We start from the raw sequence: 62,620 nt of genomic DNA, 5'->3' as shown, positions 1-62,620 counted from the left end.
ACATAGAATCATAGAATCATAGAACAGTTAGGGTTGGAAAGGACCTCAAGATCATCTAGTTCCAACCCCCCTGCCATGGACAGGGACACCTCACACTAAACCATCCCACACAAGGCTTCATCCAACCTGGCCTTGAACACCGCCAGGGATGGAGCACTCACAACCTCCCTGTATTTTTTCTTTCCAGACTCAAATACTAAAACCCTTCTACCTCTAGAAAAGCATGTCATTTTGCTGTATGAAGCCTGATTAAGTGCATATCTTGCTTTGGCCTTCATAATTGTGGTATTTTCAATTTGAAAAATGACCCTGAGTGTAGAAAATTTAGTAATACTTCCAGTACACTGCAGGGTCCTTGATGAAAAGAAGGTTTGTAGTCCACATTACTATTGTCAGGATTTCTGCTTACTTTGCAACACTTTCAAAGCCACTCTCAACTATCCAGTTGCTTCCAGTTAAAGTGATGAACACCTAGATTAGCACAGGTTGTGGCCTTCGTGGGTCTCAATCTAAGCACAGCATTGGGGTTTTTTACCTACTTCTACCTATTCAAGGCTTGGCAAGTAGGCATTCAAGCAGGATTCATGAGTATATATTTGATCATTGTGATGTATCATCAAATACTTAAAGGCTTCATTCTAGACTGCGAATGAACCGAAGATCAGAAATAGGAAGAGCTACAAGAAGGAAGACTTTTGTACACAAGCTGTGAAAAATGTGGGCTTCAGAGCTGCACATGTGCCATGGAATACGCAAAACCTGTTCATTAAAAAAATGAAATTCGCTTCTGGTGTTGTTCAGCTCCACTCATGCCTCCCACAACAATCACAGTGACTCAATTGTTAGTGCGGTTTCCATAACTGATACTCCCAACAACTGTAGCCAAGAATTTTAATATAACCTCTTTTCCTGGGGTAACCAACAGGTCTTTGTATACAGTAGTTGCCAAAGAAAACATATTTAGAAAGACTATGACTCCTGGCTAATAGGACTAGCCCTGGTGCCCTGGAATATGGCCCTGTTGGTCATCTGGCCTGCTACGTTTGTAAGCCTGAATGAAACCTTACTGCTAACTAGCCACCATCTGCAGGAATGGTATTATTTGTTACAGACTTGATCCAGACTTCAACGGAAATTTCCCAGTCCAAAACTGCCAAACAACTTCAGCCCATGCCCACATAAACTCACAGTTCACTTACAGCGTGTGCCCTAGTCTGGAAGTGTTACATCACATCTTGATATTTTCCTGCAGTCCGAATAAATGGAATTTTTTTGAGCTGTTTTAGTTCAAACCTCAGAGCAATGTACAAATAAAAAAGGCAAATAATGCCCCACATGAAACAAACCAGATATGAGAAAAAACCCCAACCATTTAACTGGAGAAACAGCACAAAAAGAAGAGAAAGAGTTTTCAAAAGAACAGATTATTTCTTGTGACACTTCCGATGAGAGGTATGGTTTGTATCTCTGAGGAAAATGAGAAGGGCTGAAGGTCCAAACAGTTCCTGTGCTAAGGAAAACCTTACACATTTGCCTTCTTTCCTAACCTCTGCATCTTTTGTAAGCCCAAATAGGAAATAGCCTTCTAAACACAGAACCTGCTACTAAGTTTGCACTCAGCAATGCAGTTAGGCTCTGCTAATTAACCCTTACAGGAGCTTTCATCACACTCTCACAGTTTAAAGTCAACAAATATATTTCAGAACTCAACTGCATAATTCTGACATTGTTCCTTTCAACAGAGGAAAGAACATAAACACGTCCACAAACTGATCAGTCGTTTACATGATTTTAAGACGAGCCCCAGGGTGCCCTGTAAGGAAAACCTGCAACATTCACTTATCAATATGGATTTCATTTACAACAAAATCCTATGCAGCAGTGGTTAGAGCTAGCCAGATTCTGGAGGGTTACGTCAAGGGTAAAATTTGGCTACTATTTTTCAGTCTCCCTGTCTGCATTTATAAACACTAGGTTACCCAAAGGCTCTCTACCTTCTAACAATCAGCTGAAAAAGGTTGGGAGCTTTTGAGATTGGTCAGCAACCAGCCTTCAGGATGGCTGTCCCGCTGAGAAAGCTACAAGAGGAATGGATTTATATCATGTATTCTGACTGCATGACTTTAGCTATGTATTACTAACCACAGATTAATGAAACAAAGCATATACAGGGCTTGTTAATTAAAATAAATGCATAGTTTACATGCATCAACAGATGAACTTTTGCCGTAAGAGCATGAAGGATAACAGAACAGACACCAGATACCAGGCAGTACCCAGCCTCATAAAAACAATTCTTTTAGCCATACTTACAGAATCAGTGCCCAACCTCTGACCCTTATTTTCTTGTTAAAAGTGAAAAAGCAGCAACATTGCTTTACAATGCTTCTCCAGGTGCTGATGGGAAGAAAGTCCTCGGCAGGGACCAGAGCACCTTGCATGCCAATCTTCCTTCCCCAAGCCCCTTGCAACCACAGAGCCATACTCCTGCTGCTACAGTCCAAGGTAGGTGCTGCTCATGCAAATGCCCAGAAAATGAGAGGGGCCCAAGGGTGGCCTAATCTTCAGAAAACATCAATTCTCCTTTGCCCTACAGATTACTGATTATCTGTTCCAGCTGCCTCTGAGGGTCAAAATAGGCAGCAATGAAAAAGCCATGTAGCGCTTAAAGCTATTCCCTGATGCAGCTGTGTGCTGGTGGGTAGGGGTTGTTCCTTCCACCACCTGATTTCTTGCTTAGGTCCCTATTCTCTGACTACTGATTTTTTTTCATCAAGCCATGCACTGGTAGAATTCACTCATATTCTTGCATATGAAGCAGAAGAAAGCTGGTTTTGTTCTTCCACAGGCAGGGAGTTTCCCAGGATGTGCTCCTTTGGAAGCAGGAGATGCTCCAGCCTGACCCCACTACTGTGGTTAGTAGCACTAGTGGCTTATGGATGTTCGCAAGTACACTGAGCAAGTAGAACAATTCTGATAAATGCAACCTAAAGTTTCTATCTCCACTACTGAGACACATGGAAGGGAAAAGGGATTGTTACAGAAACAGCTGAGGAAAGGAAGCAAAGACTCTAGCATCAGTCCATCCGGTTTATCCAGATCCTTATAAATGAAGACTGTGCAGTAGTTTGAAGATGGTAGAGCTGTAGAACAAAAGCATGAGACTTCGGGGCTTTTGGCATACTCCAGTGTGAGCAACAGCCTGGAAATAATATACCTTTTTTTCTTGCGTTTTCAATCCTGAATCCAATTCAGTAACACTTAATGGAACTTTTTTGTATATTCACCAGAGGCCTGTGGTCAAAATGAACATAAGACACAAGAAATCAATGTGCAAATTGGACTACCCTGCATTGACAGTAACACTGTTGGTCAGTAGAAACTGGAAAGTCCTAGTAGAGAAGTGAGGACACCGCAAGAGAAGCCACTGCTGAAGTGCTGACAAGCTCTTTCAAACAACTAGTTAAATTGACAGACCAGTTAAATGCATCACAGCGATGCCCTAATATATGTTGTCTTGCAGCAATGTTGCAGTTGCTACAAGTTCCCAGGTTGAAAAGACAAAGGGGGCAATAAAATTGACAGTTATGCAAGCGGAAATAACACAGAAAATCTTCTTTGAGGAACTATCCATGAAATATGAAATGGAAAGTTTAGAAAGATGTGGTATTATGGTATCTTTGGCTTGGAAGTCTTAATTAAAACAATTGCCTTTTCAAATAGGATCTGTTTTGTAACAAGTTTTTGTTGCTTTTAGGACACTGCTAAAAGCTTCCTGTAAAGAGAGTTCTGGGAATGCTGTCTGCCGCTTGGGAAAAGTTTAACTCATTTATCTGGAATTGGGGTTGTTATGTAGCACTGCTGTTACATAATCCTTGCCAAAAAAGTTACCAAAAATCAATGGAATTTTAACCATCTCTTATGCAAATGCTGGAATATTTTATCTTCATTCAGAACAGTAGGTTATACATCCTCTTACACATGACAGCTGTTACAATGCAAAGTATTGATACATCCATCAGAAGCAAAACATCTGGTTCATATATTCCTGAAGTGAAATGTAATGAACCGCATGATGTATGTCTTTTAAATATCATTAACACCAGCAGTGTTTGATGAACAAACCACAAACCTTAAACTGATGTCTGAAGTCCAAAGCAGTTAGAAGTCAGTTAGAACTCAAGAAAGGAAAGGCTTGTCATTTTCTTGGGGGGGGGGGGGGGGGGCACTGAACCAAAAGGATGGACAATGTCCCTCTAAAAGTGTATAGCATGGTTTGGGGGCCATGCCCTCACGAAATAAGGTTGAAGTGAAAACTGAGGTTAATCCTATCTGAGGTAGAGACCCGATTCTTAAGCCAACACTTTTTTCCAGATAGCCTGTCTTTCAAGCCTTATAAAAGGAACAATGGAAATGAATATAACACATTTGACAAATCTTTATGTGTTGAAGGAAGTAAGTGCTTTCAAAATTAAGTATTTTCCTGCATAACAAACCTGGCCTTTTCTCCCAGCAATCAAAGCAAAGCAGCTGCTATTTCCATGGTATTCCTTAGGAGAATTGAGTACCTCAAAGAAGCTAGGTCTTCCAACAGCTGCTGACTTCAGATTTTGCAGTCTGTATGCTATGAGCAAGGGTGTACAGAACACAAATAGAATCACAGAATCATAGAATAGTTAGGGTTGGAAAGGACCTCAAGATCATCTAGTTCCAACCCCCCTGCCATGGGCAGGGACACCTCACACTAAACCATCCCACCCAAGGCTCTGTCCAACCTGGCCTTGAACACCACCAGGGACAGAGCATGCACAACTTCCCTGGGCAACCGATTCCAATGCCTCACCACCCTCACAGTAAAGAATTTCTTCCTTATATCCAATCTGAACTTCCCCTGTTTAAGTTTTAACCCATTACCCCTTGTCCTGTCACTACAGTCCCTGACAAAGAGTCCCTCCCCAGCATCCCTATAGGCCCCCTTCAGGTACTGGAAGGCTGCTATGAGGTCTCCACGCAGCCTTCTCTTCTCCAGGCTGAACAGCCCCAACTTCCTCAGCCTGTCTTCATACGGGAGGTGCTCCAGTCCCCTGATCATCCTCGTGGCCCTCCTCTGGACTTGTTCCAGCAGTTCCATGTCCTTTTTATGTTGAGGACACCAGAACTGCACACAATACTCCAGGTGAGGTCTCACAAGAGCAGAGTAGAGGGGCAGGATCACCTCCTTCCACCTGCTGGTCACGCTCCTTTTGATGCAGCCCAGGATACGGTTGGCTTTCTGTGCACACTGAAGCCGGCTCATGTTCATTTTCTCATCGACCAACACTCCCAAGCCCTTCTCTGCAGGGCTGCTCTGAATCTCTTCTCTGCCCAACCTGTAGCTGTGCCTGGGATTGCTCTGACCCAGGTGTAGGACCTTGCACTTGTCATGGTTGAACTTCATAAGGTTGGCATCAGCCCACCTCACAAGCGTGTCAAGGTCCCTCTGGATGGCATCCCTTCCCTCCAGCATATCAACCGGACCACACAGCTTGGTGTCATCCGGGTCCTCCTTCTTGCCCTTCTTATAGATTGGTGTGACCTTTGCCATCCGCCAATCCTCAGGCACCTCGCCCGTTTCCCACGACTTACCAAAGATGATGGAAAGTGGCCTAGCAATGACCTCCGCCAGCTCCCTCAGCACCCGTGGGTGCATTCCATCCGGACCCATCGATTTACAGATGTCCAGATTGCATAGCTGATCCCTAACCCAATCCTCATCTACCAAAGCAAACTCCTCCTTTGTCCTGACTCCTTCTGGGGCTATAGAAATCCGGGGCCCTCGGGGAGATCGAGAACTGGTTGAAAGGAAGAAGGCAGAGAGTTGTGGTCAATGGCGCAGAATCTAGCTGGAGGTCTGTGACTAGTGGAGTTCCTCAGGGGTCGGTGCTGGGACCGGTGCTGTTTAATATTTTCATCAATGACCTGGATGAGGGAACTGAGTGCACCCTCAGCAAGTTTGCTGATGACACAAAACTGGGAGGAGTGGCTGACACACCAGAGGACTGTGCTGCCATTCAGCGAGACCTGGACAGGCTGGAGAGTTGGGCGGGGAGAAACTTGATGAAATTTAACAAGGGCAAGTGTAGAGTCTTGCATCTGGGGAAGAACAACCCCATGTACCAGTACAGGTTGGGGGTTGACCTGCTGGAAAGTAGTGAAGGGGAAAGGGACCTGGGGGTCCTGGTGGATAGGAGGATGACCATGAGCCAGCAATGTGCTCTTGTGGCCAAGAAGGCAAATGGCATCTTAGGGTGCATTAGAAAGGGAGTGGTTAGTAGGTCAAGAGAGGTTCTCCTCCCCCTCTACTCAGCCTTGGTGAGGCCGCATCTGGAATATTGTGTCCAGTTCTGGGCCCCTCAATTCAAGAAGGACAGGGAATTGCTTGAAGGAGTCCAGCGCAGAGCCACAAAGATGATTAAGGGAGTGGAACATCTCCCTTATGAGGAGAGGCTGAGGGAGCTGGGTCTCTTTAGCTTGGAGAAGAGGAGACTGAGGGGTGACCTCATCAATGTTTACAAATATGTAAAGGGTAGGTGTCAGGATGATGGAGCTAGGCTTTTTTCAGTGATATCCAGTGATAGGACAAGGGGCAATGGGTGTAAACTGGAGCATAGGAAGTTCCACGTTAACATCAGGAAGAACTTCTTTACTGTAAGAGTGACAGAGCACTGGAACAGGTTGCCCAGGGGGGTTGTGGAGTCTCCTACACTGGAGATATTCAAGGCCCGCCTGGACAAGTTCCTGTGTGATGTACTGTAGGTTACCCTGCTCTTGCAGGGGGGTTGGACTAGATGATCTTTTTAGGTCCCTTCCAACCCTTGGGATTCTGTGATTCTGTGATTCTGTGATCCGCAAACTTGCTGAGGGCGCACTCAATCCCGCTGTCCATGTCAGCGATGAAGATGTTAAACAAGACCGGTCCCAACACCGATCCCTGAGGGACACCACTCGTTACAGGTCTCCAGCTGGACATTGAACCATTGACCACAACCCTTTGCGTGTGGCCATCCAGCCAGTCAGCGATTAATTCCTCATCTTTTAAACAGGAATACTGCAGGCACAGCAAAGAGCTATCTGCCTGCTAGTCAGGAGAAAGCCAGCAACTAGGAAAGTGGCCCTCTGCTGCTTCCCTAACAAATACCTGCAAGATCCTGCTTGCTCTAACCAAAGCAAGCCTCCAGCAGCCAAGGTAAGCGCATTGCCTCCAGGCTATGGGCCAGCAGCTTCTCTGTACTCTTTTGCCAAGATGGCCATAGCAGGGGAGGTTGACAAGAACCGGGAGGTGCAGAGTCCTGCAGGCACAGCGGGCTCTTTGCCCCTTCCCTGTCTGGCAGCAGGCTTGCGGTTGCTCATCAGACTTCTGGGTGTCCCTTCTGGGTATCTTACACAGTGCTGGGACAAAACCACTCACCAGCACCAGGTCACCTCTTGAGGCCTTATTCATCATCTGTTCATGAATCCACACCTCCAGAGGCACTGTTCTCATTCAGAAAGGGAAGAGATGCAGTGTGCCATCTGTGCCCGTCACCAGTCCCATAGCAATCAATATTTAAGTTGCGCACTTAGTAGGTAGGTACTATCTCCTGCACCTCCTTTCTCCTTTTTTCAAGTGAGGGTATATCAAGGTTAGGCCATTTGGAGAGTGCAAGACGAAGGGTAATAGAGCATTTGCAGCCAATGCTACACTGTGAGCAGGTTCTCTGATTAATTCTGCCTTTTCCTCCTCCTCATTCCTGCAAAACATCTGCAGTCTTATGAATTATCTCCAGCCATGATCATCTGTGAAAGTGAATTATTCCTGCAGTCTGTGTGTTTGTTTAATCCAGAATTTACTGGCTGCTTTCAATAAGAGTTTTGCCTGGGTATTAGTTGCAAAATCTTACATCCTGTAACACAGCTAATGAGGCTACAGTCCCCTCTCTTGGCAGAAGTGACGGCCCAACACAGTGTCAGCCAGCCAGAACACAGAAAGACAACCTCCACCCTACAGGAACATGGTGCAATGTTTGTACTCATGTCACAGCATAACAAACATAAAGTAACTCAGCACCAAACACACAGCTCATCAATTAGCTGCTCATTTACAGGAAAAGCTTTATCTTCTAATCGTGTATAAACAGATAATAAACATCAAAACATGTCAGAGTAAAACTCTCCAGTTCACAGTAGCTTCTCCTACAGACTTCAATTACAAAAAAATACCACAAACAGAAGACACATTTTTTCTTCAGGCAGCTCCTGTTCCACCTTTGTATGACCTGTTGGACAGTGTTGTCTTTTCTGTTGTGTCGGGGCAAAGCAAGGCCCTTCTGTTACATCTTCCCCAATGTTTTACAGCATGTGATACTTTCCCTTTAGCCAGTTTTGAGTTGCAGCCCCAGAAAAATGACTCTTCCCTGCTCTAACAAAGCACCTCTACCAACTTCACTGCCACTACCTCAGGATGGCGCTGAAAGTCAGGTCTGAATCTGAGAGCTATAGGCAGGATCACACACAGAACAATCATTATGGCTTTGTCAGCCTTGCAGAGCTCTCAAAACCTGACACCGGTGTTTGTGATATCCATTTTGTTGCCTTCAAGACTGTTGTAACGTTCTACACAGATTGCCTGGTATTATTGTAGCAACAAGGAAGAAAATACTAGCACCCTGCAGCATTTAATTAGGAAACGTGACATCGTCTGACACAGACCAGGCTCCTCCATTAGACAAGAAGGAACATAAAACTGGGACTGGCAGCAGCTCCAGTGGAGAGCTACCCAATCAGATTTATTGTTTGGCTACTGCGCGATCTCTCATGTTCCAGCAGCTCTCACTTTTTTGCAGGCTCTTTCTGAACAACTGATTGGAGAGTTTTTAGCCTGTTGGGGCCAGAAATGAAGAAAAGATAGCGAAAAAAAGAATGAGTGGCTTTTTGAAGTGCTGGCTGAAGTGAAGGTTCATTTTGGGGTTTTTTAATAGTCTATGGCACTCAGTCAGAAAGCAGTGTTTCCTACTGCTGCAGTGCCAGAGTGCCAGAAATACGTGGTCCTAAAATAAGTTAGTACCACAGTTAAAATGTGACATACCTGGGAATGCAAAAGACAATGGAGGTTGTCTCCAGCACTGTTTTCCAGCATTTAGCAAAGATATCACACCTAGAGAAAATGAATCATGCCCAGTAACGAGACTAAGCAAAAAACCTAGGACAAGTATTGCTTTAACAGACGTTGAATTTTTCTTGGCATCTGTATGACAAAACAATTAATTACAGCTTAAGAAAATACTGACATCTCCAGTTTAACAATGTATGTACACCAAACCTTAAATTTACACTGTATGAGGTGCAGATGAGAAAACAATGTTTGTTTGCAATCTGAGACACTTTCTAGTCATTGTAGTTGGAGCTCAGGTGTTCCCCTCCTGTGCCTAGCTGAACCCTTCCCTGCCAACAATTGTGCAATAAAACATTTTACGTTAAACAAAAGAAGGACTGCAAGGACAGGGACCTTGAAAGTAATTATAAGGTGGTTTGATTTTCCACACAGTGCATTACAACACTATGCCCATACTGGTGTAGGATCTGAAGCCAGCAATACTGAACTCAGAGTTTTATTTCTCATCTGAAAACCATGGCCACGTAGTTTTTGTGTGCGGGTGTTTGGGTTTTTTTTTAAACAAAGGCCCAAGGACTACTGACCTAATTGGTCTCCACTTCTGGATTATGATTAACACCAGCTAGGCACTATGAACACTTTGTCTGCACTCAGCTAAGTTGTGTCATTTTAATCACATGTCAGTTGTTTCAGCACCGGATGGGTTACTACACTTATCAAAGTGTAAAATCAATTTTGGAAGGCTAAAATGACCCTAGGAACCTGCAATAGAAATAAACCACACAGGCTTCAAGCCAAAGGTGTCCAGCATATGAACAGCTGAAAACAAATGTGTGCTAGCACTAGCTGACTGCTGTGAGTTCATAGACCCTCATCACATAAAATCATTTTCCTTGGAAGTACAACTGTACTGTAGCATAAAGTTTGCACTAGGTGCTTTATATGTATTGAAATGCCCATGATCATCTCTGCAAAAACAACCACATTAACAAAGGCACAATAACAAAGGCAATGCTAACTTGACTGTTGGGTATTTGGAATAGCCTGGAACAAAACCTTTATAACAGAGAACACACATCTTCATCCCAGAATAATAATCACAAAATTGTTCTTACATTCTCTGATTGTTATCTCCAAAACAGTCACATTGGCAGAAAGACCCATTGACCATTATGATGAAAACGAACATTAGCCTTTTCCTGATCATAACAAACAAGGAGTGAATTGGTGGAGACAGCACATATTGTTACAGTTTTCCACAACTGTCTCCGAAAACCAGCCAGAAGACTCAGGAACAGTAGAGAAGAAAATAAATAACACCTTGTATGTGCTGCTCTGGACTGGGGAATGGAACCGATTGGCTTTTTCTTTGTAGTTAAATTAGCACAGCTCTACTTACTGGCATATTATTTGCTTCCCCCTCCTTGCCAAATCGGTGCATGAAATGACACCAATTTCAGACTCTCCCCCAGTAAAAAAGGATGTTTTTAAATGAAAAATAATAACACAGACCCTCTGTGTGTCCCCGGCAGTCAAATAAAACAGGACTGTAAGTCCAGTAACATCACTTGGAGATGATATGCCAACACACTAACTGACAGAATTAATATACAGTAGCCTATAAGCTCCTATTTGTATCACTATGATGACTGCGTGCTGACTGTCTGGAGAAGATGAGTACCAAATCCTCTTCAAGTTCTCATGCTGCTAGAACATGATGACCCAACATTTTTCTTCTTTTTAGCTCTGGAAATGCACTGGATAACCATTTTACAGTTTGTGACAATATACATATAGTATTGACCTATCTACATAGTGAATGAGAACCATATTAAGATACAGATGATTCAGGCCTTCCTCTGGCTCCATGGAGACAGGTGTTACTAACACAGCTATCAAAGCTTCAGAGTACAAGTGTGTCTGTTGCATTGCACAGCTTGGCTGCAATACAGTAAAAAATGTATTAGCTTTAGATTGTACTAGAGTTTTCTTCAAAGAAAAGATTCAGAACCTCAAGTTCCAGCCAGCTCTTATTCATAACAGATGCTAGCATATCATTTCCTATCTCCTTCTTGTACATGTGATTGTCTTTCAAATGTGAGCTTAAAACCATTATTAAGAAGGTGAAATATAAAGTCAGAGCAGTATTGGAGTGTTCTTCCACAGCTGGAAGCATTATACAAAAACTTCAGTTACTTCACATCCCTTTGCATGAATTATGTCAATGCACAACCACAGCTGACACAAATCCTGTGTCTAGCAGTCACCATTAATGTTTTGGCAGGCTTGATTAACTTTAAGTGCAAATTGCTGTTGTGTATCTATTAGAGTGAGGGCAATCTTTCACGGAGTGCTGGGATGCGCTGCTGACAGTGAGATGATGGAAAGGAATGTATATAGCTTCCTCTCTTCATTTCCCATTCTTAAAGCTTTGGTTGGTAATGTACATCCTGCTCAAAGTGGATGGCTAATAATTTTTGCTTGTTAAACATTGTCCAAGTTTCAAAGGAGTGTATGCATTTTTGTGACCTCATCTACTATTTTTGGAGCACTACTATGCACGTTTTGAGCACTAATTTGAGGACAGGGACCATTAACCTGAATGTGGGAGAATCTTGGACATTTGCAAACATTGGAAAAATGACTTGATAAATTATTTACACTTGGACTTAAATTATAGAATGGAAATCACACTTCTTTTGTACGATCAACAAATCATCAACAAATGATCAACAACAATGAAATACAGCTTTCACCAAAAAGAAAGTCTCCAGATTTCTGTAAGTCAGTGGAAAAAATAATTTATTGCAATTTCTTTTGCACATTAACATGAAACATTTATACATATATATTCTGTGCTGATAAGGTATACTAGATATAGACAAATTTATACACAAAATAATTGCACTATCCTATTTTATAATGCAAATAGTCAGAAATTATCAGTCAGATAAGAACAGGTATTATTCACATAAAAATGCACTGTATATTGAACTTATGGAAGGTTCACGCATCTGAAACTGTCCACTTTTACTAACTATATCAGCTGATAAAAGACACTATGTCCCCTTAGAAGATTTGCATCCTTTGATTATCCATGATGCCTAGAATATTATCAGGTCCTCCCAAGGTATAAAATAAGATAAGTTCTAAAAATGAGAGAGACCAAACCAAAGGGCAACCATGACTACCGTGACTGGACAGCACGTCTTTCTATTCTGAGGGCTCCATCAGAAAAGAATGAAAGCACTACAGGTGGTCTAAAATTGTCCAGCAATCTATTATTAACTTGACAACTTAATTTAGTTAATAAAAATCAATGACAAATACATTGCAAGTGAACAGCATTTCAGTAGAAGTACATTGGCACATGCTTCAAACAGCAATATCAGACAAACAACTGCCCCCTTTCAATACAGAACATGTTTACATAATGTAGACAAAGGGAAAATACGCAGGATGATATCGAAAGAGGAACCTTTTTCTAACCAGGAATTTACAGTGCATCAAGTGTTATTCACAAAATGACTGGGAAGCATGGTAATAATAGAACTAAATCTGATAAACAATATTTATACAATAATTTTCATAATGCTGCTTTAGGTATTATTCTTTAAAATAGTTCTTCAGGTTCATTGTTCTGCCCAACAACTGAAATACCCATCTTTCCAGAAATGTCACTGACTGACATAACCACAATACTTCAGAGATGAAGATGAAGATGTGAAGCATCACACTGAAGTGGTTAGTTGTGGCGTGCATAATACAAAATTGTATTCAATATTACTTGGCAGTAGGAAGGGCCACATGACTGACGTGCAAAAATGCGTATTAAAAAAAGAAAAGCTTGAAATACATGCTCATAGCAGAGATACAACAATACCAAACATCAAGGGAAAAAAAAAAAAATCCATAGCAAGCGAGCCTGGAGAAAAATGGTGAGTATGATTCAGGAGCAGGGAAAAGACAATGGTACTGCACATGGCAATGGGAGATATGATGTGAAATAACATCCATAACAATCTTACTGCCTGGCACCCTATCTGGAGACAGTATTGTACCCTATTCAGCGTCCTCTTCCTCTTCCCTCAGCTTAGAGAGCATCTTGATTTGTTTCCTTGAATGCATGCAAGTAGAATTTGAGAAGTAAGCTATTTTTTTTGAAGCAACAACATGGTGGGTCAGTGCAGTGACAAAACATAGTTTATAACTTGCAACCAATAACAGTAAATAATAAAAATAATAAAACACAGAATAGATAATAAACATTTCTTTTGTATGTGTTGTATGTTGGAATGTAATTATTTCCTACATTCCCTGATGAATTACCAGCTCTGACTGAGATACTTTAACTTGTTCCCATCAGTAATGTGGGGACAGAGCAGAAGAGCGATATTTGAAAGTGAGGAATAATGGAAACTGCAGTCAAACAAGTGAAGCTTTCTGCAAGCTTTATTTTTCACAACAAAACTGTTTCTCAAGAGAGAAGCTGCAGGTGAACTTCTGTTAAAATAACAATGATAGTAATAATCTTGTAACATGCAAACAAGTGGATGAAAAATTAACAATTGGTCACAGTTACTTTCGTTCTATGTGTATTTCTGATGCAATCCTAATTTTTGCTGTAATGGTATCATGGAAGAGATAAGTGGAAAAAAGTAAAGAAGCAGCGGTCCAAATCAGCATTGATTCTTGTAAATTAGGTGTTTTCTCAGAAGTAACTACTGTTCATGTTGACTGATATTAGAGATGTCAATTTAGCAACCAAGTTTGAGTTATGCTGCGCTGCTCCAACCTTATTGTTTTCTACAGGTTTAGCAGAAAGACACCGTATTGTAAGCCTTGGTTTCACATCTCTATGCCAGCTCTAAGTACTTTATCCCCTTTCCTCACCATGTATTAATTACTAGTCTTAAGGGTAAAATACGCTAATAGATCTGCAAATGCTGAGGTAATTACTCTCTAAGGGATATAATGGAGAACATACCACTAATGTGAATCTATTGTAGATTTAAAGATATTGGAGGTAGGAAATGTCACAGTAAAAGAATGATTAGCAGAAATATCTTCAGGACGATTACAGAAATATTTTCATGTTTACTTCTATAAGCCACTTGCAATATTCTGGAGTGACTTTTTAGGAAATTTACCGTATGGTTTCTGAATGTATGTTAGCAGGCCATATTTGTTGTTATGAACAGTCCCCCTGAAATTAACGGCAATGCACATCATGATACATTAGCAAGTGCATGTATTTGAAAAGTCAGAGAGAATAAGATTCTGAAAAGAAAAACAAGACTAGACCCTTGCCTAAAGAAAAGCAATTACTTTAAGGTAATCAAACAGAAAAAATTGGTTATCTGATTTCTGGTTTTGGATTACAACTATCATGTACAACCTACAAAGTGCCAGAAATAACATGGAGAGTACCTTCACAAGACAAAGAGAAATTGCAAACAGTTCAGAAAAACTTATAGGATAAAACTCAGTGCATCTTTTTGTGTATGGACAGACAAAGTCGTGCAAGTGAAAATGAATTAGAAGATTATAGAGGATTATATTCTTTCAATTTTTCAAACATGCATGAAGCTTAAACTAGGAAAACACCCATCTGACTCAGTACCCCTCTGAAAGTTTACATTTAAAATTACAATGTGCCCTGCTACAAATGATATGACATAATTTATGATGCAGAAAAAGTGAAAGGTATTTAATTAAAATATATTTTAAGCACAACTATAGATTTGAAAGAACAGTAGCCATGTGAAATTATAGTTAATCTTGATTTAGAATAAAAAATGTAAAGTATTATCAAAAGTGGCTCTCAGAATATTACTGTAAGCAATATATACTAAAATCCAGACTTCAGCAGTGTTAAAGTACAGGCTCTCCCATGAAGTATGACACTGGCAGTTACCATTAAAAAGTCAGTATTTACATACTTGGGTACCAGCGGTAGTAAGTCTGGATTAGATCTACTGAAGAGCCCAAACTCTTCAACAGCCTAAATTTCATTTTCAGAAGCACATCAGTATTCAGATGTGTACCTGATTCCGTGACTTCAAGAATTATTTCAGCCAAGGTAACTGATAACTTTAATTATTTTAGTAAAGTGTATTTTTAAGATTAAATACATTAGCGTACAACTCTTTGCATTATCTTAGGGCAAAATTCAAGCTATGTAAATAACTTTTACCCCTTTCTTCCTGTTGGCAATGGGTGGGAGTGTATGCACCTGCTCAGCTATGGCAAATCAGCTGGCATACTGTAACCTGATTAAACGTCTAAGTTTGTAGCACACTTATGAGTCTAGATCTCATTGGCTTTCATTGAGATTTTGGTTAATACATGCCCAGACCTCTGAAATTGAGGGATAAGCTTAAAGACCACTCAGTGCTTGAAAGGCTTTATCTTACATCATTTTGAGAAGATTTAGGCTCATATGTAATTTAGAAGAAATAGTTTTCACCCTGTATATTTCTAAAGCAAGACCTCTATTATGCAACAGTCTGAACATGCAGATCCATCTGGAGTTAAATGACCACCATACTCATTAGGTGTGAGCCTTCCTGCAAGTAGTTGCTGGACTATTGCCTAAATATTTGAAGGCACATTTATTCACTCACTGTAAGAAAGCAAATGGTGAATTTTGAACTGCTGATAACCAGACATGTCAGCTACACAGAAATTAACATTATACTGCAAAATCTAGTACAGTGAAGAAATACGTAAGAAAACGGAGATATAAATACTCGAACACTTGGCATTCTCTCAAGGCATTTTTAAAGTCTGGGAATATTTTTTCAGGGACTGCATAAACTGCAAAGACAAATAATCAAGGACTTTTATGTGCTGTCAAGATAGTAAACGCATTAATGATACAGTGTTGTACAAAACTTCATTTTTTCTAGGGAACATTTAGTTTTGTGAATGCAAATGGATCTCAGTGGTTTAGATTAAATTTGTCATGTTTACGCCTTGTTTAAAAAAAAAATAAAATTACATGGTGGTTAGTCATACCTCTGTCTCTGTACTTTTTCTGGACAAAAACCAAACCTGCATTGGTTCTTTTTTACCCTTCATAGAAACTGGACCCCTGTATTCCAGGTGGAACTGAGGATCTGAATTTTCTGGTGCCATAAGACACCTGAAATTAAGAGAAAACATGTAAATGTACGTACTCTGCATGCATGCCACATACTATATAAAATATTAAACATGATGCAGATATGCGAGCAACAACAGAGTCAAAGCTATCTCCAGATCATTATTATAATTGTGTACCAGTAAAGATATATCATAATGCAGTCTGCCATACAGTTTCATGAGAACTGATACATTTAATTAAGATGTTGTAGGACTCCTATCACTTTCAACTTCAGAGATACTTTGATGTTATGCTGTCAAAGTGATTTAAGATGTCAACACCAATAAAAATACTGCATTACTCACCTGTAAGTATATTCAGAGACATTAATCTTTCCCTTTTCTCCAGTAGTTTCTGTTCTGCTTGTTAGATTCACTGTATTTCCAAAGAGACAGTAACGTGGCATCCTTTGGCCTATGACACCTGTGACTACCTCACCAGTATGGATACCTATTGTTATCTTTAGAGAGAAAAAAATAAAGTTCGAATATTCAAAATCAAAGCACCTAATCTGATACTTCTTACTAAATACAGGTATTATGCTATTTCTATCTACTACAGGTTTTTTTTCAAAGTGCTCCTGCTGCTTCTTCAAAGCCTTGCATTCTGTGTTTTGTGTCACTTCTTTTTACTGGTGCAGCGTCATGGCTTTGCCTCCCACATGAAAGAACAGACTGTATTTTCCCAGCATGCAACAGGCCATGCTGCAATTATGTACTGTGAAAGTTAAAAAAGTGGAAGAGAGGCATACTCTCCAGGTCTGGCTTTAATAAGTACTCAGAAGGTGCAGAAGTGGATGGTTTAGGTCAAGAAAAAAAAGATGTTTCTCAAATGAAAACATCATAGTATTTTTTTCATTTAAAAGCTCAAGAGATAGGAGAGGGGTTTGGAGAAACTCATTCTTATAGCACATTACAGTTATTGTAAAGCCCCAAATCAAACCTTCTTGCTTCTTTGCACAGTGACAAAGTGAAGCACACAGATCTAAGTTAGCTGTTAAACCAGTAACATTCATGGAACTAGAAACAGGCATCACACTTATTATTTTGCTCTCACAGCCTTCTGATGAGGACAGGTCAATGCAGCCTTCCCACTTCTGTATTAATGCCACAATATCTCCATAAAATCCCACAAGGAATGAAATTCCACTAATATACATTGTTGCCACTAATCAGTGGCTTAACTGCCTATGGAACTGTACTTTTCAATGCAGTATTTTATCATACTGACATGAGGATCTGAAGCATGATCAAAAATATCACTGAAAGAATATTATTGTTCTGTTCACTGAGATGAAGAAGACTCAACGAATTGTACTTGATGCACAATGGGAATTTCCTGATTAGACTGAAATGATTGGAAAACAGACACAAATCATGCAAACCCAATTTAGTCCTTTAAAAGTTTAAGCACAATAATTAGATTTTAAGGTCTGGGAAATGAACATGTCACATCTATGTGTGACTCTTCATATTATTTGTAGATATCAGTCTGAAATTTTAACAATATCAAAGTTTGTATGAACTGGGACTTGAGCATTATCATATTTCAAAACATTACCATCATATCAAAGAATGGGCTCTCATTCAAGCCCTCACATTTACTAACCTGTACAGGCTCACCATCTACTTGAACTTGGCCTGCTATTTCCATCATATCCAATGCAAGGTGGCAGATAGATCGAGCATGATGAATGCAAGGCTCTGGTAAACCACTCACTGTCATATACTTGTCCCCAACCGTTTCCACCTATCAAGATACGTATTTTTCAATTTCTTTATAATCATGAGCTTTAGAGTATTAGAATGGAAGTAGTGCTTCCTACAAGACTGCTCATTCTTTCAAAAAGCTTCCCTTCCCTTTCATTCAAATCACCCTAATCCCTGTCATCTCTCTTGTTATTGAAGAGAATGTACTGTCTGCCCACAGTGTAACCAATTAAATGACACTGTGATTGTGACTTGAGCCTCTCTTGGTTCACTTGGTACAGGACAAAAAATTGACTTCTAGTAAAAGCGAGGAATGAACCTTACATGTATAAACACACAAGCATACACAGGTACATAAATGATGTATGTATCTCTTCCTCTACCTATCTACCTGCTACCAGCTGCATTTGCAACTACACCTCATTCCTAATGAAATTCACATTATGAATAGCTGAATAATAAGTTATAATTTACAACCACCAGGCTCAGGTATATGACTGAAAAATTTAAAAGCACAAGGTCAGCAGTACCACAAATTGCTTGTTCACATCTGCTAAATGTGGAAGCAGATTTGCATATCCACCCACTGTGTGACTGTCCAGAAATCCTGCTGGGAACTAAGCCCTTAATGTTCCTTCACATTTAAACAACATACTCTTCTTTAGCTATGTAATAGCAATTTACACAGTTCAAAGACTGCAAACACAACTTCTTTTTTTCTTTTTTTAAAGCCTAAAATCCAAAGGACGGAAAAGAGCAGCATAATCGTAAATTACTGAAAAGTCACAGATTAAAGACTCTGAAAATCTTCTACTTACCTTATAAACAAATGGATTCCTTCGTGAATCAGTCAGAATATCAAATCTCGTGTAAAGATCATTTAAAAGGTTAACGATCTTCATGGCTCCTTCTCCAGAGGCATGTTTACTACAGAAGGCATTGAATCCAACAATGCCACTGAACAGAATAGTCACATTGTCATACCGTTTAGCCGGAACAGGACGCTTGTGTCTCAGCTCATTTGCCACTGATGGTGGTAGAACGGAGTACAGTAATCTAAATGTATAAGAAAAGAAAGGCACAAGCAAAACAGAAAGAATGTAAAGAAAGGTCTTTACACCAGCATTCTTCAAATATTAACTTAGTACCTTCCATAGGGTTTATAAGATACTCGCATCATCAAAGAGCAATATAAAAGATGCTCACTAAATAATAAGTTATTTGGGAAACAGGAACTGATATACAACAGCATACCTAAAGCCATGCATTTCAAACACAATACATCTAAATTACCAACAAAACGAGGCACATATTACTAATTCCGACATTATCTATTAATAGTGTCTTGGATCATTTCTGCTTATTGCTTACACATTTCTGCTATATCCTCAGCTCCTTGTAATCTGATTTTGCTCACAGAACCACAAAAATGGCCAAAAAAGGCCATGGAGAGATCAGTTTTTTACCTTTGATCAATACCTGCATTGCTAAATGCTTCCTCTTCCGTTGAGAATGCTGCTTTTAGGGTGTATTGCATGTTTTTTTTAATTGTCTACATGACCTATTAACACTTGTTTCAATTTACAAATTATGCAAATAAAATCCAAATCACACACAAAGAGCTTCACCCTACTCTCATGTGTATTCCTTCAACTTTCTAACTGCCAAATGAAGGTGTATTTCCCTCCTTACACAGCTAAGTGGACAAGCTGAAGATCTCTGACTGTTTTGCATCGCTTTGTACACAGCCTTCTGCACAAAACCTCATCAGATTTTTTGGCAAGTTCACTACTACATGCGTCACAGGTAGTGAATACTTTTGACACTGTCTGTGCCAGCGGCTGCCAAGAAGGCTAGAATTCCTTAAGATAAAATTACTTTATAAAGCAAAGCAACAGGAATGAATCTAAAAAATATTTTTAGACTTCTTTTCTGACCTTTCTGTCCATCCCTTTCAGATCTTTTTATAATAATTTCCATTACTACAGAAAAAAAAAATAAATCTGTCCATAGGATTCATAGCACAATGAATGCTAATTATACTACTAAACAAGTATAATCCACAAGAAATTCTTGCATTACAGAGATGGGAACTGTGTTTTAAAAACAAGAGTCAACCATCAACGCCACACTTCTTGTAACACAAACTTTCAATCTACCTGCCAGTAGTCCTTAAGATGAGCTGCCACAGACTAATGCTATGAATTTGATTTTACAGCTACCTGCAGAAATGGATTTGGGGCCAAATGCATAAACTTTATTATTGTTATGTACTTATATCTAGACACTTGTATTATCTAGATAGACCCAAACTCACTTTTACAGATAACTATAAAATTCATAGCAGTAGCCTATTGCAAAACTTCACCTTTACACAGACTATTTTTAAGGCTTCCAAAATGTGTTTTCCTCCTCTACTAACCTGTAAACATGGCAGTTTAGATAGACAAAGTGGTCTACAGCAGATTTACTCTGTCAAATAGTAGCATATGGCCACTCACCAAATTCATTTTGGCTACAAGGACTGCATGTACAGAAGTTTGTAAAACTACTGGTTTAGGTAACTCACAAAGCAAAAAGGATTGTCAGTTCATTTCTCATAGCTTTCTTTATCAGGGAGGGAGCAATCAAAGCACCTATGCATGTAACAGCCTAGACTGCAGATGACATTTGACAATCTAAATGAAGAATTACCCTATGAAGCGTTAAAGTAAAATGTTCTTTCTTGACTCCAAAATTAACAGCACTGAGTATCTCTCATACTCCTTCCAAGATTCTGTTATTTTTTTGAGAAGACAGCTATAAATAATATATTGCTGTGACAGTTTCAGCTCAGAATCAGGATTTGGTTCTTACGTGTCTGTCTTTTTCTTTTCATCTTCCAGTGCACGCAGTGTGTGCTGCAGTCTGTCAGTGAGGATCTCAAGCTCTTGAGTCAGTTTATATTCCTCTCTGAACTGCTCTCCCAAAAGTACCAGATCACGGGTAGCATCATGCAATGGAATATCACTCAGATATAAACCTCTCCTGGTTAAATCATCCAAGTTCATCACACTGCAATGTGAAGAAACATATAATAGTATGGGTACAATTTAACTTGCCAAAGAAGCATTTAAAAACCAAATGAACAGCAGAGGCTGCTGAATAACAGAAGAAAGATGATGCTTCTGAACTTGTGATGAGGTGTGCAACATGTCTCTTGTATGAAATACCTTATTTATGTTCATCCATGTTAACAGCTCCTGATTGTTCCATTTAAATACAGAATTCTCATGGATGAATTTCATGAATGTATCAAATGTACATACTTCAGCTCACAAATAAAACCAAGATTACACCAAAGTAGCCCCTTCCTCTCCTGTCTTCATCCACCCTCTCCCTTTCACACGGGATATTAACATATCATAACTGTTATGTGATGTGTTAGCTCAAGATGCTCTTAACTAAAGATGCCCTTCATTCAATCCCCCATCAATACTGTAGAACTCCTAAGGTTTAAAGTACCTTGGCGAACAAAGAAAGAGAATGCTGTCTGCTTCAGGCAAGTAGATCATTTGCCCTTTCAGACGTAAGCAGCTGATTTCTGTGCCAGTCAGTTCATCTTCACACTCCAGCTTTTCCACATCCAACAGCCCCTCCTGGTGATAAAAAGTCACAATTATATAAGGGCAATGGTACGTGTGTTACACACCAGGCCACATATGCAAGTGCCTTCACTATGAAGGCAGTCAGAATGTTTGGAATTGAGTTACACCCTACATTAAAACCCAATTAATTTCTCATTTGAACACCGTACACTACCCGTATTTCAATACTATGATTTACTACCTCAAAGATAAAAAACATGGTATCTTTCTTTATGTTCATGTTTGTAACTTCTTTTCTTCTCTGTCATGTCTTCACAACAGCTTTACAAAAGTATTGTCTATTCTATGAAGTTCTACCTGTGCCTGGGAGCAACTCTAAGAAATCTTCTTGTGTTTCTCTCCGGTACATTTTTCTAGAAATAAACAAGCTCCTTGACATAGTATACACTACACTACAAGCTCTACATCAGCCACTTGCTCTCCTGCCCTCTCTAGAGAAAAGGACACATAACTGTGTATGAACATATGTACCCAAGCAAGAACACATTTCATATTTGTCTCCCATATTGCTATGAAGCAAATGTAATTAGCTTTCTACATATACTTCAATAAAATGCCATATTATGGGTTGGCCCCTTGTAAAAAGAAGGCATCAGACATGAAGTATATGTACTCCACCATGCCTATAAAGTGCTCTACTTGACATCCACACATGAATTCAGACCTGTGACTTTTTGTTGGCTTCCAACTTAAAAGGGATTACTACTGTACAAAGAATTTTCTCTAAAGACTTCTGATCTTTCAGCACCTTTCTGCATCTTTCCAAAGCATATTTACTTAAAGAAAAGCCAGGTGAATATTCTCTAGTTACCTTGGTCCTCAGTACGAAGACTGTGTTGATATGTGAGAGGATCCCATGGAAACTAATATCAATATGAGGCCGGACCAAGGAGAAAACTGACAGCAAACTGCAATTTCCTGGCTGAAGCTAGAATTGGAGAAAAAAAAAATAAATAACTTGTTATGTTTTATAATAAAACCAAACATGAAGTAATTATATTCAATTTGCTTAGATGACAGTACTGAATGGAAGAGAATATATTATTTATTCATTTCTCCATTAAAATACAAGGGGTTTGAACTAAGGATTTTACATCAGAAGTGTATCAATTTCAAAGCGCAATTCTAGTCAGCAAGATGGCTTTATAAAATTGTGTTAGACTATCACATTCATTATCTGTCAAAATGTTTCCACTCTACAGCAAAAAAGCTTTCCAGTGTTTTATTCCTAACTTATCTCCTTCAAACTACCTTTTCAATAAGCCATGTTGCCTAAAGCATCACCTCTGATAATAAGGATACTGACAGCTATCCTCAGTAGGCTGAATAGCTGTTCTGTGAATGACCCTGGGAAGAATCTGGCAAAGCTACTTATGAAGCTCTTCTTTAAAATTTTTCTGCACAATTCAGAGAGAAATTATCAAAAACAAATTGCAGGAAAAAGCTAGTAACATAAAATCACATTTAAAAGTATGTGCAACATTAGTCCACATAATTGTAAAGATCATTTGGCATTTTCATCATCCTACCTTTTGCTTCTCTCATATTATTCCTGTCACCTGTTACTTACATTTTGAAACCTTGTCAGCTCTTTCAGGCAAGAACTGAGGTATCCTATCACATACAGAATACATAACATGAAATGGACATAAATGGACCTCTGAGTACTTTTACTGTAAATAACCATACGAAATTGCAGTAGCTACATTCAGTTCAGAACACACATATATATGTGCATATATATATATATACACACACCTCACAAATACAGTTTGGTTCATCTTAATTAATACTGATGCACAAGCCAAGAAAGCATGCTAGAATTTCTGTTATTCTGCTCTTCAGTTCTTGTGCACCTGACAGTTTAAGTATTTAAATGCATTACTATCAAGTAACATATATAGACTATGTTATCTGCTGCTACACTATGCAGTAGCATGGGCAAGACCATGTCCTGAATCCCAGGCCAAGTTGCACTGACTGTATCACATCCACTTTAAAGAGTTATCTACCACTTTCATAGTAAACGTATCTTGGAGTGAGCTACAAGAAAGAACAGGGTATCAAGCTAACATTTGACTTGTGGGGGTGATCAAATTTTCTTTGCTCAAGCTTATTCTCTTACTGCACATGGACAGGTTCATAAGAGACAAGAGCTGTTGCAGAATTGGGGCTATTTTCACAGTCCTTTTTCAAACAAGAGGAACACAATGTAGTAAATATTATACACTTACACAGGAATGCAATTTAGACAGATAATCCTAAATCTATTTTATTAATCTTTAAAATAAATCCGTGAAGCATCTACTATTAAGAATTTCTGCAACTATTCATGCATGAGAATCATCTAACCTGTGGAAGGACTCTGTATATAGCATTGCCACACTGTGTGACCACCAGATCTCTGTCAAATATTATGTGGAAAGGGAAGGCTTTGCAGAAAGTATAGGGACTGATGCGAGATTCTTGGGTACCATTTTCTTCAAATCTATCAAGGTCTTCATAGTAGTCCTCTTCTTTAGACTCTTTCTCTTCAATTAAAAATTGAATGTGGTCACATTCCTCATTTCTCTGTTGAATAACCTAGAAAATGAAGGAGAAAAAATGAAAAACTGAAAACTGCTACTCATTAATAATTGGAATGCTATTTTAAAGACAAGAACACATTTAGAGCAAAAAACATTAATTCCAGAATGACACTTGCATCTTGGAAAATATTGTTTTCTAGTATTTCTGACTTTAGAGAGTCTTTATAATTTCAGGTGAATAACTATGCCTTTGTTTAGTCTAGTTGCTCTTTGCATGAACAATATATTGAATAGCACTCAAATACAATTTGTAAAGCCTAAGTAAAATGCACATCCTGAAATCAGGGGTCAAGGCTAAGTTTATGCTTGCTTTAACTGGCACTTGCTGGAAAACAGGACTCTCCCCTCCTGTTGAATGAATGTGTGGCAAATCTTGAATTACACAGGCCACTTGAATTCTTATTTTGATGAAATCTGTTTGCAAGGTCTACGACACAACAGCAAGTAGTGCTGACCAGAGGACAGGCATGTAACAGTCAGCCAGAAGAAAGGTGGATGGAGTAGATATTTGAATATACAGTCCCTACACATTCAAGCAGATTGTTAGATGAAGATCAACAGATAAAGCTGAAAGCAATGACAATCTTCTCCAAGCTGCATTCCATATTAAATGCAATTACAGCAAAGCCTTAGTCATCTCTGTCAGTAGAATCTCAAATAAGTGTGTTGAATATAGCATCTCACACTTTAGTAATTTTACTCAAACTTAGTAAAAAACAGGAAATTAATAGGGATTATTTTGTCTGCAGTGAGAGTCATATATTGCATTAAAATTACAGCTATTAACTAATAGAATAACATAATTTACCTTGAGAGGCCAAATTCACCTCTTCTGAAGCTTAATTAGATTTAATGACTGGAACAGAACAATCCTATTTACACTGTATTGTTTAGCAGCAACTTTCTGGAACACGTTGCACCTGATTCTACTTTCATGTAGAATTTGATCCTGAAGCCACTGAAGCAAAATAGACTTCTTAAAAGCACAAACACTGCACTGATCCCTCAGATGTTTGGCTTATTAAATATTTCTCCTCCACAACTGTCAGCCGTGCCACTGATGGGTTGGGGAATGATGATACCATTCTTTGTTCCTATACAAATGGAGGAGTAAAAAACAACAGAACTGTAATTTTTCGCTAAATGATGCTTAATTAAGAAGGCAGTGCTCCCTGATCTCCTATTTGACTATTTAAAGGAAAGAATGGCTTTTCTGGAAAACAGAGCAGGAGCCTTGTTTAGGTGCTCTATACCATGTGCTGCATTAGCCTTCTCTTTCTATTGCATATGTAACGAAAAGAGAAAGACTGGGCTACTAAATTTACTGGCCCATGTAGGTACTTAAGGCTGGATGCATGAACAAGTTCAAATGCTAATGTTGATTAAACCTAACTTCCTCAAGAAACTGTGTTGGTAATCCATATGGCAGTGCGTGGCAAAGACAAGTGGGAAATTATAGTTAATAAAAGGTAAACCTTGGAAAAATTATGTGGCGGTCATTTGAGGAAAACAAGTTACATGAGTTTGTCTAGGAAAATGGAACATAGTAGACGGAGACCTAGTTTTCCTCTGAATTTAGGTTTTAAAGGTTCTCCATGTTCTTCCTCTTCTTTTAAATCATTATCCCTGAAATTGTGAGAGACTGTGGCCATACTTAGGATTGATGGAACACACTTAGAGTCTCGGTTTTTACTTTCTACCACTTGTGCACACTCCCATAGATTTTATTCTATTCCTAATATTATTGTGGCCAAGGATAGCTGAGACATGCTAACTTTTCTCAAATTGTGTAGATTTATCACTAGAATTGATCTATGCTTCCAGATCATTTCCAGTCTTGGATCTTACTTCAAAGAGTTGCTCTTGGCACAGCTGAAAAAACCCAAAATGCTTATTTTGAATGAAAAGCTTCTTCTTAATTCGGAAAAGCAGTACTAAAATTAATTTTTTAATAGCTAATAATTATTATGGAAATGTTCATATTAACATCACCTTCCAGAGACAGTAATATTATAACCTACTGACCAGATAGTCACTGCTGCAAATTTCTCAGGCATCTTCAAGTTCATTTGCAGCACTATTTTTGACCAAGGCATCCAAGGCATCAAGAAATGCCTGCTGTACTAGTGTATTAGTGCAGCAAATTAACAACAGGCCAAACACACGAAATGTGTCAGATCTACAAGATAGCCACAGTGCCAGCTGTGCACTCCTGGTAAACCTGATATGCTGTGGACATGGCTGGTTTACTGAATTTGATTCTGGTCATCCATGCAGAGACCCTTCTTAACAGACACTACAGTATTATACCTCCCTCCAGGCTAAGCAAAATACTGATTCATAACTTCCCATTGGATATGTAATTTCATTATGTTTTTTTCTGCTCACATCATTTATGTACTATCTAATCTTAGACAGAGTCTATCTCACCATGTCATCCACCTTATCAGCAAATTTAAAATGAGCATTTCTTGACATTAACAGAGTATGTTAAATTCTGTCCCCTTACCCTTGTACCTAAAGATCAATCTAATTCGCCGAAAACCTGCCCTACATACTCTGCAGTAAGTTTAACTAGGATAGAACTTACCCATTGTTTCATTCTCCAAGCAAAGTTTGTAAGCCATGGAATTTCACTGTCACTTAAATACTGTTGAAGAAGCCTCTGTTAAATGCCTGACAAATGAAAATTCAGTGACAGAAGAAACAAAGCCAGGAATCAAATCTAATTCTTCCTCCTCTGCGGTCTTAGGTGGTGAAGTGACATCAGTTCACCATGTCTAAGAGCTCAATCACCATAGTAACTGCAGTTAAAAACTGAAGCAGAAAATCACTCTCCTGGTTTCAAAGAGAACATATAACAACTGCTAACATGCCTGTGTTTTCCGGAGGGTGTATCTTCAGAGTTCGTCCTTTCTTAACCAAGTGAAAAGTCAAACCAACATTTCAGAGAAGAACAATTAAAAGAACAGCTCTTTTAAAACGACATTGTGGTTTAATATATTTGGTGAGCTACACACAAGACATTACAGCCAGCAGTATCACTGTGATAGAGCAGGTACAATGAAATGCTATCTGTTAAACTTCCGCTGATGTACCTACAGGATAAAACTCAATTCTGTAGATATGAGCATGTCCCTGAGATACACTGATATCTTGGGACAGAGAGAAGGGGAAGGACACATTGTCCTTCAACAGGGTCTTTTTTCCATCAGATTGTGAAGATAAATATGAAATAAGGAGTTTCCCATTTAAAGGTCAGTACAGGACGGAATTCTTGATGTCTTCTGATCAAAACCAAGTGCACAATGCTACCTGACGAATTTCACTGCAGCTGATTTGGGGTGATCCTGAGCCAAAGCAGTTCACTGTGTAAATGGTACCACCCTTAGCTTTGTAGCTTTGTAAATGGTACCACCCAATATTAAAGCTGTGGGAATGTCTCTAAGTTTCCAGCTGCACTTGTGTCAGAATTAGAGGTTGATCATGCTTCATGACTGACATCTTCACACACAGCTAGCATTTTAACGCGTGGTCAGTACTGCTTACTCTCCATAATTACCAAAGTAGTTTTTAGTCAGCTCTCCAGCTGGTCATATCTTGGGTTTGATTTTTATACTGCCATTAGTAATGAGACAGTCTGAAATTACCATCTTGTCAAGGACTTCCCCTGATCTTTTTTCATTTTGTATTGTAAACCATCTTCCCTGTCTAAAAGAAAGGCACTGATAGCCTGCTCTCAGGTAACAACAGAACTGCAAAAGTCTGTCTTCCCAACAGATTTCTGGGCTTTGTAGGATTGTACAACATTCTTTGTTGACCCATCCCATTTGTAGCCTTGAGGGAATACCTGTCCTGACTTCACCTTCCCAGGTTACCCCCATTCATACACAACCTCTGACAAGTGAAGCAAAAGAAGACGTAGCCAGAAGGCTTCTAAAAGAGATCTCATGCCAAAGCTGGTCACCAGCACCGTGAAGACTTTTAGTTCTCATACTGATACTGGTGGAACTTAAATATTCTTAGCATGTTCTCAAAGTCAGCAACAATTCTTGGGACAACACCTGCTGCAAACACTACTAGTCTTAGCTTGACTTAGCTAAAATTGAATTACCCTGTCAGGGAAGATAAAGCAATTGGATTTGAACTAATTAACCAATCCATGTCAACCTGGGCTTTTGTGAACTGCACAACTGCAATTGTGAATCCGTGTGCAAATCAAATGGCCTTCCTTTCAGTCCTAACAGCATTTAACAGAGACAAACTGAGGCCTTTTACCTTTTTTTTTCTTTTTCCTTGCCTTCAGCACACACATTCCCTAGGTGTTAAAAGAAAGAGCACATTTCCTGAGGGACACCATTCTGGAAAAGGAAGCCCTTTTATATTTTAGAAGAACATGTATATACATACATATATATATATATATATTTGTATGTATGCTCCTTCCAACTTCTGCCATTCCATGATTCTCTGTAACCCATGAAACAAAATCTAATCACTTACTGAAATAAAAGCAGAATTACTGTAAACAATTAAGATCTGCTACCACTTGCACAGAAGCTGGTAAGAAAAATTTAAGAGAATTCAAGCAGAATTGTATGAAAACAGAGACTTAGAAGCATGCATTCTTTCAAACGGATTTATGTAAGCATTTGTTCTAAATAGCCAAAAAAAAAGTGATTAACAAAGTACTAAACATCAAACTGTAGATAATCAACTTCACACAAGAGAACTGCAGAACTTACTAAACCAGTCCTGTGTTGGATTGTTATATAAATGCTTTGGATAGAGATCTGGAAGGATAACTTGTGAATCTCATCTCTGTTCTTGCACGCTGGTAGGCAACTCCCGTAATAACATGAGAAACTTACGGCTAGGCATTGAGGCTCCTACTAGTTAAAAAAATTCTTCCTTAAGCAAAATTCTAACTAAAGACCAAACCAAAAAATTTACAGAAGAGGCACTGATTGGTCCACAAAAACAGGGAATGAGAGTCAACTCCATTGTTTTTCTGTGCTGTGCTATTTCAAACAAAGCATTACAAACAGTCTGAAACATGAAAGCTTTAACTGAATTATGAGGCAAGGGACTGAAATGAGAGAAGTCAGCCAATTTTTTTCTCCTGTTCTCATTTTTTTGAACAGTGTAAAACTAGCCAGGTACCACAATGGCAGGCTTACTCTGCTGCAATACCCCCACAATGTACCATTAATGATTAATAGTTGACCCGTCGAGTAATGGAGGGAGATTTTCATTGTCTGTGGGGATAAGCTGCAAATTTTGGCACTCTGACCTTGCAGAAACAAGTAACTGATTATTCTCTGCATAACTAACACTGTAGTTTGTGAGCACATGTGGAGTTAAGCACTATTTAATGTCATTAAAGGTGTCAAAAGTTAGGATTATTAACCAGCAGAGGCAACAAAAGTTCAGGGTTGAGGGCACATGACTTTCTAGTAAAGACAAGGGAAAAACCAGGGTAACAGACAAAATAAAATACAGACAATATGCACTTTCTTCAGTTTAGAGGTAACACTAATTTTTACGCACCTATGTGCTCTTAGCCCAGACAGTCTGTAAGTATAGGTTGGATTTAAACTGAACTTTGTGCTCGCTTACAATAGGTTTGACCAACAGTATTACATTTATTTTAACTACAGTACAACAATAAAATTTCTAGAAAAGCCTAAGAAAGTCACGTGAAAATGAGAAGTAAATTTATAATTAATATTTAAGCCTCCTCAGAACATATATTATTTCTCCGCTGCCTTGCTGGCCACTTTTGTCTTTGAATGACCCCTTGACTATGCTGGCAGAACTCTCTCTGACACAAAGAACACCAGACCACATAAAGGAATAGGTGTAATAAACCCAGAAAAAATAAATGTTATTTTAATAACCCAGAAAAAAAGAAAAATGTTATTTTGAACCCAGTTCACTTCCTCAGTCTAGCTCAACAACAGCTGGAGGGACACAGCTGAAGAAGCTGTCATAGGACAAGCTTGAGCAGTAAGAGGAGGACTGAGTAAGTTGCCTGTGCTACCAGAAGAAATGCTTGTCAATCAACAGCTTCAACACTCTTGCAGCCAACTTTCCAACATGGCCCTCCTTGTCTGTCTCAACACTTTGAATAAACAGGGACCTATGAAGAGGATTGTTTTGATTCTGTTGCATCCTTCCGTATTTGAGTACTAACACCTGCCGTACATGTTTGAGCTATGGATTTCTACAAAGTAGAATCTAAGCAAAGACATCAAGTATATCACCATCACTACACATAACTAGCCATTCAATCAGAGATCACTTCCGATTTTCTACATTTGACAGAAGCTTTCAATGTGCACATCCCTTCAGACATTACCTTCATATCTATTTCTGTACCATGGATCTGTTGAGCTACTGTTTTGATGATGCCAATGACAATATCCTGGAGACCTTCCCTTTCCGAATAGTAATGCAGAATGAGTCCCTTCCCCTTCTCTGCATCAGTACATCTGAAGGAAGGGGCTCGCATGCCCGGGTAAATAGTAGCAAGGTGGTCATGCAAAGCATCCAGGTTCTGGAAGAAGAAATTAAAAACATAATTATAAGGCACTCACTTAATAGTTCTGAAGAAAGTGTGTACATATTCTGTCTAATTTGAACATCTGCTTTCTCCTGCTGCTCACATTCCCTGTGCATTTGCCATATGATTTGTAGAACTGTCATCATAGCAAGCTTTTCAGGTAGCTTGTAATATTCTTTCCATCTACTGTGGCAATCAAAATTAACACTATTAAAAATTACTCCAGTTAGCATGAATTCATGCTTGACTATGCTGTATTTGGAAACACTCTGATGATTAAAGACTCTGTGTGTGTTCCCCAAACCTGTACCTTATCCATTTTTACCCCTTCTGATTACAGTCCCTATAATTTCCTCTTCAGATGTGAATTTAGGTGTCAAATACAAATAAGCATGTCTAAATAAACACGACTCTTTTTCCTTATTTTCAATGAAAAGGCCTAGTTCTGACATTTGTAACAGTCAACCCAAGTTTACAGGACCTGACAAAGTTTCAAATTTTAATGTAAAGATAAAAATGACTGAAAGACCAATCTCAAATACATATTTTCTCTGAGAATAACTGAAAAAAAGCCCCACGGCATACATAGCACACGTCACAGCTGCTGTAATCATGTTTCAGAAAAGATTATTCAGGAAAGAGAAGAAGTCTTCTATTTTTCTAGTTAATGTCCTGGACATCTTATGCATTTAACTTTAAATCTTGACCAAAAAGAGGAGACCTAAATGATAAATTGATAGGCATATCTAATAGGGACATTAAAGAGAACAATGAGACCAATATCACACTTAGAACACAAGACTTGCTCTGACTTTGATTGTGAAGCACTTTTCAAGGATTCAGGTTGCTATTTACTGTATATCTAACACAGTAAGAGCAACTTAATTTGCTGGATAGTGTTGCAACCCACATAATTATTTACTTATATTGTAAAATTCATACAACTCCGTAACATCTTAAGTTCAGAACATCACTGCATATTTTAAATGTTGTTCTCTTACCCTCCCAAGTAAGTGCTAGAACCAGGCTCTGCATATTGTTTTCTGCCAGCACAAGAAGAGAGGTGAAAATATTTTCAGTGTGCTGTCTGGGACATTCTCCACCTTTCAAGAGCATCTGTTGATCACCAAATTTGTGGAAGCATACTGAACTTGATTTCATGTGAGCTGTGAAGTGCCTGGACAGCTGCCTCTCCTGGGAGGCCTCCAGAGGAAATGAGATGCTTAGAAATGAATTCCGTAGGATGCACTCAGCCTGGAACTTCCTCCTTCAGTTTTTTGGTTTGTTTCAAATCCATGTTTTTGTTGCTATATCAACACCTCCAAATTAAAACTTGAAGAGGCAACAATCTGGGAGTCAATTCATTCCAGCTGTTAGTGGGCACACAATTGCAATTGCCTGAAGGCAAATTCTGCAAGATCTTCACAGGGTTCAAGACAATGAAATGGGAAGAGTGGATGAGAAAAGACCAAGAGATCTGACTGGCTCTGAGGCAGTGCCCCACAATCTCCTTAATCGGGTACAGAAATGCTCTTTCAGTACATATGTCTCAGAAACAGCTATGATATATTGACCTTTTGGAAAAAGAACTGCTGAAGAGATACATGGGAAAAGACAATAATCTTTCAGGTACAGTCATCAACACCTGAAGAATTTCAAAAGGAGTTTTGTTATGAGAAATGGCCAATATCAAGGCCAGACTTTTATTAAGATGGTTGTGTACATTTAAGTCTGACACAAGTATTGCTAAAATCTGGCACTAGCCCCATTCTGCAAGACCACTTTGCCAGCCTGATACCCCACTTCTGCTGACTTTGTCCAGGAAGTGTCACAGGTGAGCCCATATGATGTGCCCTTTAGTCTTTACTCTCTAATCATCCAGAGTGTGGATTTGCTCAGGATGTATTGCAGCTGCTTTCTAGTCCCCCATGTGTCTTTCCTCCCTGTGCATACAGATTATGGGTTGAGCAAAGAACCTTGCTCCAACACTAGAAGCTGTAAAGATGTGCTTCCAGATCAAGGAGCTGAAATCACTCCCAGACCCTGCCATTTAGACATCGTCATTGTGCCATTGTCATTATTGTCACTCCCACTTTTTTCTTGTGTGTGCGTGTTTCATTCATTCTAAATTGATATTGCAGCTTCTGGAAGAACAAATGTGTGTGCTTTTCTAGTTTGTTTCTGCTGTCGGCCAGAGGTGTGATCATGTACAGATAACAGATTAAGCTCTCTGCCTGAATTCTTGGCTCCTAGACTACTTAGATATATGCCAGAGCTTGTGCTGGGACCAGAGACGCTAATTCTCGCACTCTGGAGAGCAGTGATCAGCTCCATAGTGAAACACTAAGGGATCTCCAAGCAAGAACAAGCAGTGATATAAATCAGGCAGATCCTGGCCTGTCTAAAAGCAGAAGAGTTGTCACTGGCATCTGAAATTCAAAGATATGCTGTTCAGTTCTGTGTGGTACAGAGCATCTGGGAACTTTTCTAAAAGAGGAATTAGTTCCCTGAAATTTATTGCACTGCCGTTATGAACAATTAAATAGCCATGTAAATGATTCCCTAAATGAGAGAACTAACCACTACTCCAGGGCTTGATTTTTATTCAGTAGAAAGCTACACACTGGGTTTCTTAGGAGGTACCTCTTTTCACACTGCTTCTCTTGGGCACGTATTTCAGTATGATTTGCAATTCTTCCAGGCCTGTGTTTTTCATAGAAAGTATAAATATTAGGTTTAGTTACATCTTTTTTTATTTTTTCCTCTTTCATGAAGTTTGAAGTACCCGTGTTTCATCTACGAATAAACTCAATTTTCTCTGAGATGTCAAGGGAAAGAGAACATAAAGATAAGATTTATTTTCACATGCTTTAAAAAGCTGCAGCCCTCAATTATTTCATATACCCTGACTCAGTACAGATTTCAAGAAGCACCTTTTGGAACTCTATTACGTATTTTAAGAATCTGACTTAAGTTCTGCACACTGAACCCAATCTGCCCCTATTTTTGTAACAGGTATATGAATTAGTAGTTTCCTGACCTAATCTGACTGCTGGAAGATGCACAAATAATAAATCACAGATAACGCTGATTTTTCATCATAACAAAGAGCTAAAAAGTACACTTCTGGCAGAGCTACTAGTACATTATTCCTGTTAAAATTTACAGAGGTATATAATAGCCAACATCATCTGTTAACACTGAAATTCAAACAAAGCAGCTTAAAATACTGTCATTACAAGAAAATAAATTTAAGCTGTTCACACTTTTATAAATGTTTGGTGTGCACTACAAACGTGTCCAGTCTTTCATCATCACACATGATTAAGGAATGGAAAGAAGTACACTGTATGGAAAAGGGCATGAGGGAAAGGAATAGAGAAGGACTGGCCCATCCATGTATACCCACAGTGATGAAGCAACAGGCCAGATACACCCTTTTTTTCCTCCTCCCCTATTCTTGCTCAACCCTAACTGCAACCAATACATGAGTCATCCTTAGAAATCACATTTTTCTTGCTTTGAGGGTGGCCTGTGAATGAAGCCATGAAATATAAAGGATGTCACATCCCACAGACAGACAATAGTATACAGATCACACATGGTATGCACATGTTAGAGGGTACACATAAACTATCTGCCCAGCAATTACAGTCCATGGGATCTGTACAAGAAGTCTGGGTTGACTACATCTAGGATGCTCTGTAATAATCCAAGTTTTGGGGTAGGTAGCGAGACACAGAAGTAAATATTCTGCTAACCCATCAACCTGTGCATTCTGCTCTTTTCACTTAATATTGCTGGAGACATTTTAAGGGAACAGATTACAAAAGGCTGCCAAAATTCCAGTGAAAATCAACAGAGATTTGACACTCAGCTTTTGTGCAATGTCCTGTGAAATCTTAATGAGTGCTTTTAAACTCATTATAACACACAGTTCTCTCAAAAAGTGAAATATATGACAAATCTTAAATCCAAAGTGTTTTTCTGAAGTTAGCAATTTTCAAGTGACAAAAAAACGAAGCCCATTTTTTTCTACACTTAGAAATCACACTTTAGAGAAGCAACTGCATTTCTTTCACGCCACTGAAAAACTGTTTTCATTTTGTTTTGGTTTACAGTGCCGTATCACGCTGTTCTGCAGTCAGGAAAGCACAAAAATTTACTTCAACGCTGCTGCTCTCCCACCGTTACTTCCAGGATGAAGGATAATGTCTTTGAGATGTGCTGTGTATGACCTCTAGCTCTGTACATAATGTACAATTAGAAATAACCAGTAGCTGTAGTTAGCCCAAGAGAAGTTAGAAGAAGAAATACCCTACAAATCTGAAGACCACATTTTCTGTTAGTATAAACAAAGTCTTTTTACTTAATACACACATACAATGTGGACTGGTGTTTTTTTCCATGTTTCTTCTACTCCATACTTCTGTTATATATGAGAACTCTTGTTCAAAACTTTTCTTTGGAATTTCAAATAAAATTTCAGATTTAATGAATGCCTCTGCAACCCCAGGTTACATGCCTTCTCACTTATTTATAAAACTGAACAGTCACAGATGCTATGGGAAAATTACTACTCTATCAGGTAACTGTATTAACTGAGAGGGAACGAGAAGATCACCACTAAAACTGATGAGCAGTGGAAAGCTTTATAAAATACAAATACCAAGGCAGAAGACTTCCAGACACCTCTCCACAAATAACTGGGAGATCACAGATTGCAACCTATATTTCCAAATCTCAATCTAATCTGCTGACTAGACCATACTTCCATCTGGTATCTGAAATAATTTGTCACAAAATTCTTACCTGCAAAAACTCTCTGACATTTGAGCCCAAGACACGTAGAATTGTATCATAACCAGATTCTTGGCAAAACACAAAAAACATCTTCCCAAACATTTGAAGAATTTCCCCGGCATTTAGATCTAGTTAAAACAGGAAAATGCGATTAAGTCCAAACACTGTATTTCATGTGCTTTGCTTACCCCTTCAGTTTCATATTCATAAACCAGAAAGACAGTACCTGAACTCTACCCAGATCCAGTACGTCAAGAATATGAGAAAAACAAGATTCAGGGTCCACATGGCACATAATAAGTATTAAATACAGGAATTTCATTAGGATTTACCAATTACCATTATGACTTTGCTGCATTGTGCATTTTATGCATTTACAGCATTTTAGATTTTGATTCAGTTTAGTAACCACTACTTGAAAATAAAGGAACTCAGTTGTTAGTAGGGATCACTACTACCAACTGCTTGCAACACTGACCATGTTCTGTGGATGAGGTATATTGCTACAGTTCAAGGTGTTCCTATGACTTGGCATACTTTGGAATAAAACTCACTTTAAGGAATAAAGGGAATAAAAATATCTTAAATAGAATAAGTAAACTCCTTTCTTCTGAGATTTAAAAAAAAATATCTCTTTGACCACTACCCTGTTTTCATTTGCTCTGTGCTAAATCAACTGCTCTCTGCTACATTGTTTTTTTTGGTTTTGGTTTTTTTTTCGGGGGTGTATCTTTTTTTCTGTGAGGAAATTCTGACAAATGGGCAAAGAAGATATCCTTATTACTTACTAAGGACCTTGCTTGCAGCTGCAACCAGATCGTAGGTTTTGGAATCATCATAAATGATTCTGACCAGAAACTGTCCTTCTTCATCCAGCTGTGCCTCCTTCCTAAAAAGAAAATAGCATAAAATCTTTTTGGCTGACGGAGAAGCATCATATCGATAAAACAATTGTATATTGTTTGGTACTAGCCCTTCAAATAAATAAGCTTGTAGGTTCTACCTTTAAGAAGTTACTCGAGATAGAAAATGACAAATAAATCTGTTCCATATCTCAAAGTCATTAAGGTACAACACAAATATTTCAGACCATGCATGTTCTGAAACAATAATTAGCTGTGGGAAAATAAATATGATTTTTCAGTACAGAGGCTGACAACAACAACAGAATTTGCATTTTAAAGCAGGGGACTATCCAGTAATCCAGACCAAGATGGGCTCTTCAAACACTTTTTAAACAAGTGTCTTCTTTCCTTCCAATTTTGATTCTACTTTATTTACAAAAGCCATGGGATGTTTTTAACACCATTTGCACATACCTTCAAAGAGGAATCTAAAATGAAGATGTAGGTACCTGATCAAATACTTTTTGCACATTCCCAGTAGACAGGGGAAAAAAAAAAAAGCATGCTGGGATTTTGTAAGAGCTTGTTCTTGCATTGCACGGTACTTTCAGGCGTGAAAGCACAATAAAAATATACATTTCTTCACTAAAGGAAACAATTCTCAACCACAGGTTTACAACAAGCGCCATGCATATATCACATGCACTCTTACTACTGTTGCTAAGTAAAAAAATGAAATGACTCCTTTGTTTTTCAGGATCATTTCTTATTCCTTTCAGTTTGAACATTGAGTCAGCAGCTTGTCCAAAAGGCAGCACAACTCTGTAAGCTTTTTTTTCTTTTTGCCTGAGGTAAGCAAGTTGCTATCCCTAGGAAATGAACTGTTGTGCCTTCCAAGCCTTGCATCTGACAGAAGTGAATTATTAGGGAGGGTCCACATGTGCCTTCATCCCTGTTTTACCCCCACAGCCCTAACAGAGGAACCAGGCCTCTGGTGCTGCAGTGGTGGCTGAGTCCCAGCTCTCAGGAGAAGGACAACGACACCTTCATGGGCAGGCAGACTCCAGGACATGGCTGTCCTAAGTCCACACACAGTGCATGACAATGGATATAGCCCCAACTCTTGCAGGTCATACTCTGTATTTGCTCCTCATCCCATCACATTCTCTCCTTCAGCAGAGAAATGTGAGGTGCAGGGGGGCACACTGTGGTGTGTGATGAAGCCACGCTGTTTGTTAAAGCCCTCATCTGACAAAGGAGCACAGCCTCCTTTCTCAGTAAATTTTTTGTAATGGTTGTTCACCTTTTGTGGTCCACCTACAATGACTCTCTGTAGAGACAATGCTCTTTGCAGAATAATGACAAAAGAGGAGACATTTGTAGGTACTCATGCTCTTATTTATGCACTTAGAATGTATTTTGGCTGAGTAACACTAATATGATCATTGCATTAATAGTAGCTTTTCAGGTGGAGGGTAACAGCAACCTCGTTAAAAAGAAGATACCTTTTCATCTAAAGAAGCTTTATGCTGCAGAACACTTCAGAAAGACAAAAGAAAGGCAAAGAGGTAAGAGAGCCTAGAAGAGAATGACCGAATCATACCTCCTTATGTCACACCAAAAAACCAAATAGTACAAGAAGCTATAATTCAGAAAAAGCCTCAGAAATAGAAAAAATATCAAAAAGGCAGAGTTTTTATAAAAAAAAAAAAAAAATAAGCACATGTCATGCAAATCAAGACATTCATCAACTCAGGACCGGAATAATTATTTTTCTAAAATACAAATCAAAGAGATTAATGAGTAAAAAGCATATTTACTAGTATCAGAAATGCTCCTTGATATAACGCTCAAACATACAGTTTAAAAGCCAACATTTCTAACTGCTCTAGATTTCTAACAGTCTTCAGAGAAATCACAAACCTATTAAAAAGTACATTCTAAATCTACTATGTAAAATTCTACAACCATTTTTATATCAAAATCTTTGTCTGTAATCATACCACGGTCAACCATCAAACAAAACAAAAGTCTCCGACTGAAACTCAGTTTCTAATTTTCTAGAGCAGGCATAACTTATTTTACAAATAAAATACAAAATAATAATGCCTGCACAACCATTCAAGCATTTACAGCTGTAGAGAGTTATCCAGCCATACAAACAGAAGCACCTTTTGTGTTACTCTAAGAAGAGAGAGGTCTGAGAATTAAATACCCTTGTTAATCTTAAAACTGCTAGATGGCAAATGATACTGCTGATAAGGCCTGAATCCAATCTCATACAGTAGTATTCTATTTACCTAAATGAAATTCCTTGTCAGTTAATTCTCCAGTTAGTAATCATCAGTCTCTAACAATCTGTTCACTTGTCAATGGAAGCCTAGGATTCACTGTTTCCTTTTCATTTTCCTTTAATCTTGCTTATCATATTCTTACTGCTGACCAAAAATTATACTACATTGTTTTTATATCTAAAACATATATCTACTTTTTTTTTTAACAAATTCATGAAGTCTTGTAACTGCTACTTAAAATACATTATTATACTCACTCTATGAACGGGCATGAACTAAAAACGAGCTAAACAATTTTCCTAAATACAGCAAGGTGAGACTACATATTTCTACATAAAAGGAACATCATTCTCTAATCAATGGGATGAAAAACATTAATAAACATAATGGGGCTGTTTATTTTCATACTTCAAAGTGTTTTCACACTCCACAATAGTACTTCTGGTCCTCTTCCCAAGCCATTCTCTGAAAACTTTAGATCAGCTTGCAGGATATCAAAGTCTTACTGATTCTTGAAAACAGCTTCCATGACACATATTCCTTCTTTTCCTAAGCATGAGGACAGCTGGAGTTATTAGTAGAAAATACCTTCTTAAAGCGTATGAGAACAGCCAGGGACAAGAAGGCAGAGTTTACATATCCTAAGAACTGAACCAAAATTAACATGAGAAGAAAACCATCTTGATTCTTTGATTCTCATAACAGGAGATGTAACTAGAAATCAGATACAGTTTGGAGAGAAGTTTGCAAAGGGTGAACAAACTTTCCCACATCTTTGATACATAGTGTGCTTTCTTTTAGTCTCTCTGATCTCAGCCAAACCACAAAGGATAACACACACATCTGGAAAAGCAATGAACATCCTCGAAAATTATGCATACTTGACCAATCCAGTAGACACAGTTTTGTGTGTGAGAATTTTCTCTCTTAAAAATTGACCCAGTTTTATGACGCTGGTATCTCCTTCAAAACTTCTTACATTTCTTTCCAATTACATTGAATGGAATTTTTCCTGTTTCCTTCTCTGTGCCAAGCCATGCTTCCTTTTTTTCTTGTCTTTAGTTTACTTTCTCAGAGCTTTTCTTCAATGCCTGCAGTTTTTCAGAGCCACCACTTTTTTAAATAATCAGTGGTTATTTCAATGCCTATTCCATTATTTTAGCTATTTTGTTTTTCTTGTTTTCCCTAGGTCCTTCAGATCACTCAGCAGCCATCTTCTCTGCAGCCTTAATGCTGTATTTCCCACTAAAACAACTTTATTGATAAAGTTAAACAAAAAATAGTTCAATCAGCAATGTTTGCATTCCTTGGATATAATCTTCTGCAGTGAAACTCGCTGCTCTAAGGCTCCACTATCCCCAGGATTAGGAGCCTTATTAGGCATTCCTGCAGTACAGGAAAAGGACGCAGTGCTTGTACTGCAGGCTAATACTCCAAAACAACAACAAAAATATCCTGCTTTTTAGTTATTATTTTAAAAAGACAGAGAAAAATATATTTTTTAAAAAATGTAATCCAACAAAAGCCAATTCACTTTGTGATTTTTTTTCTGGAAAAATTTGTCAGATTAAATATTTCCTCCTGCAGGGGATTATGCTCCTCACTCACAATCATGTGGTCAAAAATCTCTTGCTTGTCCTACAAAGACGGCAAATCCCATGCCAGTGTCTGATCTAAATCTGTGTCAAAAGATAAACTGCCTTTTTTAAGCCTGTACTTAAAATTATTAATTTTTTTCTTCCTTTCCAGGACAATTCCTTCTCCGTACCTCTAAACCCTCCTGTGCTGCTACATCCCAATCACTTAGCTAGATGCTGAGCTGAAATGTAATTAAGTTATTTTCCTGGGTTATTTTTGCACTGGATGGACTTCCCTGTCTGCTTCATCACCTGGTCACAGAAGATGGTGTGCATACAGAACAACATGTAGCCAGACAGAGTGGCTGAGGACAGAACACGAGATTCACTGAAGTCAACCGAAGCCTTTGCCCTGCCTCCATTGACCTAGGTCTGTGGTTTCTGAGGACTTTCTGCCTCCCTATGTAATATGAACGGCAGTGAGAACTTCTGAAAGTTTTTCTCTCTGAAGTATCTGATTAGCTTTAAAACTGCATGTGATGGGGAAATGCTGCTGTAAGCTTATCCAAAATGGTCAATGCAGTGTGAAAACACTCCTGTCTTTACAGAGGTGCTTGCTCTTCAGCAAGTCCACAAAACTGGTACCTGATGTATCAAAGCTTGCCTGTATTTACACTAAGGAACTGGTTCTACAACAAGGGTGATATGAAGAAACATATGATAGTGTTGTGAAAAGTGTTATAACCAATATTAAAAGTGAGCATGCTTTGTCAGGTTTCCAGAGCTGCTGTGGTTGGCTGTCCATCAACAGCATCCCTCCAGTGGGAGACAGATGTTTTTATCTCCATAATCTTATGAGTACCACATATGAAAACAAACCTGCCTGTGTGGAACAACAAGGTACGGCTACAGACCTGAGTATGTGAGCTTTAAAAGACCAGAAGACTGCAACTGTTCTCACCTGAATGCTTCCCTCTCCTGGCTGACAGATGGTTCATGAGCTGTGATTACAACTGCAATACTATACAGAATCCTTAGGTGCAGAGAATTTATATTTGGCTGAACATATTTCAGAAAAACTTCATAATCCGTAGTTTTATGAAAAACTGTGGCATTTCCCCTTAAATGTTTTGCTGGAATTCCAGTTTTTGACCAGACAGAATTATGGGAATAGATTAGCATTGCTCTAATGTTTTTTGCAGTCCACAGTGTTTGATCACAAAGGCATTAACAGCAACAACATGTTGGTGGCTTTCTTAAAGGCTTGACTGGAAATGAGCCAAAAGCAACAAGCTCTGGCACATTCCCAAGCCCTGGTTAATTCTTTAGTGAAGTAGCAGCACTACAGTAGCAAACTTTTAACTTCTATATGGCCTTTCTTTCAAAGTAAATTCTAACTCAAATAGAACAGAATTTACAATTAATGTCTCATTTACATTTCTAGAGACAAAAGAAGGGTGTGCTTTTCTTCTAAAAAATCCATTATTTTAACACTCTTGCCCAAACTAACTCCTGTTATCAGCAGATGGGATGTGATATTTCATGGTTCAAAACTTACATCCTATGTTAGGCCTGTCCTAACTGCTATGGGCTGGCAGCCCTTTTTATTTACTTTAGACTAATTCTGAATGATTGCACAGAGCTGTTCGAATGTGGGAAACAAAGATTCCCGCCCAGACTTTTCTAAAATGCCCTTTGTTTTATTCCAGAATGTTTATATTATCCAGGTTAATGTGAGGAAGTTTACTTGGGGGAAGAAAAAAACCTTAACCATTGCACCATGGAAAATAACACAGATATAGAGAGGCATTTTTCATGTACAAGTTTGACCTCGAAATCAATGGAAAAATTCCTACTGAGTAGGTCAAAGCAGGATCAAGTCTTAAAGCAGCCTTTCCTCCATCAGTCATGCTAACACCTCCCAAACTGCTGTTGGTCTAACAGCACAGAATAGTGTAACAGGTGATACTACATGAGTGCAATGGGCCCTTTGAAAATCTTTCCTACTGTGAAACCAGTTTAGTATTTGAAAACACACTACTAATGTTTAAAGGTAATGTTAATAATGCTGATTTTTAAACCGCAGATTGCACACATTTTTATTTCACACAGAAGTATCTTCTCTATTTTAATGTAGTAAGGATATTCTTTGTCATCTTTAGAGATTTTACAGACAACGCAGTTGAACAAGATGCCAATCCAGGCTGGTCTTACTTATGCAGTCCATTGTGTACAAAGTGTTTTTTAATGTAGTTTTGTAGTTGGACTGTAGCACTCAAAGGGAATCTGAATAAACCATAATCAAGATGAACATTGCTGCTGTCAGAACTTTTTTATTCCTGTGAAGTAACACTCACCATCATGTCTCTGTAGTCAGTCATAAGCTGGAATTAAAGAATTGTACAGAAAGAGAACCCTTCCTGTTAGAGAGCTTTGCATTCACCAAACACTGAGAAAATGTAAAGGACACAAACAGAAAAAAAAAAAAAAAAAAAAAAAAAGATGGTACAAGACTGCATGGAACAATTACTTTTTATCCTGAAGATGCGCAGGCTTCTCTGCGATGTAACAGCACTATTATTTAGAATCTGTTGGTGTCAATTTAACAGATCATCTCTGCCCCAAAAGAACACTGTATCTCTTCCTATGAAAACTCCAGTCCAAAGTGCATGCCCTGGGTGTGTCACCCTGAACACACCACAACACCAGCTAGTTCCAAGACCACCTTTATGACTTCTTCCATGATAGGTATTGTTTCTGTTGGGACTTCTGCCACCATTGTGCTTAACTATTCTTGGTGTACCAAGGATGGAAAAAGTGCTCATTAAATTCAACAGACCAGTCAAAACAATCCTAATGACAAAATAACACTACTGCACTTACTTAGAAACCCAGCATGGTTCTGATCTCACCGACAGGAGCATGTCAAGTTTAATTACATTCCAAGAATAACACTATTAAATAGAATTACACGTGTCAGAAGTGAAGATGGTTATCAGTGAAATCAGAATCATCATCTTTGCATCTCTTTTACATTAAAATAGCAAACTCACTGCTAATTCTATTATTTCCACAGATGGTTTGTGTTTTCAAAATGGTTCTCATCTTTTTTCATGTATTTCATGAAGATGCTTTGTCAAAAATTATCAAAAATATTGAACCACTCTTCTCACTCCTCCCAAAAGGAAAAAAAGAAAATCGACATGTACATGTTGTGGATGGTCCAGAGATATTTTAAAACACCCAGCTGGGAAAAACATAAATTATATTAAGTTACAAGATTAAATAAAAATGGGAATCTGTCCAGGAAAATTATGTTCTGGGTAAAGTAAATAGGTGTATTTATAGACTCCAGAGTTCTGAGTTATTTCCCAGTTTTACATGCTGGATATGAAAGTGTTTAATGTAGGTTTTCAAAACAAGATAATCCTAAAAGATACAGTTAACAAGTGTAGAAGCTTTTTGCTACTATTCCAAAAACTGAAAATATAAAGCTAGTATTGTTTCCTTTTAAAAGGAATGGTATTTACAACATACTCTTTTAAGCATTTCATTTATATGAGTGAGTGATACATTTATAAAACCTACTATCCTGACAGGTCTAAAGGCACTTCCCAATTCTGGGAGAACCGTAAAGTACCTGAGAGATGCTACAAGAACACTCACCACGCTCTACAACATGCCAATGTTTCCTTTTAGCCAAGTCTTTCTCAGATGAATTACAGAATTTGGCATCCACACTGAACTCTTGACCTCCAAGCAGGTCCTTCCCCTGTGAGGAACTGAAGGAGCAGGAAGTGTAGTGTCCTGACCCTATGAATCTTGTGAGTATTAATTGCCAGACCCACGAAGAATCATCTATTCAGCATCAGTTTTAAGAAAACTTATACTGCTTAGAACTTCAGAATAGCATGAAATACGGACCTAGAAACATAAATAAGAACAAATGTTCCTACTTAATGCCACTTTCTTGATAAATGCTCATTAATGTTAAGAGGTATATGGATTAAAAAAATTAATCTTGAATTGTCCTTTCACTATTTGTTTTCCAAAGTCTCTTTTTGACATCTGTTTATAAGATACCTTTATTGCTATGAGACTGATTGACCATAACACTCCATCCCCAGCAATGTGTAAACCCACATGCTACTAAGGAGCAGTGAAAAATTAATTTTCATGTTTTTTCCACAGAGCGCTGCAATTCATTATAACTGAATCCTAAATGAGCTAAAATAAGTATGGGCTTCCGGTCTAAAACTCTAGTGAAGAGTCTATTTTTCCATCAGTGTTCATGGTGAGCTGGTAATTAACTCAGTGTGTTTGCAAAGTTTTTGAGCATGAAAGAATCAGTAACTTCAGGCAAACTGTAAAGCAAGTAGTCTTTATAATAAATGAGTTGTGGGCTGGGAAAGGCAAATACCGAGCAAGCTCAACAGCAGGTCAACAAAGCAGGAGAGATGATGCACATGGGACTTATTACCACCACAGCAATATACAGTTATTCATGCCTTTCTGGTAAAATCCGTAACTCATTACCTACCTGGACTTCTTCTACAGTCCAGGGAAGAGAAGTATATAAAAAAAGGAATAGGGAAGCCAGCAATTTCATGGGAGAAATGCCAAAGGCATTAATAGGATCAAAAAAAAAAAAAACCCTGGAAATCCTCAGCACAACCAAACATGTTTTGATGTTGAAAAGGAGTTTGACACCAAGGTTCTCTTGCAAATCAGCCCTTGCTGAGAAATATCACAAATAACTGCAAGGCTTTTCACTCATTTCAGCTATTCACAATAACTAACTGAAATGCCATACCTCTTATTTTGTACAGATTTTTGATTCTTAACTCCTGTTTAGTTTTCATTTTTATTGCCCAGGCCACAATGTGGTTATGTAGACGTAATATGCACACACACATATACATACACAAATATATTTATATACATATGTATCTACATATACAAGCATAGTTTATAAAAAAACTTTACATTCTAAGCTGATCATTTCTCCTACCAGAAACGATGCTGTTAGCACTGTAGACAGATTGGTATAAACTATGGTACTGTTTTACGTGCTTTCTAAAGGGTTGCCCTATATAGAGAGATTATGGTCAGCTGAAAGCTTAGAAAACATACCATTTTCCAGAATGACTATGAAGAAATAAAACAAGTGTCTCACAAAGAGCCATAAGCATTTGATTAACTTTTTTTGTTGTTTTGTGAAACCAGGAGAGATGCACTCAAGTACCGGTTGCAGCAACATTCGCAAAGTTTGCTCCAAGCCATTTTTCCCTGCCTCTCCCTGAGCCTGCGTGACACAACCTACCAGTCACACCCAACCTGTCCCTTTTCCTCCAGGCTACTGGCTGTTTCAGTACTGAGGGTAGATCCTACTCACTTGGCAAACAACTATTCGGTATTTCGTGTTACCCCATTCATTGATATGTAACATCAGGCTTGATTTATAGCGTAGCTTTCAAATCTAGCTCTGAAGACAAAATCATTTTTATTTCCTATTCCTAAAGCCTCTTCCTGTGGAATTGAACCCTATACTATTTGCACACACAAGTGTTAACTAGCTCTTGTGAGGCCAGTTACACCACTTCCACTTCAAATGGGCAAGACTACCACAGACAGAAAGTTTCTTTAATATCAGGCGCCCAGTTTGAGACAAGTGGACCTGTTTTTTCAAGGTACTTCATTTTTTATACTCAAAACACAGTTTACATGGACTTTACAAACCATCAGCATCAGACCAACAAGCTATCTGAATTCCAATGTCTCTTAAGAGATTACGAATGTAACTTATAACAATAGCCTTTCATTACGGCTTCTGCGCATATTTTTCTAGGTTTCTGAAAAGTTAAACTATGCTATAATATGCATTATTATTATATCTAAACATTGTGCTCATCAACAGTAATAGAATCATAGAATAGTTAGGGTTGGAAAGGAACTTAAGATCATCTAGTTCCAACCCCCCTGCCATGGGCAAGGACACTTCACACTAAACCATGTCACCCAAGCCTCTGTCCAACCTGACCTTGAACACTGTCAGGGATGGAGCATTCACAGCTTCCCTGGGCAACCCATTCCAGTTCCTCACCACCCTTACAGTAAAGAACTTCCTTATATCCAATCTAAACTTCCCCTGTTTAAGTTTGAACCCATTACCCCTTGTCCTATCACTACAGTCCCTAATGAAAAGTCCTTCTCCTGCATCCCTATAGGCCCCCTTCAGATACTGGAAGGCTGCTATGAGGTCTCCACGCAGCCTTCTCTTCTCCAGGCTGAACAGCCTCAACTTCCTCAGCCTGTCTTCATGTGGGAGGTGCCCCAGCCCCCTAATCATCCTCGCGGCCCTCCTCTGGACTTGTTCCAACAGTTCCATGTCCTTTTTATTTTGAGGACACCAGAACTGTACACAGTACTCCAAGTGAGGTCTCACGAGAGCAGAATAGAAGGGCACGATCACTTCCTTTGACCTGCTGGTCACGCTCCTTTTCATAATAGGCCAAGACCTTGATTTTTACAGGATTTGTCAACAAATGTAAATTGTGTTTTGCCATATTAGTAAGCAGGAAAAAAAAACATCTTTCACAAGGTGACATTCTGAACTCTGCATATGGACAGAATAAGTCAAGCTAGTACCATTATTTTGCAGCTACAAAAGGTTTTTATTATTTGCTTTGTCTAATATGCATAAAAGTGGGCAGGTTTTGCTCTGTGAAAAATTCCAAGGAAACAATGACAGTTTAAAACCAGATCCAATTCTGTCCCCTGTAAAAAAAAATCTGTAGCATACATGCTTAAAGGCAGAGTTGAGTAGACTTTCCATTTAATCTTTTATTTTATATTATTTACTATTTTGGAATATAACTGCAAATAAAATTAATGAGAATATCAGATCCTGTCAGTGAGTTCATAAATATCTAAATTCTAGTGAAAGTCAGTGGAGGACATTTTTAAATGTCTAAATGAATAAAAGCATCTACCTCTCCTAACCTAACTAGCCAACCTGCAATAACACTAATGTACCTTACTGCTAGGAATGTCTTTTTAAAATTTACCCAATAAAAATGTATTCTTAAATCACTTACATTTTACTGCAAAAGCTACAGTGAGCACTTAAGTCTGACTTTGTTAACCTTTACCTATACGACGCATAAGTTTCTCTGCCTCTTCAGTTTTCTACAAGCAATTGCTAGCTCTGCCGTTTATCTCACTCTCCCTAATTCTAAAGTTTTCTAACACCTCAGCTGAACCCAATTTGAAACTGAGAAGAGACGCTTTCCACTTATATTGCATGAGGACAAATTCTCAACCCTCAATCTTCCACTGTTTTAACTTTACCAGGACAGTTACAGAATAAATTCTGTAAAGTAAACTAGCCTGGAGCACTGGTAGGTGATAATGTGTGAAGTCTACGGGAGAACAACAAAAATTTCCTTTCTCACAGGACAAGTGATTAACTTTTGCTCTTTCTTTGTGTACACTTCCAGACCACCAGGTCCACGTAAAGTCTGTGCTACACAGCAGGCTACCCAGACCTGGAGTCTTGGAATTTATGAGCATGTGTAGACAGCACACATCAGCCTAACCCACAAAAGGAGGACAAGAAAGGGCAAAGGCAGGATGACGCCTTAAATCTACATTAAGCATTGAGCACCAAGAAAATAAGACCATTACTTGCTTTTTGCATCCCACGCTAAGGTACAGCCAGCAAAGGACAAATGACTCTTGGGGCAGAAAATGCCTGTTTTGCTACTGTGCAAATTTCAACACAGACATTATTTTCTAGAATCAATTAAAAAGTGGTTTGACCTTTAGGTAGTTACTTTTTTGCAAACACTGGAGTTTTCAACTTCAGCTTTAGTTTTCATGCTCATCAGGCTACGCATGCATTTGTGGGGACAGCAGTTGACTAGTTGTGCCATTTGACTTCCCAAAACCAGATCTTTCATGTACCTCTGTGGAAAAAAATACTAGTTTATTCTACAGCCTTGTGATGAAGCATTTTAATGCATTTCTTAATGAGATATTTGAGTTGTTATTCCTTTTCTTGGCACTATATTTGAAAGTCTCACAGTTGAACATCTAACCAGGCCTAAATTCAGATTTAGGAGCCTGTAAGAAAATCCTGCATTCGTTTAATCAAACACAGAGTGATACTGTTGGGAAACACAAGATAAATGACTATGTACATATACAGCGCTGCTCTAGTTCCCACATAATATCCTGGAGCTGTTTCAGGAAGACATCCCCTGTTAAACAATTAAAACTTTATAACTGCTGAATGGTGTGCTCAGAATTTCACACATATTGTCTGTTCAGCTCAGCCAAATGTGACACCTGTTCCAGAAGAACTCAGACTTTATCATGACAGAATCCCCTTTTAAAAACACATAACCACACATGTGTTTAAATATCAGAGAAGACAGAACTTCACAAGCTTTGGATACTTTTTTTTTTTGTTTGGTTACTTTTTTTTAATGAAGTAATATCCATTTTGTTTTGGGCAGGCACATAGGCAGTAATTCCATGCTTACTAATACTTACTATCACATCCACACACCGTATCACCCGGCAGTACAAATTTGGCTTTGAGCAGACATGAGCACACAACTGCATGTATGTGAGACTAGCTAGGCCTGACAATTTTTAATTTATGTTAGTGTCATGGTTTAAGCTGGTAACTCAGAAACATGCAGCCGCTCTCTCATGCCCCCCTTTTATCTCCCACTCTAGCTCTGGGCAGGATGGGGAGGAGAATCGAAAGAATGTAAACCCCACAGGTTGACATAAGAACAGTTTAATAACTAAAGTATAATATAAAACCACTACTACTACTATTGTAATAATAATAATAATAACGGAAATAACAAGGGGAGAGAATATAAAACTAAAAAGGGAAGGGGAAAAAAAGCAATCAACACAAGTGATGCACAATACAATTTCTCACCACCCGCCAACCAATACCCAGCCCAACCCGAGCAGTGATCTGGGCCTTCCAGGTAACTCACCCCAGTTCATGTACTGGGCATGATGTGCTGTGGGATGGAATACCCCTTTGGCTAGCTTGGGTCAGGTGTCCTGTCTCTCCTTCCTCCCAGCTTCTTGTGCCCCTCCTCACTGGCAGAGCATGAGATTGAAAAGTCCTTCATTAAGAGTAATCATTAGCTATTTATCACACCTGTTCTCAAACTGAAACACAGCACTGTATAGCTACCAAGAAGGAGAAAATGAACTGTCACCACTGAACTGAGGACAGTACTGGTGCATTGGCCAGGAATCAAACCCGGGTCAGCTGCTTGGAAGGCAGCTATGCTCACCACTATACCACCAATGCAGATTTTTTTATTTATGTTGGCTAGTATTTATGAAGGCTGCAGAGGAACTGAAGATATCTAATGCCAAAAGAATCTTAAGCACCATCTTTTCAAGCCATTGCATTGTGGCCACACAATCTGAAATAGCCCTGAAATGACAAAATAAGGGATTTGAGAGAGCTTTTCTCTTAGCCAGGGAAGGGACAAATCAAAAGCGTGTTCTTAGCAGAAATGTGATTAACAGCTCTAAGTAAAAATTTACTAATAACTCTTTGCACAGCTAGTACAGTGCTGATCAAAGCAGCATATCTCCATGTATTCCAGATCCTAAGTCCTCCTTTCCAAAGACTAAAGGAGTGGACTACAATGACAAGTGTATATGCAGCTTGCAACTGCCAGTAAGCAAAAGAAATTATGATGCCAGATCATCTTCACTTCCCAATATGAAAAATCTGCTACTGCAGAATTCAGCAACTGCAGAAGAATTCTTTACAAGCTGCTCTCACTCCCCCTCTCATCCAGCTTTGCTAAATCCCTCTAATCCTTCCAGGGCTTCATCATGAAAAAACTGTCCACAAGCCCAAATTCTCAGTTCTATGAGTGGCAGCCAAAGAAAAACTTAAGGAGAAATTAATTTTTGAGACTTTGCAGTTCAGAAAAGGAATAAAGGCTCCATAAATGAAGATTACCTCTCATCGCTCATATACTGGCTTTCTTCATCTTGTTTTGAATTCATCCTATTCAGGATCAACAATGTTGGTTCAGAAATAGATGGCTTTAAGTTGTTGGGGTTTAAAGCTTTTTAGTTCCAGTTCTTTAGGAAAACCAAGCCGTATTTCCATTGAGCTGACAAAATTGATATTCAGTTGTTTAGTTATGCTCTGTTTTAAAAGTGGATTAAAAAAAAATGGAGTCTAACTTTCGCAAGAATACCACTCTGGGTTATTTAAAAACAGAATCAATATGTATGTTTTCTAGATAGACTGGTTTGACAAGAATGTTGAAAAATAAATGAAATCGTGGAAGCAGGGACTTGAAATCATCATTCTGACTCAGTTAATATCAAGTCATGTCAACGAAAACACCACTCTCCCAAAAGCATCAAATTCAACTATTTGCTCTCTCAAATTCTATGTAATAACTTCATTCAATGTCGCTTTTGACCGAAGAAGCCACAGGAGACAAAAGTTTTCATGCTTCAGATGGAGCATACCCTCTAAATTCAGCATTTAACTTTTCTGAATGTACCTTTTTGAAAAACTAATTGTTTCCATTACTTCAGTTTATTCCGTTCTATGTTTTCTTTTCACTTCTATCAATATTAAGTACAAATTAACTCATTGGCATTTGAGAATCCCTCAGCAATCACAACCCACCACTCTGCAGTGCTGATTCACAGCTTCTGCAGCTACTCCAGGGAGAACAAAATAGCAGCATGTGATTAGCTCAACACAAAAAATAAAGCTTAGATGTCAAATTTTGTACCAAACTACCCAGAGGCCTTTCTGCTTGACAGAAATGCTCAAATTGTTGCAAATGCAGCAAGTTCAACCATACTAGCAGTGTGAAGTTCCTCTCATTTTTTAAAATCAGCCACAACACAGCCGAAGATTGTTAACTTCAACAATTACTCCTCCAGTTCAATCATCACTGATTCGGCTGATTCAACTCAGCATGCCATAGCACTAGTCTGCATCTTCCCATTGTTTTCTACATGATTTACACTTCTAACAAAACCTCTGAAATAAGTCTGTATTTACATATGCTAAAACACCTAACCTCTTCCACATCTCCTCTGCAAGTGCACCACAGGAACCTGCAGTACCTAAAAGTACCTACATCAACAAGCATTTAGCTGCTATCAGTTGAACCTGTAACATCCCCTAAATAAGCACCACTATAATTTGTTGCAGTGATACATATAGGGGTTTGTTTGCTAGTTTCTAAACTCTAGGATATACTACTTGTTAAGATAAATCCTGCTGAGTTACTACCCTGTTGCAAACACCTTTTGCATCAGGAGGTATGGCAGCTGTTGCATATACATTAGCTCTTTCTTGGAGATCATGTTCCATTCTTCTGTTTGGATGCTGGTGTGGTACAGTTTCCTTCCAGAAAGCCATCTTCTCTGCGAGCTAATAGCAAGGCCTAGCAGATGGGCTGCTACAAGACAGAAATATTTCTCAGCTGAAAACCAGAAACAGGATGTAAGAGCTTCCTGAATTTCCACAACTATCTTAGCAAAGTATTTCATATCTTTCTACTCATTTTTTTTTCAAAACATTAAATAAGTAGTATTCCTCATAGGCTTTAGTTATCTTCAGTAATCTATGAGGTGTGTAAAATCTTAAGACAGGATGCATCAGGAATCATGACTAGGTTCTGACAGACTGCAGCACGACCTCGAACTAGAAGATGAAATGTTGTATCTTTTCAGATAGATTTGTCTTAAATACAAACTCAATTCTGCATCAAAGTGGATCATAACACTGACAGGCATCTTGGTAAGTGATGGCATGCCAGGAATCAGTGAACAGGATTTTATTGTATACATCATTTCCATTAAAATTACAACAAAAAATGTATGTATTGCTATATTTTTAATTGTTTCTTAATTAAAAAAGTTAATGCATCATATAAAACCAGTATCAAGAATTCAAAATAGAGCAGTGTGTTTAGATAAGGTATGTAAGAAAAATAACCTTACATAGTTCACATAACCTACAACACAAAACTGCTGACATTCACTGAACACTCATCTATGCAATCCATAGGACTGTATTTGCCAGGAGTAACTTACAGACTGCCAGGGATCACTGAACAGTGAATGTCTCCCAAACCAGAACTGGGACTCTCCATTTCTGGTGATTTTAAAGACTCAGCTGGACAAAAGTCATAGCTAGGCACTGATCTAGTGCCAGTAACAGTCCTGGTTGGAACAGATGGACTAAATAACCTCCAGAGGTCCCCTCCAACCAACATTTCTATGATTCCCTGATTTCATGGTACTGTGCCAGATTACTACATTCTTAATGAATGGACTAATGAAAAAAAGGTGTCATGGTCACAAAAATCTCAGTCAAGAACAGTCCTTTAACTCCAAAAACTGTATTACAACAATGCAAAACTGTTACATCAACATATTAAAACTGGCCCAAAACAAATGGGAAAGAGGAGTATAGAAGAAGGTGTCCAGTTGAAAGAAGACCACTTTCTCCAAGTCAGATAATCTATTTCTCCTTTAAAACATATGATACCAACAAATCATATAGAAACCTTTCTTCAAAATACAGTTACCTGATGCCTTACAAAGTAAGCTTAAAACTCTATGAGCATTTATGTCTTCTTAAAAAATATTTCTTGTAGTTTGGCCAAAGCATCAATAACACCATATTTATGGTAAATAGAATTTTGTTTGCACTACCCATTTCAAACTTTCTGTGCAATCTCACTAGTCATCAGAAGTTTAAAGATAGTCATCTCCTTGTAAAAATGCTATACTGCCAAGCCAGCAAAGGTGAGATACAAGAAATTAGAGAGTTCAAGAGCAGAAAACCAAAAATCATTCTTATGTATACATTCTTATATGTATTTCTATGTAGCAATGACTTTTTCTAATTTCAAGCTAATCAAATTACCAAAATTTCACATTCGTTTTTGATGAGAGTTTACCAGCTAAACACTGCAGTTTCAGTTCCTTTAGGAATGCAAAGAGATGCAACTGTTGCATGGTTCATCTGGTAGTCTGACTCAAGGAAGGGCTTCCATGGTTTCTGGGACATTTTGCCCACACATTATTTCCGCTATATACTTTGTATAGCAAAGGAACCGCAGGCATCAATGCCATCTCCGCTGCAGTTCCTGGACAGCAGTAACGATGGGACAAGGTGCATCTCTGTGGTGTGAAGAAAGGCCCGAGCAGGACCAAACACAGCAAGAACCGTGTTGGTCTTGTGACAGAAGACAGCCGCATCCTGGGGTCCGCTGACACACAACAGACGTTTATACAGACCTGCCAGTACCGGTCGCAAACGGGGCACCGCCGGGGCGCGGCCACCCGGCCTGGGAACGACGTTCGCGGGCGACCCCGAACGCCGGCCCCGCCTGCCCGGGGAGGAGGGACACGCATACAGACACACGCATACAGACACACGCATACAGACACACGCACACTTACTTGATGTCCTCCCAGACGGCAGGCCCGTAGTTGCGGATGACGAGCAGCTCCAGGGCGTGATTGACGAAGCCGTACTGCGGGGCAGACCAAGACAGCGGCACGGTCAGGCGCCGGGCGGGGGAGCCCCTTCCACCGCCCGCAGCATCCCATCCCGGTGCCGGTCACTCCGGCGGGAACCAACCACCCCAAAACACCACACCACCCACCACACCATCTCCCTCCGGAAAACAAAGGGCTAGGGCCCGGCTCCCCTCACAGTTCCCTCTTCCCAAGCAGATCTGGCCTCTTTCCTCCCACCGGCCAGACCAGACCAGACCAGACCAGACCAGACCAGACCAGACAAGATATCCTCCGCCACTGCCGGTCTCCCGGCGGAGCTCACCATGGTGCCGGTACCGCAGCCGCCGCCGCCGCCACGGAGCACAAGACTGGTCCTGGTTGCCTCACAACCTCCCCCGGCCGCCACCGCCCCGAGTGGCATCAGCCGAGAGCCAATGGCGAGCGCGGCAGCGGTGCTGTCCTCCAATCAGAGGCGGAGGCGGGACTGCGGGTGGCTTGGGTTTGGGGATGCGGCGGCGCGACGGGGGTTGGGCGCGGGGCAGTGGGAGCGGCGGGCGTGAGGGGCCGGAGGCGGCGGACGGGGCCGCTGCTGTTGAGGCTGGGAGGGGTTAGCCCTCAGGTGCTGAGGGCGGCGGGATAACGGCGTTAGCTGTCGCCTGGGGCTGGCGTGTGTGGAGAGGGAAGGAGGGACAGGCCTCAGGAACACGCACATCCCTCTTGGCTATTTTTCCCCGGTGCTCTCTTCAGAGGGGAACCCTTTGAACATCTGACTTGAGTTTCCTACGCAGCAAAAGGATTTCCCAGCTGCTTTTCTCCAGCTGGAGTCGTTGGGACTCGGCTGACACTGAAGCAGAAAACTGATCAAAATGCAGGTTCATAGTGATTAGCTAGGTATGTGTAGGGCAACGTGTGTTCTGGTGTCAGTGCCCTTTGCAGTGGTTGCTTTTGCAGGAACAGATACACTTCCTCAGTTGTTCATATCCCAGTGCAACCTCTTAGCTTTTGGGGAAATAAATTCACCCTAAAAAGTGAAGAATCTGAGGGGCAAAAGATTGGCCGAACAAGGTGCCGGGCCACCTAGACTAGCCATGATTTACCTAGAAAAGTTAGAGCAAATGATCCTTGGGGTCCCTTCCAACCTGGTATTCTGTGAAACAGTGAAAATTATTTTAGGCATTCTGTTTCTGTGCATTCATTTCTTCAAATGCAGATGAAGTTAAAAGCATAATAAGAAGTGCTTTCATTAATGTTTGGTGGGTGGGGTTGCATTGTTGACTCCTTGTCCATAGCCATTGTGAATAAACACTGCATTATCAATAACTTGCTGTGTATGGATTCTGAAAGGGTTCTCCAAGTAAGGTATGACCCTTACGACAGGAGTTTTGAGCAGAGGATTGCTGACAACATGCCAAAGACAGTTCAGAAATAACCCACTGTCATTATGTGTTATCATATACACGGAACAAAAAAGATAACCTCCCGTATGAAGATAAACTGAGAAAGTTGGGGCTGTTCAGCCTGGAGAAGATAAGGCTGCTTGGATTACCTTGTAGCAGCCTTCCAGGATCAGAAGGGGGGCTATAGGGATGCTGGAGAGGGACTCTTCATTAGGGACTGTAGTGACAGGACAAGGGGTAGCGGGTTCAAACTTAAACAGGGGAAGTTTAGACTGGATATAAAGAGGAAGTTCTTTACTGTAAGGGTGGTGAGGCACTGGAATGGGTTACCCGGGGAAGTTGTGAATGCTCCATCCCTGGCGGTGTTCAAGGCCAGGTTGGACAGAGCCTTGGGTTAGATGGTTTAGTGTGAGGTGTCCCTGCATATGGCAGGGGGGTTGGAACTAGATGATCTTAAGTTCCTTTCCAACCCTAACTATTCTATAATGCAGCACTTGAAGAACCCATTTTGTTTAGAGCCCTTTGTACCATCCAAAGACTGGACCTCGGTGCATGAAAAAAAAATACTATGGAGACTACTGATTTTTTTTTTTATAGCTTAAAAAGAATCAAAATCTGTTCAAGAGGTAATGACATTATCTAGAAGCATTATAAGATAAATATGTGATGGGCTACTATTGAAGTAGCTCTTGGGCAGGGACCTTCATACATCAAGTCGGTAGAGCCATAGATGCTAATGAGTCCACATGGATTCTAGATAAAAGTAAAATTGCAAAAGTTCAGACTTTACTAAGATAGTGCAAAATAATTTTAAAATTTGAACTGTTGACATAGTTCATAGGAAAAAAAAGTAAAAGTGTGAAGATGGAGTATGTGTGTTGGAACTTCCATGTAAATAAGTTAACAAATGACAGCTTTTAAAATCTTTTGCAATCTCATGTATTGCTTGGTGAACTTTCAAATCTGTGTCAAAGTCTGTTAAAATTGCTCATAAGTGAGGAGACAGGTTATGGGTGGATAACCATTAGAAATTTGGCAAACATCATCTCCAAGAACAGTAGCGGGAAACCCTGCATTTGGGTCACATAGGTATAATAATCAATTCTACTGAGTTTAACACATTCCGAATCTACTGGGAAAACCAATTCAACATTTTGCAAAGAATGACCCAGAACAAAAGTTTCAATGTAACCAGTTAAAGCCATACAAATAGTATGCTAATTTTGAAAGGAGGAAAGAAAATTTTTAGGAAAGAATAACCAAACTACTGGTTGAAGATGCCTGCGTAGAAAACCAAACAAAAGCTAAGAGATGAAATCTCTAAGAATCTCTTAAATCTCCAAGAAATTGGCAACAGGGATGATATAATAAATCATGTTGCTGTAACCAAACAAAAGGCTATGTTTCCCCACAGCTGTGAGAAGGGGTCAGCTAGTCACCTATTAACTAGGGTTCAAGTACATCAGGTCTTCATCTGCTTTTCTGATTTGATAGCAAGGAAGTTTTGGAAAAGTGTGAAAACATATCCTATAATACAAATGTTGTAGTTACATGTGCTTTGTAATCTTTGTGTGCCGACTGGTGGCAGTGAATCTACACTACTGGAAGATCTAAGACAACGCCTGGGAGTTTGGCCCTCTAATGTTGTGTAGTCTTCCTCTTCACATACCTATAAAACAGTTTTGAGAACACAGATTGTCAAGGAAGTCCTGACAGCACATCCCAGGCAGAAACAAGAAGACTGAATTGAGAACCAGTGTTAACATTTGCATTCTTCATGAGTTTCAAGGGGATCCACTTGTTTAGTCTGTATATGGGGTAAATCCTCATGCTCATAATACTAGAGAGATCATATGAAGTAATTTTGGGGTACAGTTTTCAGAAAGTGGATTATCCTGACAATTTTGTGTTACTGAGGGACACTTGAAAAAGTGCTGATACCTGCAAAAGTTAATTGTGAAATTCCCTTTCTTCTTCTGTTTTGGTTCAGGCTTGGTAGGTTGCCTTTGCAGGTTGCTCTTGCCATTAAACCATTGTAATACAAGTGGAAGTTCTAGCATCCCAGGTGAGATTTGTAAAATGTGAACTGAAACCAGCATAGGCAGAATTAACGCAGACAATGATTGATTTTTTCTAAAACAGAGATCCCCTTTAAATATTTGGAAGATGCTGAATTAAAGAATTCAACAAAGTGATTTGCTGAGAGGGGCTTGCCTCCATTCCAGATGCCTGTGAATCAAGACTATCTGGTAGGTCTTAGGCAAGATTTTGTTTCAGCTGAAGGAAAGGATCTAAGTCAACAAGATAAACTACATATGGGCTATGTTTTTCAAGGCCTAACCCTATCATTATCAGTAGTGTTAGGTCACATGCATTATGCACATAATTCAACCATTTGGACTCTTATCTGATGCACTTCCATAAAGCATGCAGCTTGTTCATTATAGCACACAGACTCATTTCCATTTGGGGGCCCTCATACACTAGGTACAGCTTCTGATCTCACTGCTCAGGTTCTTTTTGGTATTCAGGAGTGGGAGGGTAGCCGTGACACTAGCCACAACTGGGATGTGTTTGAGATGGAAAGGAGCCTTTTAGAAAGTTGTTTTTGTAACTGAAATCCTACCAGGCAGCTTCACCACTTTGTGTCTTCTTGAACATGTTTCTCATGAGGAGTTTCCTGCACTGGCCATCAGAAAGCCAAAAGAGCTGCAGTCACTGATTACAGGAAGAAAACAACTGCTGTACTTTTTAAGTGATGGTATACATGGTTTTTCCTGATTTGAGATGCTAGCTTCAACTGGAAATTCTTGGTGAGATCCATGAAAACAAAAAGTAGCATAAAATCCTTTTATTCTGTATGAACAGGCAGTCACTGAGACAATGACTTTGGGAAAACAACTATCTGGCCAAGAACATCTGCATTAATACACAAGCACTATAAAACAAAGTATTGTATTAAGTTGTATTTTTAACTTTGGACTTTGCTTTTACAGTTTATATTGTTACTGTAATCCTGAATAAAAATGCTGCCTCATATGATATTGCTGGATTTCACATACTGAAGATGGAGTTACTTTACTGACATCAAACTGAACTATGGGTATTTTCTAGTTATCTGTTTCAAATCATAATGGTCTGAGACTTGACATTTGGTATAGTAATAATACTTCTCAGGCACAGAGAAATTCTCTTAAGACCACTTCAGCAAGATTCATTATTTCTACTGTACCACTATACACTATTTCACTATGCTGTTACATTCATCTTCAAATACTGATATTGACAAGCTTTGACTGAAACAGTCCTCAATATGTCAGTGCTGTTCTGTAATGCCATAACCTGTGCAGACTTGAGAAACTGTGGGCTCTGCCCATTCCTGTAAGGTGAATGTAATCTTAGCAATGTAGAGCCAGCTAATCATATATCCAAATCTTCCCTAATACCTCCTGCAATCAGTCAAAAGACTTCTCTTGTTTTTTCTAGGCTTGTACTCCAAAGCTCCTGGGAATGTTACTGTCCTTGATATTTTCTTTGGCAGGTTTTGTTCAGGCTGAAAAGTTCAGAAGAGTGAAAGTGTATCTATGACTTAATCTGCCCCTTTCACATCCTTGGGATGTTACAGCATGTGTTCCTCTAGGTTATTTCCTATTACATGCTTTCAGGATAATCATATAAACATGGCAGTTCTTGGTGTAGGGTCACAAGTATTTGTAACTTTTTACTGCTTAGAAGATGGTAAATAATTTCAGCACAGATCTTCAAAGGAGGCTTATAATGGTGTGTCCTGGTTTTGAGCAGCAGCAGTCATTTTTCTCCTTCTTAGGAGCTAGTACAGTGCTGTGTTTTGATCTTTTAGCCTTGGAACAGTGGTGATAACGCCGATGTTTTCAGTTGCTGCTCGAATGTTTGGTCTGGCCAAGGACTTTCTGAGCCTCCTGCTCTGCCAGGGAGGAGGGGAGGCCGGGAGGAAGTAGAGACAGGACACCTGACCCAAACTGACCAAAGAGGTATTCCATACCACAGCACGTCATGCCCAGGATGTAACGGGGAGTGACCCGGAAGGGTTGGGGACTGCAGGGTTGGAAGAGGTATCGGTCGGTGCTTGGCTGGGGGGAGTGGGGTGAGTTATTGGTCGGCTGGTGTTAAGGTGTTGTATTCTTTCCTCTTGTTATTTCTTTTATCATTATTATTATTGGTGATAGCAGTAGTGATCTATGTTATACCTTAGTTACTAAACTGTTCTTATCTCAACCCGTGGGAGTTGCATTCTTTTTGATTCTCCTCTCCGTCCCTCCAGGAGCAGGGGGAGGGCAAGAAGGGGGGAGTGAGTGGACGAGGTTTGTGGTTGGGTTTAAACCACGACATGGTGCTACAAAGCACTGTGGTTATTTCCATTTATATTAGGAAACAGCTGGCTAAACTTGACGACTTTAACCACTAAAAGCAGATGAGACACAAAACTTTATAAGGTTCTTTACTTTGTCTGAGATTCTTTCACAGTTTATTATTTCTTCAGCTGGCTCTGTAGTTTCATGTTCTAGCCTAACTGCATGTTTAACATTCAGGTCCTACTGTTTGTTTTCGGGAGAGTACTTATCTTTAAACCACTGCACCTCAATGTAGCCAAAGTTCCGGAACCGCTGACTATCTTCCATCTTATATTTGCGCTTCATAATCAGAACAATGCTGAGTAATGTAAGATAGTGAGTTTTACTTTCTGCCTTTGCTTGGCAGAAAAGAACTGTGATTTAACTCATATGAATGGATTAGGAAATTAAAAATAATAATAAAAAAAAATTTATATCTGATTATTTCCTTTGTACGTATTTGTGAGCAGCCATACCATGGGACACAGTTTTAGAGGTCTCTAAAGACTGTTGTCACACATATCTTGCAGACTTCTTTAAGAGGCAGAAAAGAAAGTCCTAGCTTTCACTTCAGAAACAGCCTCAAAGTTAAGTTTGGTTCCTGCCAAGCTGACTTATGATAAACTGGAGCAGGGCTTTGACAGCAACATGGTTCCTTGCTATAGGGCAAATAGCCACAAAAATTATTGCTGTAGCAGGAAACAAAAACTTCCCGTCCACTGCTTTTGCAGAACAATGAGCAGGCATAAATACTGGTAGGAACTACAGCCTGCTAGGTTATAGGATGGGTGGGGTTTGAAAATTGGTCCTCTTGCCAAGATTCAAGAGAAATTCCCCTTAATTATGGTGGCCTTCAGCTGGAAATACTGATTCTGCCTCCTGTGCTATCTGTTGCAGCCATTTCTGCAGAGAATGCAGAAGAAAATGATGGGAGAAATAAACTGGATTTTGGTGGAGGTCTGAATTCTTCCCTTGTAAGATTTCACACGAAAATGTAGATCTGCCCTGGGGATCTATTATGTGTGCACTTCACTGTTCTATCAGTTTCTGTGACTTCGTTTACTTTGGTTTTACACAGTAGTTCAGAAAGAAACCATCAGCTCCACACTAACTGCACTTCCTCAGACACCAGCAATGAGTGTTTCTTTTCAAAGTCTCCCTGAAATCTTATCAGGGCTTGCCTGCTAAAATAAATGAAATAAATTCCTTTGAATTCTTTTGCTATAGCTTTTACTTTCACTATGTCACTGTTAAGATTCAAAGGTCCCACTTGTTATTTCTTTCAAGGGCCATGAACACCTTTGGCAAAGAAATTGCACTATGATAAAATATATCTTCCATCACATAGTGATGGAATCAGCCCCTCAGAATCTTCGTGAATTAATAAAGGTAAAATAAAAATTCATAATGTAATAAAACTGCTTCTGGACATAATGCTAAGGTAATTGTATACTTATATAAACAGCACTGCATCTGAAGACATTCACAATAATGTACAACATACTACTATACATCAGTTGAAAATCAACTGGTTTATTTCCTTGCAAAATCTCTCAGTATAGCAGAAGTTAAATTGCCTTCCTTTTCTTTATCTCAGAGATTTTCTTACTGGCTGATTCCTTTTTTTCCACTGACTTTAATTTAAGTGAAAAGATTAGTTAAAAAGTGAAAGACTATTGAAGATCTAAGTGAAAAGATTAGTTGAAAATAATTGTCCCTTATTAGATATATATTCATTCAGCAAAAAACTTAAACAGAGGAACAGCTTCAGTGAGACCTACATTCTAAAGTTATGCTTAAAGCTAAATATAGACTTGTGTTTTTTTTGCAGAACAGTGTCTGAACACCAGTACATTTTAAAGCACTTTTTTGAATCATTGTCTTAAATCCGTGACTAAATCCTACTTACTTCATTGAGATTGAAGTAAGTTGCTTTATGTGTACACGTAAATGCTTTATCCAGTTTCTTCTCTGAACTAAGGCTGAAGTAGTAGATATGGGAATATCTATATTCTGAACTTTTCAGAAAAAAAAATAAAGTAAATTAAAAAGGATTTCTACAGCAATTCTATCCTAGCTGGTAATGTTGCCTAGTGTGTATTAAAAAATAGATATAAAAACTAATGTTGGAAGATGAATTTGATCTGTAATCAGATCTGTTATCTGCATTAATACACAATTATTAATTCATTCCCTTTGGCCTAGGGCACATTTAATTTTACAGAGATATATTTAGGAAGGTGTCATGGACATCCTACTGAATGACAAAGGAACGTCATCCAGTGCAGCAATATTCTTTCCTAGGGACAGAAGGAAATTCACTCCTAAGAGTCCCTCCCATTCAGTAGATATGAGGAAAGAAATGTTTTTTTATTTAAAGCCTATTTGCTTTTTAGCATTCAACAGTTGATGGGGATGGATAAATTCCTGCTGACTTCAGTCATTACTGGCTTAATATCATGAGCATACTGAAGAGTCAGTACTAAAATACTCTGACATTTTAAAATCCAGGAGTAGCCCCATGGGACTGCTACTAGCCTCTGGGTATTTATGTCAATAGAACAGAATTTTCCAACCAAAATAATATTGCAAAGATCAGTTGCCAAGATTTGCATAGTTCTTGTTTCCTTGAAACACTGCTGTTAAAAATGTTACAAATACATCTGCTTGTATACATGCATGTATATATATGGTGTGTGCAAGAGAGAGATGGGTATATATATAATATATAGACTTTCAGGTTCCATTTTTCTGTCACAGAATTATTTCTAAGTGTGTTGGATGGATATAAGAGACCTCAAGCAATAGCAGGATTCAATGTTTCAAGTTTTGTTCAAATGCTGATTACAGGAAATCTGAACTAAAATATTCTTTTAAAATGTTCTTTGTGCTAGTTCATTATCAGAATTTTTCCGAAGCCTCTGACGGTACCTGTTCTGTATGAGATGGTACATGTTCTGTATGAGTTTCTACTCGGATAATCAA

General features: G+C 39.1%; 1 protein-coding gene and 1 non-coding gene across 2 annotated transcripts; both read right to left on the bottom strand.

Annotated features, from left to right (window-relative positions):
* Window positions 1-11,915: 11,915 nt before the first annotated feature.
* GUCY1B1 (guanylate cyclase 1 soluble subunit beta 1) lies at window positions 11,916-54,267 on the bottom strand. The gene is made up of 13 exons (XM_065693332.1): window positions 54,191-54,267; window positions 53,809-53,882; window positions 36,378-36,478; window positions 35,599-35,717; window positions 30,583-30,780; window positions 23,986-24,216; window positions 22,445-22,561; window positions 21,491-21,624; window positions 20,843-21,040; window positions 18,805-19,042; window positions 17,886-18,026; window positions 16,583-16,737; window positions 11,916-16,277 (listed from the first exon to the last, which is right to left on the bottom strand). The coding sequence occupies exons 1-13, from the start codon at window positions 54,191-54,193 to the stop codon at window positions 16,145-16,147; spliced, it is 1,842 nt and encodes a 613-aa protein (XP_065549404.1). The 5' UTR covers window positions 54,194-54,267; the 3' UTR covers window positions 11,916-16,144.
* TRNAG-UCC (transfer RNA glycine (anticodon UCC)) lies at window positions 49,580-49,651 on the bottom strand. The gene has a single exon. It is a non-coding gene; the product is annotated as a tRNA-Gly (tRNA).
* Window positions 54,268-62,620: the final 8,353 nt, after the last annotated feature.

Source organism: Lathamus discolor, chromosome 1, assembly GCF_037157495.1.
Source record: "Lathamus discolor isolate bLatDis1 chromosome 1, bLatDis1.hap1, whole genome shotgun sequence".
Taxonomy (NCBI): domain Eukaryota; kingdom Metazoa; phylum Chordata; class Aves; order Psittaciformes; family Psittacidae; genus Lathamus; species Lathamus discolor.
This window is presented reverse-complemented; position numbering and strand designations above follow the sequence as displayed.

Excerpts from the sequence above, each read along its gene's own strand:
- GUCY1B1 (XM_065693332.1), bottom strand. Across the intron at positions 30,781-35,598 it reads ATGTCAGAGAGTTTTTGCAG|AACCTGGATGCTTTGCATGA; the intron begins GTAAGAATTTTG and ends TTCTTCTTCCAG. Across the intron at positions 22,562-23,985 it reads TATACAGAGTCCTTCCACAG|CTTCAGCCAGGAAATTGCAG; the intron begins GTTAGATGATTC and ends CTCCAATTCTAG.